Here is a 72089-nt window from a genome sequence, read left to right as displayed (position 1 = left end):
CTTCTGAAATGAAGATATGAGGGCCTCTTAAATAGACTTTCCTGGAATCCATTAATGGTTCAGATCAAATTCAATCAACAGTCAAGATTAAAGTTGAATTTTAGTCATAAAGGGAGATTCCTAAATTAAAGGGAGTTAACAGATTTAATTTGAGTAAAATAAGGAGTTAACTGATTTAATTTGAGTAGAAAAAGGAGTTAACTGATTTAACTCATTTTTTATCAATAGTGAACTGAAAATTTTCCTTTTTGAACTGTAAAAAGATTTTGTTGAGATATTTAATTTAATAAAATGAGATATGCTCTCATAATTACTTTTTCTATTTAATTAAATAATCTTTGAATTAATTAGAGATACTTTTCTTATTTAATTAAATAACTTCATTTAATTAATTAGGAATGGCTTCCTATTTAATTCAATAACTTTGTTTAATTAATTAGAAGTAAGTACTCTAGTTATTTAAATAATTTCATTTAATTAATTAGAGATACTTTTCCATTTAATTAAATAATTACATTTAATTAATCAAGATAGGCATATTTATTAAATATATGTAAAAATATGAGCAAATGTGAGTATGAATTTCAGCAGTGATTCGATGCAAATTCTACAAATTCATCCTCTCCTAAAATGAAGAGATGAGGGTCTCTTAAATAGACTTTCCTGGAACCCATCAACGGTTGAGATCAAATTCAATCAACGGTCGGGATTAAAGTTGAAGTTAAGCCATAAAAAAGGATTCCCAAATTAAAGGGAGTTAATAGATTTAATTTGAGTAAAATAAGGATTTAACTGATTTAATTTGAGCAAAAAATAGGAATTAACCGATTTAACTCATTTATTATCAATCGTGAAATGAAAATTTCCCTTTTTGAACTAAAAAAATATTGTGTTGAGTTATTTAATTTAATAAAATGATATATGATCTCTTAATTACTTTTTCTATTTAACTAAATAATCTTTTAATTAATTAGAGACACCTTTCTTATTTAATTAAATAACTTCATTTGATTAATTAGGAATGGCTTCTTATTTAATTAAATAACTTTGTTTAATTAATTAGAAGTAAGTTCTCCATTTAATTAAATAATTTCATTTAATTAATTAGAAGTACCTTTATCATTTAATTAAATAATTACATTTAATTAATAAAGATAGGCGTATTTATTAAATGTATGTAAATATATAAGCAAATGTGAGTATGAATTCCAACAGCGATTCGATGCAAATTCTCCAAATTCATCCTCTCATAATTACTTTTTCTATTTAATTAAATAATCTTTTAATTAATCAGAGACAATTTTCTTATTTAATTAAATAACTTCATGTAATTAATTAAGAATGGCTTCCTATTTAATTGAATAAATTTGTTTAATTAATTAGAAGTAAGTAGTCTATTTAATTAAATAATTTTTTTTAATTAGTTAGAAATACCTTTCCTATTTAATTAAATAATTATATTTAATTAATCAATATAGTCATATTTATTAAATATATGTAAAAATATGAGAAAATTTGAGTATGAATTCCAATAGTGATTCGATGCAAATTTTCCAAATTCATCCTCTCCTAAATGAAGAGATGAGGGTCTCTTAAATAGACTTTCCTGGAATCCATTAACAGTTGAGATAAAATTCAATCAACGGTCAGGATTAAAGTTGAAGTTTAGTCATAAAGAGAGATTCCTAAATTAAAGGGAGTTAACAGATTTAATTTGAGTAAAATAAGGAGTTAACTGATTTAATTTGAGTAGAGAAAAGAGTTAACTCATTTAACTCATTTTTTATGAATAGTGAATTGAAAATTTATCTTTTTGTACTGAAGAGAGATTTTGTTGAGATATTTAATTTAATAAAATGTGATATGCTCTCATAATTACTTTTTCTATTTAATTAAATAATCTTTTAATTAAATAGAGATATTTTTCTTATTTAATTAAATAACTTCATTTACTTAATTAGGAATGACTCCTCATTTAATTAAATAACTTTATTTAATTAATTAGAAGTAAGTACTCCATTTAATTAAATAATTTCATTGAATTAATTACAAATACCTTTCTCATTTAATTAAATAATTACATTTAATTAATCAAGATAGGCGTATTTATTAAATGTATGTCAAAATATGAGCAAATGTGAGTATGAATTCCAGCAATGATTCGATGCAAATTCTCCAAATTCATCCTCTCATAAAATGAAGAGATGAGGGTCTCTTAAATAGACTTTCCTGAAATCCATCAATGGTTGAGATCAAATTCAATCAACAATCAAGATTAAAGTTGAAGTTCAGTCATAAAGGGAGATTTCCAAATTAAAGGGAGTTAACAGATTTAATTTGATTAAAATAAAGAGTTAACTAATTTAATTTAAGTAGAATCTGAAGTTAACTGATTTAATTTATTTTTTTAATCAATAGTGAACTGAAAATTTCACTTTTTAAACTGAAGAGTGATTTTGTTGAGATATTTAATTTAATAAAATAAGATATGCTGTCATAGTTACTTTTTCTATTTAATTAAATAATCATTTAATTAAATAGAAACACTTTTCTTATTTAATTAAATAACTTTATTTAATTAATTAGAAATGGCTTCTAATTTAATTAAATAACTTTATTTAATTAATTAGAAGTAAGTACTCCATTTAATTAAATAATTTTGTTTAATTAATTAGAAATACCTTTCACATTTAATTAAATAATTATATTTAATAAATCAAGATAAGCATATTTATTAAATGTATGTAAAATATGAGCAAATGTGAGTATGAATTCCAACAGCGATTCAATGCAAAATTTCCAAATTCATCTTCTCCTAAAATGAAGAGATGAGGGTCTCTTAAATAGACTTTCCTGAAATCCATCAACAGTTGAGATCAAATTCAATGAACGGTCAGGATTAAAGTTGAAGTTTAGTCATAAAGGAAGATTCCCAAATTAATGGGACTTAACAAATTTAATTTGAGTAAATTAAGGAGTTAACTGATTTAATTTGAGTAGAAAAATGAGTTAAATAACATAACTCATTTTTTATCAATAGTGAACTAAAAATTTCTCTTTTTGAACTGAAGAGAGATTTTTTTGAGATATTTAATTTGATAAAATGAGATATGCTCTCATATTTACTTTTTCTATTTAATTAAATAATCTTTTAATTAATTAGAGACACTTTTCTTATTTAATTAAATAACTTCGTTTAATTAATTAGAAATGGCTTCTTATTTAATTAAATAACTTTATTTAATTAATTAGAAGTAAGTACTCCATTTAATTAACTAATTTCCTTTAATTAATTAGGAATACTTTTTCAATTTAATTAAATAATTACATTTAATTAATCAACATAGGCGTATTTATTACATTAATGTAAAAATATTAGCAAATGTGAGTATGAATTCCAGCAGCAATTCAATGCAAATTCTCCAAATTCATCCTCTCATAAAATGAAGAGATGAGGGTCTCTTAAATAGACTTTCTTGGAATCCATCAATGGTTGAGATCAAATTCAATCAACGGTCAAGATTAAAGTTGAAGCTCAATTATAATGTGAGATTGTCAAATTAAAGGGAGTTAATAGATTTAATTTGAGTAAAATAAGGAGTTAACTGATTTAATTTGAGTTGAAAAAGGAGTAAACAGATTTAACACATTTTTTATCAATAGTGAACTAAAAAAATTTCTTTTCAAACTAAAGAGAGATTTTGTTGAGATATTTAATTTAATAAAATGAGATATGCTCTCATAATTAATTTTTTATTTAATTAAATAACTTCATTTAGTTAATTAGAAATGGCTTCCTATTTAATTAAATAACTTTGTTTAAATAATTAGAAGTAAGTACTTTATTTAATTAAATAATTTCATTTAATTAATTAGAAATACCTTTTCCATTTAATTAATCAAGATAGGCGTATTTATTAAATGTATGTAAAAATATGTGCAAATGTGTGTATCAATTCCAGCAGCGATTTGATGCAAATTCTTCAAATTCATCCTCTCCTAAAATGAAGAAATGAGGGTCTCTTAAAAAGACTTTCCTGAAATCCATCAATGGTTCAGATAAAATTCAATTAACGGTCGAGATTAAAGTTGAAGTTCAATCATAAAGGGAGATTCCCAAATTAAAGGAAGTTTATAAATTTAATTTGAGTAAAATAAGGAGTTAATTGATTTAACTCATTTTTTTATCAATAGTGAACTAAAAATTTCCCTTTTTGAACTGAAGAGAGATTTTGTTGAGATATTTAATTTAATAAAATGTGATATGCTCTCTTAATTACTTTTTCTATTTAATGAAATAATCTTTTAATTAATTAGAGACACTTTTCTTATTTAATTAAACAACTTCATTTAATTAATTAGGAATGGCTTCCTATTTAATTTAATAACTTTGTTTAATTAATTAGAAGTAAGTACTCCATTTAAATAAATAATTTTATTTAATTAATTAGAAATACCTTTCCCATCTAATTAAATAATTACATTTAATTAATCAAAATATGTGTATTTATTAAATGTATGTAAAAATATGAGCAAATGTGGGTATGAATTCCAACATCGATTCGATGCAAAGTCTCCAAATTCATCCTCTCCTAAAATGAAGAGATGACGATCTCTTAAATAGAATTTTCTAGAATCCATCAACGGTTGAGATCAAATTCAATCAACGGTCAGGATTAAAGTTGAAGTTCAGTCATAAAGGGAGATTCCCAAATTAAAGGGAGTTAATAGATTTAATTTGAGTAAAATAATGAGTTAACTAATTTAATTTGAGTACAAAAAGGAGCTAACTAATTTAACTTATTTTATATCAATAGTTAACTAAAAATTTCCCTTTTCGAACTGAAGAAAGATTTTTTTGTGATATATAATTTAATAAAATGAGATATGCTCTCATAATTACTTTTTCTATTTAATTAAATAATCTTTTAATTAACTAGAGAAACTTTTCTTATTTAATTAAATAACTTCATTTAATTAATTAGGAATAGCTTCTTATTTAATTAAATAACTTTGTTTAATTAATTAGAAGTAAGTACTCCATTATATTAAATAAATTTTTTTAATTAATTATAAATGCTTTTCCCATTTGATTAAATAATTACATTTAATTAATCAAGATAGGAATATTTATTAAATATATGTAAAAATATGAGCAAATGTGAGTATGAATTCTAGCAGCGATTCGATGCAAATTTTCTAAATTCATCCTCTCGTAAAATGAAGAGATGAGGGTCTCTTAAATAGACTTTCTTGGAATCCATCAATGGTTGAGATCAAATTCAATCAATGGTCAGGATTAAAGTTGAAGTTCAGTCATAAAGGGAGATTCCCAAATTAAAGGGAGTTAACAAATTTAATTTGATTAAAATAAAGAGTTAACTGATTTAATTTGAGTAGAAAAAAGAGTTAACTGATTTAACTTATTGTTTTTATCAATAGTGAACTAAAAATTTCAATTTTTGAAGTGAAGAGTGATTTTCATAAGATATTTAATATAATAAAATAAAATATGCTCTCATAATTACTTTTTTTATTTAATTAAATAATCTTTTAATTAATTAGAGACATTTTTCTTATTTAATTAAATAAATTTATTAATTAATTAGGAATGGCTTCCTATTTAATTAAATAACTTCGGTTAATTAATTAGAAGTAAGTACTCCATTTAATTAAATAATTTTTTTTAATTAATTAGAAATACCTTTCACATTTAATTAAATAATTACATTTAATTGATTAAGATAGGCGTATTTATTAAATGTATATAAAAATATGAGAAAATATTAGTATGAATTCCAATAGTGATTTGATGCAAATTCTCCTAATTCATCCTCTTCTAAAATGAAGAGATGAGGGTCTCTTAAATAAACTTTCTTCGAATCCATCAATAGTTGAGATCAAATTCAATCAACAGTCAGGATTAAAGTTGAAGTTCAGTCATAAAGGGAGATTCCCAAATTAAAGGGAGTTAACAGATTTAATTTGAGTGAAATAAGGAGTTAACCAATTTAATTTGAGTAGAAAAAGGAGTTAACTGATTTAACTCATTGTTTTTATCAATAGTGAACTAAAAATTTCTCTTTTTTAACTGAAGAGAGATTTTGTTGAGATATTTAATTTAATAAAATGAGATATGCTCTCATAATTACTTTTTCTATTTAAATAAATAATCTTTTAATTAATTAGAGACACCTTTCTTATTTAATTAAATAACTTTATTTAATTAATTAGGAATGGCTTCCTATTTAATTAAATAATTTTGTTTAATTAATTAGAAATAAGTACTCCATTTAATTAAATAATTTCATTTAATTAATTAGAAATACCTTTCCAATTTAATTAAATAATTACATTTAATTAATCAAGATAGGTGTATTTATTAAATGTATGTAAAAATATGAGCAAATGTGAGTATGAATTCCAACAGTGAATTGATGCAAATTTTTCAAATTCATCCTCTAGTAAAATGAAGAGATGCAGGTCTCTTAAATAGACTTTCCTGGAACCCATCAACGGTTGAGATTAAATTGAATCAATGGTCAGGATTAAATTTGAAGTTTAGTCATAAAGGGAGATTCTCAAATTAAAGGGAGTTAACAAATTTAATTTGATTAAAATAAGGAGTTAATTGATTTAATTTGAGTAGAAAAAGAAGTTAACTGATTTAACTCATTTTTTATCAATAGTGAACTGAAAATTTTCCTTTTTGAACTAAAGATAGATTTTGTTGAGATATTTAATTTAATAAAATGAGATATGCTCTCATAATTACTTTTTCTATTTAATTAAATAATCTTTTAATTAATTAGAGACACTTTTATTATTTAATTAAATAACTTCATTTATTTAATTATAAAGTGCTTTGCCAATAGTGGCGTGTTGTGAAGGTTAAGTTGTTGTGTTGTTATCCTTGCCATTAAAGTTCAAATCTCATGGGGATGAGGTCCCCCATTTGTGGCCTCACTGGCTCACAGCTTCAGGTCAAAGGGTTTACACCTCTTTGTTAGTATAATTAGGAATGGCTTCCTATTTAATTAAATAAATTTGTTTAATTAATTAGAAGTATGTACTCCATTTAATTAAATAATTTCATTTAATTAATTAGAAATACCTTTTCTATTTAATTAAATAATTACATTTAATTAATCAAGATAGGCTTATTTATTAAATGTATGTAAAAATCTGAGCAAATGTGAGTATGAATTCTAGCAACGATTCGATGCAAATTCTCCAAATTCATCCTCTCCTAAAATGAAGAGATGAGGGTCTCTTATATAGACTTTCCTAGATTCATCAACAGTTGAGATCAAATTCAATCAACGGTCAGGATTAAAGTTGAAGTTTTGTCATAAAGGGAGATTCCCAAATTAAAAGGAGTTAATAGATTTAATTTGAGTAAAATAAGGAGTTAACTGATTTAATTTGAGTAGAAAAAGAAGTTAACTCATTTAACTCATTTTTTTATCAATAATGAACTAAAAATTTCCCTTTTCGAATAGAAGAGAGATTTTGTTGCGATATTTAATTTAATAAAATGTGATATGCTCTCATAATTACTTTTTCTATTTAATTAAATAATCTTTTAATTAATTAGAGACACTTTTCTTATTTAATTAAATAACTTCATTTAATTAATTAGGAATGGCTTCCTATTTAATTAAATAACTTTATTTAATTAACGAGAAGTAAGTACTCCATTTAATTAAATAATTTCATTTAATTAATTAGAAATACCTTTTCCATTTAATTAAATAATTACGTTTTAATTAATCAAGATAGGCGTATTTATTAAATGTATGTAAAAATATGAGCAAATGTGAGTATGAATTCCAGCAGCAATTTGATGCAAATTCTCCAAATTCATCCTCTAGTAAAATGAAGAGATGAGGGTCTCTTAAATAGACTTTCCTGGAATTCATCAACGGTTAAGATCAAATTGAATCAATGGTCAGAATTAAAGTTGAAGTTTAGTCATAAAGGTAGATTCCCAAACTAAACAGAGTTAACAGATTTAATTTGAGTAAAATAAGGAGTTAACTAATTTAATTTGAGTAGAAAAGGGAGTTAACTGATTTAACTCATTTTTTATCAATAGTGAACTAAAAATTTCTCATTTTGAACTGAAAAGAAATTTTGTTGAGATATTTCATTTAATAAAATGTGATATGCTCTCATAATTACTTTTTTTATTTAATTAAATAATCTTTTAATTAATTAGAGACACTTTTCTTATTTAATTAAATATCTTCATTTAATTAATTATGAATGGCTTCTTATTTAATTAAATAACTTTGTTTAATTAATTAGAAGTAAGTACTCCATTTCATTAAATAATTTTTTTTAATTAATTAGAAATACATTTCTCATTTAATTAAATAATTACATTTAATTAATCAAGATAGGCACATTTATTAAAGGTATGTAAAAATATGAGCAAATGTAAGTATGAATTCCAGTAGCAATTCGATGCAAATTCTTCAAATTCATCCTGTAATAAAATGAAGAGATGAAGGTCTCTTAAATAGACTTTCTTGAAATCCATCAATGGTTAAGATCAAATTCAATCAACGGTCAGGATTAAACTTGAAGTTCTGTCATAAAGGGAGATTCTCAAATTAAAGGGAGATAATATTTTTAATTTGAGTAAAATAAGGAGTTAACTGATTTAATTTGTGTAGAAAAGGGAGTTAACTGATTTAACTCATTTTTTATCAATAGTGAATTGAAAATTTTTCTTTTTCAACTGAAGAGAGATTTTGTTGAGATATTTAATTTAATAAAATGAGATATGCTCTCATAATTTCTTTTTCTATTTAATTAAATAATCTTTTAATTAATTAGAGATAGCTTTCTTATTTAATTAAATAACTTCATTTAATTAATTAGGAATGGCTCCTATTTAATTAAATAATTTTTTTTAATTAATTAGAAGTAAGTACTCCATTTAATTAACTAATTTTGTTTAATTAATTAGAAATACTTTTTCCATTTAATTAAATAATTACATTTAAGTAATCAACATAGGCGTATTTATTAAATCTATGTAAAAATATGAGCAAATGTGAGTATGAATTCCAGCAACGATTCGATGCAAATTCTCCAAATTCATCCTCTCGTAAAATGAAGAGATGAGTGTCTCTTAAATAGACTTTCCTGGAATCCATCAACGGTTGAGATCAAATTCAATTAACGGTCAGGATTAAAGTTGAAGTTCAGTTATAAAGTGAGATTCCCAAATTAAAGGGAGTTAACAGATTTAATTTGAGTAAAATAAGGAGTTAATTGATTTAATTTGAGTAGAAAAATGAGTTAACTAATTTAACTCATTTTTTATGTCATGCCCATTTTTTCCTACCAAAAACTCATTTAAATTTATCAAATAACTATCAAGGTTCTAGATTCAGTATTTAGATCCACAATAGGCATTTTGATAACATGATCTTAAGCATTAGCCACTTGTTTTTAATGAACTAACTCACAAATTTAACATCCAAAATAATTTCTCTTAAATAACAATAGCTTTTAGAACAGATATACAATATCTCAAATAACAATAGCATCATTTCTATAATCTTCATCACAACTTCTTCTCTCATACACAAGTTTAAATATATTATCAAAAACTTAAGTTCTAAATTTTCATTCATATTCATTTGCAAGATTACAACAATAATTATCAAAACCATTCACACAAGTGCGCTTTTCCACCCTACCATAATGGCATCATGAAGCTGCTTTTGCCCTAGCCATACCCTCGGGCAAGAGAACTCATTTCAACTAAGAGATCATGGATGCAATCCTAAGAGAGTTCTCTCTAAACACTATGTAATAAATTTTCTAACAATATTTCATCTCAATAAGTAAGAACTACTCTAAATGTATATAAGTTACTTATCTTTTCAAGAGCTCTCCCTTTAGATGGATCTTCATCTTCAACCAAGAATCATTCCTCCTCTTCCTCCATCTTCTTCTTCCTCTCCATATTTTTGTCATTCTCCCATCCTCTTCTGCATATATCTTCCCCTTTCCATCTCCAACAATGGTGAAAATTCCCTCCTCCAAAGTCTTCCTCCCTTTTTAATGAAGGCACATGGCTCTCTTATCAATGTGTCATAACCCATTGTTTCCCACTATTCATTTTCGTCACATTTGAAGTGGGGCCCTTTTGAGGTGTCATAATGTAAATTTTAACCATGATTTGACCCTCAACTAACCCCCAACCTTAGGTAGTATAAGTGGGTTAGGTTATTTTAACCCAGAATGCTCTCTAGGATCCATTTTAACCCCTCTAAAGTCCAACTTTAGTTCATATCCGATTTTACAAAAAGTTTGCATTGAGGTCGACTTTGATTTTTGTACAAGAGTTGGCATAGTTTTCTCGAAGGTCTTCATAATCATCTGATTAGGCCTTCATGATCATCTACTGTACAAATTCAAATTTATCATTAGTAATTCAAACATATAATTATAAGACTGTAAACATTAATACATATCCCTGAATTAACCATAGATCAACCCATTAGATCAATATCATATTCCAACATCATTTTTTCATAATCATTTGCATATGAAATTCATTTACAATAAGTATCATTCTTTCTACTTTAATTGCTCTAATTACAAACTTTTCAAGAATAATAACCACATTAATAATTCATAGCATATGTATCAAAACACTTTACACCTTACACATACATTAATCAAATTCATCAAGCATAAGTACTTACTCTCACTAATTATAGGATTCAAATCATAACATCTCTTAGAATAACCTAACGAGTATCACTAGTATTCATTGTGTTATCTATATTCTATTCATTTTCGTACTTCTTTATTTTGAATTAACTGATACATAATTTACTTCAAAACAATAATCACATAACCCAAATTTGATTTCCATTTTCATAGTCACCTTATGTAGAATGTATTTACCAAAACACAATATCTATTCAATTCAATTGGCCAAAATTTCAATTACTAAAACTGTCTAATTATCATGATGAGATAAGATGAATAATATAAGTTATTTATCCATAAGATAACTCACATTAGCTAATCAATATGTTAACATAAATTACACAATTCATTATAGTGTGAATTAGTTCTAATGCTACCAGTCTCATAAACTATCTAAACTATCGTATCATATGTAAAGAGGTCCAACCATTTCTATTTATAATTATTGTCAATTGTTGAACAAAATCCATAGTTGATCATAAGTTGAGTCTAACTTTGTACATTAATTAAATAAGTAGAATTCTTCTATACAAAGTATCACATACATATTTGCACCTAATATTTAGATGATTACGAATGATAAGTCAATCTTTTTTAAACAATACTAATCATAGAAAGCCACATAAGGATTCTCCCTAATCATGTTATTGCATAAGTCTTATAATGTTCTTCTAATGACAAAATTAATATTTACTACTAATCAAATTATATTGTAGACAAATTAACAATCGTTCTAGTCCTTACTTGGATGGGACCTTACATTCCTCTCCACTAGTCTTTGACTTCCTCCCGAAAGTCACCAGTGTTTGTTTGTTTGTTTTTTTTTGTTTTTTTGTTTTTTTTTTGTTCTATCTATCAATTCCTACTCATGTAAGTGATCTTTCCAAAATTTAGCAATTTATAATTGTATGAGCATACATAAAACATGATATATTAAACAAAATTGAAACACTCAACTAGGGAAACAAGGCTCAAATGAGTTACACTCAAGCACCAACAAGGCATACGACATATCATAACAACACATAAACTCCCTTCCAAGGCTTAACACAATGATTCACCATTGGAATCATGAAACAATGGGTGAAGGTGGGCTCTCCAAGGAGGAGAATCTCTCAACTTCAATGTTGAGCCCAACTAAGCCCTTCACCCAAGGCATCTCTTCCCTCCCAAGGGTGAGTGAAGCCTTCACACCCATTGACATTCTATACACTCATACACAAGCCACATCACTTGGATAAACACATCACAAGGTTCATGAATGGTCAAGAGGTAAAATGTTAATCTCATTTGGGTCTGAAGTGCACTGTACCATATAACTGTCTGAACCCACATACATATCCATAGTCCAAAATTAATAATCTGTGATCCAAGCCTCACTTGGTGGCTCGATGGTAAATAGACCCATCACATAAGAGGTCATCCATATGAAACCACGTGTCATATCCCTTGTTTATGTAAGGTGGTTAGCCTCCAAGGAATACACACCACACACATAGGAAGGTAGTGGATAATAGCTGCATAACAGCCTCACATACCCCCATCCTCAAGGGTTCCCCACGTCTGCTTCCTCATATACACTCATGAGTTCATCTCCATCATCCTTGATGAGGAATCACATTACAACACAAGACCAACATCCACAAACACCAAGGAAACTAGTTAGGCCACAAATTTTTATTTTTATTTTTCAATGAAAGAAGTTAAATCATATATTTCAACAATAATAAAACAAGAAAATTTCAATGTATTGCAACAATAAGATAAGTAAAAAAAATTAAAATGAAGGTTGTGGCTAGACTATCAAGGACAAAGTAAATAAACTTGTTGGTCTACACAATAAAATAAATCATAAAGTGCACATTACATCACTATGTGACTATATCTAGCCACCTCATGAGGAAGGAGGAAACAACATTTGGCTAGCATAGTAGCCCTTCATGTGGGCACTCTAGGTGCACTAACCACATGGCATGGGGTGTTCACCTTGGCAACACCTCGCATCGAGTGGTACAGACTAAACATGTTGACTCACCCGACATGACCATACACCAAGTGGAGAACACCCACTCTGGTCGTATGCCACATGGCAGTGTTCCTCACAGAGAAGGCATGTGTAGGACACACTCCGCATAGTGATCTCATGTAAACATCGCCATAGCTAGAGGTATACATGGCTAGGGTCCACCCATATGCACTTCCGCGTACACATGACCGAGCATCCATGGGTACCCCTCCATAAGAATGCAAGCATCTCCTATATGCTCTGCATCAAGTGGGAACTAAAACATACAAAAACAATAGCGCCTTCACGTAACTATATACGTGGCATCATGTTCTCGAGCTCGGCTCGATACCATCAACAACACGACATCATTACCCATTGCATCATGTTGGAACATGCATGTAAGAATGGTATCTATCACAACATGGGAAATCCTCCTTCCACATGTTGGATCTCATAGGGGAATGTACACAAATCTGTTTGAAAAATTTCATTCTAAGCACTAGTATTTTATTTAAAACTGTGGGAATTGGTAACAATATTGTCCTTTTAGGTGGTACTAGTAGGGTTACATACAAGAAAGAAACACATACGAGGTATGACTTCCACATACTTATGTACAAACATAATTTCCAAGAACATTTGATTTTAATTCACATGGGCACACATGACAATTGTTGGTTTTACAAAACACTTAACACAAATGGCAATACTGGTGTAATCACATGGATGAGGAAATACAAGATGACATGATTCATAGCTTCACATAGATTACTAACACCTATTAAAGAAAAGTATTACATCTTTTATTGCTTCATGAACCCTTAAGCTTGCATCTACATAACCACATATAATATTAGCATTAGCTCATCTAATCCTCCCTAGATGAGGATATCAAACACTATCTATAGCCATGTAAGATATTCCCACAACATTAAAATTTTGTTAATACAAGAACATGTTAGATCATGATCATTACTACATGCTTACATTTTTACTTCTTAAATGATCTTTTACCCATTTCATTATCCAAGCTACGAGTTTACTCCTTAATCCACAATAATCTCATAATGTCTAGTTTACATTAAACATTCCCCACAAGCACTTCTCATTAACAATACAATTTATATCGAAATACATAAAGGTGTGATTTTTATATTATTTTTTTAAAGCATCTAACTAAATCATCTTCTCTTAATATGTTTAACCTCAAGAAAATGAGGATTATTTCAAATTCATATACAAAGTATATTACTCCTTAAGAATATTTAGAGGTCTCTAGTCTTTCATGTAGGTTACCCTTCCCATTATGAGCAACTAGTTTAAGATAATAGTCCTTTATGTTCTAAAGTAAGTATCCTAAAGCTTTGTCTTTCAAATATAACATTGCAACTTACTAGGATAATTTAAAAGTTACTTTTAACCAATCACTTGCAATAGTCACTTATAACTAAGGAACTCTTCATGATGCTAAAAAACTTGATATCTAAACATTTATTTATATAAAATTAGGTCAAATTAAAGCACTACTATAATGCTATCTTGGTCAAGCTAAAATAAAGATATTATCCATTAAATCTATAATGTCAATTGTTTTAGATAACTTAAGATATGATCTCAAAACCCCTCAAAATAAAATTAGCTATAGTGGTCATCAATAAATAAGCTTTCTTAAAACCTTATATGACCTTAAATTTAAAAGCGTTCAATCCAAAGATAGAGTTTAAAGAATGACTTATTTAACAAAACATAATCATAAATAAAATGCCTCATGTAAAGTCTCATATTTAATAGATTGCGACCCAAATTTTTTTTAAAAAAAACTTTCTTGCTTAAATTGTAACACAAAATCAGTGACTCTCTTACCTACTTCAAAACTAGCACAAGGTTAAAACTAATCTATTCACAATTAAACATCATAAATCTTCTAAATGTACCAATCCTAATTCAATTATACTCCTTGAGATTATGTTTCTTTGTAAAAACATAAAAAGTTAATTTTTCTCTCATAGTTTAGACTTTTAACATTTGAACTAGAGTTCTCATGATATCTACTAATTTTGATAATCTTGTAGGTTAAATGTGAAATCTGATATTCAGTAGTTGCTTGAATATAACAGTGTTATTTTTAAACTACCCTTTTGTTGTATAAAATTATTCTTAAAACATTAATCCCAAGACTTTATTTCAAAGAAAACAATTTAAGAAAATTCATGCTTGACTAATTATATGACATTCAATATCTTAAAATTCAAACAAACTTGAACATCTAGCATCTTCACTTCCAACCACTACTTAATACAGGATTTTATTTATTTATTATTGAGTTTAATTTCACTTTTGAAAGTAAATGATAAACTAAAAGATAAAATGTCCTAAGAAAAATATTTGCATTCGACATAATATGAACTGTATATCTTTAAAACCAATATGAGATACCATTAGGTATAAACTTATTGCCCCCTTCACTTTGGTTTACAACATAGCAATAAATTTTCATTTATAGATTTTAGACTAACTTTAATAAAGTGAAATAATAGATATATACTGTTTTATCCCCCAATGTTATTTTCATTTTAATGACTTAATATCTAAATGGATTAATTGATTCCATTACATTATCAAATATAAACTATTAATTATTTTCTTAACATCATAATGAATATTTTAAAACAACATTATTACTTCAATTAATTAAATGGACACAAATATTTAATCTAACAATCCTCCTTTTTAAGCTCACTCTTAAATTTAAGAAATACTAAAGATAGTAATGAAATATTCTAATTAATTACTCTCTTTAATTTATTAATTAATATTGTAATAATACTAAATTTAAAATAAAATTTCTAAAATGTTGTTTAGAAACAAAACTTGCATTTATTAAATTTAAATCACTTTATAAATTCTACTATTTATTAAAAGAGAGAAATCATGTTTCCCTCATAGTAAGTCAATAAATTCACTTTACATCATTTAAATATTGAACTTAGAAAGAAATCTATTTAGATTAAAAGCTCACTACTTTACTAACTTGCTAATATTGAAATGAGAAAGAAATCTTTTATTGATTTATTAAAAGCCCACTTCAACATTTAAAATGAAAACACTTTCTTTTTATTTTAAATCTGAAATTTAAATTCACTTTCCAAAAGAAAACTAAAAGTCAACAAGGAAATAAATAAAATAATCACAACCCTAATTAGGGTTCTCCAAAAAAAGTTTATAAAAAGAAAACTGAATCTACTCTTTCATTATTTTCATTTCAATCTCGTTTCTTTTGTTTTTTTTTCCTCATATTTTCCTTTCATATTCTAACCCTAATACATGTTGTTCTTATTCATTGTTGTTTCTTGCTCTTGTTTGTTTGTGTTGTAGGTTTGGATTCAAGAGCTCAATGAAAGAGATTTAGCATTCTTCTCATCTCTATTTCTCAAAATTTTGTCCAAACCCTCATTCTTAAACCTAATTCAAAATTAAGTTTAGGACTTAAATTTTTTTTTTTTTTTTTGTTTCTCCAATTCATGCTTGTTATTCTAGATTTTGTTGCAGGTTGGAAATGAAGCTTTGATGAAGGATTCATGGTGTGTGTATATGCTTGATGCATATTTACTCATGTTGGCTATGATTATATACATAAAGCATATACATCCATTAGGGTTGCAGCTCTGAGCAAAGAGCCATGCTTATCCATTTTGTGGCATTATAATACCCATATTTCCATTTAATTAATTAGAAATACCTTTCCCATTTAATTAAATAATTAAATTTAATTAATCAAGATAGGCGTATTTATTAAATGTATGTAAAAATATAAGCAAATGTGAGTATGAATTCCAGCAGCGATTCGATGCAAATTCTTCAAATTCATTCTCTCTTAAAATGAAGATATGAGAGTCTCTTAAATAGACTTATCTAGAATCCATCAACGGTTGAGATCAAATTCAATCAATGGTCAGGATTAAAGTTGAAGTTTAGTCATAAAGGGAGATTCTCAAATTAAAGGGAGTTAACAGATTTAATTTCAGTAAAATAAGAAGTTAACTGATTGAATTTGAGTAGAAAAAGGAGTTAACTGATTTAACTCATTTTTTATTAATAGTGAACTAAAATTTTCTCTTTTTGAACTGAAGAGAGATTTTGTTGAGATGTTTAATTTAATAAAATGAGATATGCTCTCATAATTAATTTTTCTATTTAATTAAATAATCTTTTAATTAATTAGAGACACTTTTCTTATTTAATTAAATAACTTTCTTTAATTAATTAGGAATGGCTTCCTATTTAATTAAATAACTTTGTTTAATTAATTAGAAGTAAGTACTCCATTTAATTAAATAATTTCATTTAATTAATTAGAAATACCTTTCACAGTTAATTAAATAATTATATTTAATTGATCAAGATAGGCGTATTTATTAAATGTATGTAAAAATATGAGCAAATGTGAGTATGAATTCCAACAGCGAATCAATGCAAATTCTCCAAATTCATCCTCTCCCAAAATGAAGAGATGAGGGTCTCTTAAATAGACTTTCCTAGAATCCATCAATGGTTGAGATCGAATTAAATCAACGGTCAAGATTAAAGTTGAAGTTTAGTCATAAAGGGAGATTCCCAAATTCAAGGGAGTTAACAAATTTAATTTGACTAAAATAAGTAGTTAATTGATTTAATTTGAGTAGAAAAAGGAGTTAACTAATTTAACTCCATTTTTATCAATAGTGAACTGAAAAATTTCCCTTTTTGAACTGAAGAGAGATTTTGTTGAGATATTTAATTTAATAAAATGAGATATGCTCTTACAATTACTTTTTCTATTTAATTAAGTAATCTTTTAATTAATTAGAGACACTTTTCTTATTTAAATAAATAACTTCATTTAATTAATTAGGAATGGCTTCTTATTTAATTAAATAACCTTGTTTAATTAATTAGAAGTAAGTACTCCATTTAATTAACTAATTTCATTTAATTAATTAGAAAAACTTTTTCCATTTAATTAAATAATTACATTTAATTAATAATCATAGGCATATTTATTAAATGTATGTAAAAATATGAGCAAATGTGAGTATGAATTCCAACAGCGATTCGATACAAATTCTTCAAATTCATCCTCTCCTAAAATAAAGAGATGAGGGTCTCTTAAAAAGACTTTCCTGAAATCCATCAACGGTTGAGATCAAATTCAATCAATGGTCAGGATTAAAGTGGAAGTTCAGTCATAAAGAGAGATTCCCAAATTAAAGGGTGTTAACAATTTTAATTTGATTAAAATAAAGAGTTAATTGATTTAATTTGAGTAGAAAAAGGAGTTAGCTGATTTAACTCATTTTTTTTATCAACAGTGAACTGAAAATTTCTCTTTTTGAACTGAAGAGTGATTTTGTTGAGTTATTTAATTTAATAAAATAAGATATGCATTCATAATTTATTTTTCTATTTAAATAAATAATCTTTTAATTAATTGGAGACACTTTTCTTATTTAATTAACTAACTTTATTTAATTAATTAGGAATGGCTTCCTATTTAATTAAATAACTTTAGCTAATTAATTAGAAGTAAGTACTCAATTTAATTAAATAATTTCATTTAATTATATTAGAAATACCTTTTACATTTAATTAAATAATTATATTTAATTGATCAAGACAGGCGTATTTATTAAATGTATGTAAAAATATGAGCAAATGTGAGTATGAATTCCAACAGCGATTCGATGCAAATTCTCCAAATTCATCCTCTCCTAAAATGAAGAGATGAGAGTCTCTTAAATAGACTTTCTTGGAATCCATCAACGGTTGAGATAAAATTTAATCAATGGTCAGGATTAAAGTTTAAGTTCAGTAATAAAGGGAGATTGCCAAATTAAAGAGAGTTAATAGATTTAATTTGAGTAAAATAAGGAGTTAACTGATTTAATTTGATTAGAAAAATGAGTTAACTCATTTAACTCATTTTTTATCAATAGTGAACTAAAATTTCCCTTTTTGAACTAAAGAGAGATTTTGTTGAGATATTTAATTTAATAAAATGAGATATGCTCTCATAACTACTTTTTCTATTTAATTAAATAATCTTTTAAATAATTAGAGACACTTTTCTTATTTAATTAAATAACTTCATTTAATTAATTAAGAATGGCTTCCTATTTAATTAAATAACTTTATTTAATTAATTAGAAGTAAGTACTCCATTTAATTAACTAATTTTGTTTAATTAATTAGAAATACTTTTTCCATTTAATTAAATAATTAAATTTCATTAATCAACATAGGCGTATTTATTAAATGTATGTAAAAATATGAGCAAATGTGAGTATGGATTCCAACAGCGATTCGATGTAAATTCTCCAAATTCATCCTCTTGTAAAATGAAGAGATGAGGGTCTCTTAAAAAGACTTTCCTGGAATCAATCAACGGTTGAGATCAAATTCAATCAACGGTCAGGATTAAAGTTGAAGTTCAGTCATAAAGTGAGATTCTAAAAATAAAGGGAGTTAACAGATTTAATTTGTGTAAAATAAGGAGTTAACTAATTTAATTGGAGTAGAGAAAGCAGTTAACTAATTTAACTCATTTTTTATCAATAGTGAACTAAAAATTTCTCTTTTTGAACTAAAAAAAGATTTTGTTAAGATATTTAATTTAATAAAATGAGATATGCTCTCATAATTACTTTTTCTATTTAATTAACTTATCTTTTAATTAATTATAGACAGTTTTCTTATTTAATTAAATAACTTCATTTAATTAATTAGAAATGATTTCCTATTTAATTAAATAACTTTGTTTAATTAATTAGAAGTAAGTACTCCATTTAATTAAGTAATTTTGTTTAATTAGTTAGAAATACATTTTCCATTTAATTAAATAATTACATTTAATTAATCAAGATAGGCGTATTTATTAAATGTATGTAAAAATATGAGCAAATGTGAGTATGAATTCCAGCAGCAATTCGATGCAAATTATTCAAATTCATCCTCTCCTAAAATGAAGAGATGAGAGTATCTTAAAAAGACTTATCTGGAATCCATTAACAGTTGAGATCAAATTCAATCAACGGTCAGGATTAAAGTTCAAGTTTGGTCATAAACGGAGATTCTCAAATTAAAAGGAGTTAACAGATTTAATTTGAGTAAAATAAGAAGTTAACTAATTTAATTTGAGTAGAAAAAGGAGTTAACTCATTTAGCTCATTTTTTATTAATAGTAAACTAAAAATTTCTCTTTTTGAATTGAAGAGAGATTTTCTTGATATATTTAATTTAATAAAATAAGATATGCTCTCATAATTACTTTTTTTGTTTAACTAAATAATCTTTTAGTTAATTAGAGATACTTTTCTTATTTATTTAAATAACTTCATATAATTAATTAGGAATGACTTCCTATTTAATTAAATAACTTTGTTTAATTAATTAGAAGTAAGTACTCCATTTAATTAAATAATTTTATTAAATTAATTAGAAATACCTTTTCCATTTAATTAAATAATTACATTTAATTAATCAAGATAGGCGTATTTATTAAATGTATGTAAAAATATGAGCAAATGTGAGTATGAATTCTAGCAGCGATTCGATGCAAATTCTTCAAATTCATTCTCTCCTAAAATGAAGAGATGACGGTCTCTTAAATAGACTTTCTTGGAATCCATGAATGGTTGAGATCAAATTCAATCAATAGTCAAGATTAAAGTTGAAGTTCAGTCATAAAGAGAGATTCCCAAATTAAAGGGAGTTAACAGATTTAATTCGATTAAAATAAAGAGTTAACTGATTTAATTTGAGTAGAAAAAATAGTTAACTCATTTAACTCATTTTTTTATCAATAGTGAACTGAAAATTTCTCCTTTTGAACAAAAGAGAGATTTTGTTGAGATATTTAATTTAGTAAAATAAGATATGCTCTCATAATTACTTTTTCTATTTAATTAAATAATTTTTTAATTAATTAGAGACACTTTTCTTATTTAATTAAATAACTTTATTTAATTAATTAGGAATGGCTTCTTATTTAATTAACTAACTTTGTTTAATTAATTAGAAGTAAGTACTCCATTTAATTAAAAAAATTTAGTTAATTAATTAGAAATACATTTCATAGTTAATTAAATAATTATATTTAATTGATCAAGATAGGCTTATTTATTAAATGTATGCTAAAATTTTAGCAAATGTGAGTATGAATTCCAACAGCGATTCGATGCAAATTCTCCAAATTCATCCTCTCCTAAAATGAAGAGATGAGGGTCTCTTAAATAGACTTTCCTAAAATCTATCAATGATTGTGATCAAATTCAATCAACGGTCAGGATTAAAGTTGAAGTTTAGTCATAAAGGGAGATTCCCAAATTAAAGGGAGTTGACAAATTTAATTTGATTAAAATAAAGAATTAACTAATTTAACTCATTTTTTTATCAATAGTGAACTGAAAATTTCTCTGTTTGAACTGAAGAGTGATTTTATTGAGATATTTAATTTAATAAAATAAGATATGCTCTCATAATTACTTTTTCAATTTAATTGAATAATATTTTAATTAATTAGATACACTTTTCTTATTTAATTAAATAACTCTATTTAATTAATTAGGAATGGCTTCCTATTTAATTAAATAACTTTGGTTAATTAATTAGAAGTAAGTACTAGATTTAATTAAATAATTTTGTTTAATTAATTAGAAATACCCTTCACATTTAATTAGATAATTACATTTAATTGATCAAGATAGGTGTATTTATTAAATATATGTAAAAATAAGAGCAAATGTGAGTATGAATTCCAACAGCGATTCAATGCAAATTCTCCAAATTCATCGTCTCCTAAATTGAAGAGATGAGGGTCTCTTAAATAGACTTTCCTAGAATCCATCAATGGTTTAGATCAAATTCAATCAACATTCAGGATTAAAGTTGAAGTTCAGTCATAAAGGGAGATTTCCAAATTAGAGGGAGTTAATAGATTTAATTTGAGTAAAATAACGAGTTAATTGATTTAATTTGAGTAGAAAAATGATTTAACTAATTTAACTCATTTTTTATCAATAGTGAACAAAAAATTCCCCTTTTTGAACTGAAAAGAGGTATTGTTGAGATATCTAATTTAATAAAATGAGATATGCTCTCACAATTACTTTTTCTATTTAATTAAATAATCTTTTAATTAATTAGAGACACTTTTATTATTTAATTAAATAACTTCAATTAATTATTTAGGAATGGCTTCCTATTTAATTAAATAACTTTGTTTAATTAATTAGAAGTAAGTACTCCACTTAATTAATTAATTTTTTTAATTAATTAAAAATATTTTTTCCATTTATCTAAATAATTACATTTAATTAATCAACATAGGTGTATTTATTAAATGTATGTAAGAATATGAGCAAATGTGACTATGAATTCGAGCAGCGATTCGATGCAAATTCTCCAAATTCATCCTCTCATAAAATGAAGAGATGAGGGTCTCTTAAATAGACTTTCCTGATATCCACGAATGTTTGAGATCAAATTCAATCAATGGTCAGGATTAAATTTGAAGTTCAGCCATAAAGGGAGATTTCCAAATTAAAGGGAGTTAACATATTTACTTTGAGTAAAATAAGGAGTTAACTAATATAATTTGAGTAGAAAAAGGAGTTAACTGATTTAACTCATTTTTTATCAATAGTTAACTAAAAATTTCCTTTTTCGAATATAAGAGAGATTTTATTGAGATATTTAATTTAATAAAATGAGATATGCTCTCGTAATTACTTTTTCTATTTAATTAAATAATCTTTTAATTAATTAGAGACACTTTTTTTATTTAATTAAATAACTTCATTTAATTAATTATTAATGGCTTCCTATTTAATTAAATAACTTTGTTTAATTAATTAGAAGTAAGTACTCCATTTAACTAATCAAGATAGGCGTATTTATTAAATGTATGTAAAAATATGAGCAAATGTGAGCATGAATTCTAGCAACAATTCGATGCAAATTCTCCAAATTCATCCTCTAGTAAAATGAAGAGATGAGGGTCACTTAAATAGACTTTCCCAGAATCCATCAACGGTTGAGATCAAATTCAATCAACGGTCAGGATTAAAGTTGAAGTTCAGTCATAAAGGGAGATTCCCAAATTAAAGGGAGTTAAAAGATTTAATTTGAGTAAAATAAGGAGTTAATTGATTTAATTTGAGTAGAAAAAGGCGTTAACTGATTTAAATCATTTTTTATCAATAGTGAACTGAAAATTTCTCTTTTTGAACTGAAGATAGATTTTGTTGAGATATTTAATTTAATAAAATGAGATATGCTCTCATAATTACTTTTTCTATTTAATTAAATAATCTTTTAATTAATTAGAGACACTTTTCTTATTTAATTAAATAACTTCATTTATTTAATTAGGAATGGCTTCGTATTTAATTAAATAACTTTGTTTAATTAATTAGAAGTATGTACTCCATTTAATTAAATAATTTCATTTAATTAATTAGAAATACCTTTTCTATTTAATTAAATAATTAAATTTAATTAATCATGGTACGCGTATTTATTAAATGTATGTAAAAATATGAGCAAATGTGAGTATGAATTTAAGTAGCAATTCGATGCAAATTCTCCAAATTCATCCTCTCCTAAAATGAACAGATGAGAGTGTCTTAAATAGACTTTCCTTGAATTCAACATTGGTTGAGATCAAATTCAATCAACAGTCAGGATGAAAGTTGAAGTTTAGTCATAAAGGGAGATTCCCAAATTAAAAAGAGTTAATAGATTTAATTTGAGTAAAATAAAGAGTTAACTTATTTAATTTAAGTAGAAGAAAGAGTTAACTGATTTAACTCATTTTTTATGAATAGTGAACTAAAAATTTACCTTTTCGAACAGAAGAGAGATTTTGTTGCGATATTGAATTCAATAAAATTAAATATGCTCTCATAATTACTTTTTCTATTTAATTACGTAATCTTTTAACTAATTAGAGACACTTTTCTTATTTAATTAAATAACTTCATTTAATTAATTAGGAATGGCTTCCTATTTAATTAAATAACTTTGTTTAATTAATTAGAAGTAAGTACTCCATTTAATTAAATAATTTCCTTTAATTAATTAGAAATACCTTTCCCATTTAATTAAATAATTATATTTAATTAATCAAGATAGGCATATTTATTAAATGTATGTAAAAATATGAGCAAATGTGATTATGAATTCTAGCAGCGATTCGATACAAATTCTCTAAATTCATCCTCTAGTAAAATGAAGAGATGAGGGTCTCTTAAATAGACTTTCCTGGAATCCATCAACGGTTGAGATCAAATTCAATCAACGGTCAGGATTAAAGTTGAAGTTTAGTCATAAAGGGAGATTCCCAAATTAAAGGGAGTTAACAGATTTAATTTGAGTAAAATAAGGAATTAATTGAATTAATTTGAGTAGAAAAAGGAGTTAACTGATATAACTCATTTTTTATCAATAGCGAACTGAAAATTTCCCTATTTGAACTGAAGATAAATTTTTTTGAGATATTTAATTTAATAAAATGAGATATGCTCTCATAATTAATTTTTTTATTTAATTAAATAATATTTTAATTAATTAGAGACACTTTTCTTATTTAATTAAATAACTTCATTTATTTAATTAGTAATGGCTTCCTATTTAATTAAATAAATTGGTTTAATTAATTAGTAGTATGTACTCCATTTAATTAAATAATTTCATTTAGTTAATTAGAAATATCTTTTCTATTTAATTAAATTGAATCAACGGTCAGGATTAAAGTTGAAGTTTAGTCATAAAGGGAGATTCCCAAATTAAAGGGAGTTAATAGATTTAATTTGAGTAAAATAAGGAGTTAAAAAATTTAATTTGAGTAGAAAAGGCAGTTAACTGATTTAACTCATTTTTTAATCAATAGTGAACTGAAAATTTCTCTTTTTAAACTGAATAAAGATTTTGTTGAGATATTTAATTTAATAAAATGAGATATGCTCTCATAATTAATTTTTCTATTTAATTAAATTATCTTTTAATTAATTACAAACTATTTTCTTATTTAATTAAATAACTTCATTTAATTAATTAGGAATGGCTTCCTATTTAATTTAATAACTTTGTTTAATTAATTAGAAGTAAGTACTCCATTTAATTAAATAATTTCATTTAATTAATTAGAAATACTTTTCTCATTTAATTAAATAATTTCATTTAATTAATTAGAAATACTTTTCTTATTTAATTAAATAATTATATTTAATTGATCAGGATAGGCATATTTATTAAATGTATGTAAAAACATGAGCAAATGTGAGTATGAATTCTAGCAGCGATTCGATGCAAATTCTTCAAATTCATCCTCTCATAAAATGAAGAGATGAAGGTCTCTTAAATAGACTTTCCTGAAATTCATCAACGGTTAAGATCAAATTCAATCAACGGTTAGGATTAAACTTGAAGTTCTGACATAAAGGGAGATTCTCAAATTAAAGGGAGCTAACAAATTTAATTTGAGTAAAATAAGGAGTTAACTAATTTAATTTGAGTAGAAAAAGGATTTAACTCATTTAACTCATTTTTTATTAATAGTAAACTGAAAATTTCTCTTTTCGAACTAAAGAGAGATTTTGTTGAGATATTTAATTTAATAAAATGAGATATGCTCTCATAATTACTTTTTCTATTTAATTAAATAATCTTTAAATTAATTAGAGACACTTTTCTTATTTAATTAAATAACTTCCTTTAATTAATTAGGAATGGATTCTTATTTAATTAAATAACTTTTTTTAATTAATTAGAAGTAAGTACTCAATTTAATTAAATAATTTTGTTTAATTAATTAGAAATACCTTTTCTATTTAATTAAATAATTACATTTAATTAATCAAGATAGGCGTAGTTACTAAATGTATGTAAAAATTTGAGCAAATGTGACTATCAATTCCAGCAGCGATTCGATGTAAATTCTCCAAATTCATCTTCTCCTAAAATGAAGAGATGAGGGTCTCTTAAATAGACTTTCCTAAAATTCATCAACAGTTGAGATCAAATTCAATCAATGGTCAGGATTAAAGTTGAAGTTTAGTCATAAAGGGAGATTCTAAAATTAAAGGGAGTTAATAGATTTAATTTGAGTAAAATAAGGAGTTAACTGATTTAATTTGAGTAGAAAAATGAGTTAACTAATTTAACTCATTTTTTATCAATAGTGAACTAAAAATTTCCCTTCTTCAACTAAAGCGAGATTTCGTTGAGATATTTAATTTAATAAAATGATAGATGCTCTCATAATTATTTTTTCTATTTAATTAAATAATTTTTTAATTAATTAGACACACTTTTCTTATTTAATTAAATAACTTCATTTAATTAATTAGGAATGGCTTCCTATTTAATTAAATAACTTTGTTTAATTAATTAGAAATAAGTATTCAATTTAATTAAATAATTTCATTTAATTAATTAAAAATACCTTTCTCAGTTAATTGAATAATTATATTCAATTAATCAAGATAGGCATATTTATTAAATGTATTAAAAAATATGAGCAAATATGAGTATGAATTTCAACAGTGATTCGATGCAAATTTTACAAATTCATCCTCTCCTAAAATGAAGAGATGAGTGTCTCTTAAATAGACTTTCCTGGAATCCATCAATGATTGAGATCAAATTCAATCAACGGTCAGGATTAAAGTTGAAGTCTAGTCATAAAGGGAGATTCCCAAATTAAAAGGAGTTAACATATTTAATTTGAGTAAAGTAAGGAGTTAACTGATTTAATTTGAGCAGAAAAAGGAGTTAACTGATTTAACTCATTTTTTATCAATAGTAAACTGAAAATTTCCCTTTTTGAACTGAAAAAAGATTTTGTTGAGATATTTAATGTAATAAAATGAGATATGCTCTCATAATTACTTTTTCTATTTAATTAAATAATTTTTTAATTCATTAGAGACACTTTTCGTATTTAATTAAATAACTTTGATTAATTAATTAGAAGTAAGTACTCCATTTAATTAAATAATTTCCTTTAATTAATTAGAAATACCTTTCTTAATTACATTTAATTTATCAAGATAATCGTATTTATTAAATGTATGCAAAAATATGAGCAAATGTGAGTATAAATTCTAGCAGCGATTCGATGCAAATTCTCCAAATTCATCCTCTACTAAAATGAAGAGATCAGGGTCTCGTAAATAGACTTTCTTGGAATCCATCAACGGTTGAGATCAAATTCAATCAATGGTCAGTATTAAAGTTGAAGTTCAGTCATAAAGGGAGATTCCTAAATTAACGGGAGTTAACAAATTTAATTTGAGTAAAATAAGGAGTTAACTGATTTAATTTGAATATAAAAAGGAGTTAACTCATTTAACTTATTTTTTATTAATAGTGAACTGAAAATTTTCATTTTTGAACTGAAGAGAGATTTTGTTGAGATATTTTATTTAATAAAATGAGATATGCTCTCATAATTACTTTTTCTATTTAATTAAATAATCTTTTAATTAATTAGAGACACTTTTCTTATTTAATTAAATAACTTTATTTATTTAATTCAGAATGGTTTCCTATTTAATTAAATAAATTTGCTTAATTAATTAGAAGTATGTACTCCATTTAATTAAATAATTTCATTTAGTTAATTAGAAATATCCTTTCTATTTAATTAAATAATTACATTTAATTAATCAAGATAGGCGTATTTATTAAATGTATGTAAAAATATGGGCAAATGTGAGTATGAATTCCAGCAGCAATTCGATGCAAATTCTCCAAATTCATCCTCTCCTAAAATGAAGAGATGAGGGTGTCTTAAATAGACTTTCCTAGAATTCATCAACAGTTAAGATCAAATTGAATCAACGGCCAGGATTAAAGTTGAAGTTTAGTCATAAAGGGAGATTTCCAAATTAAAGAGAGTTAACAGATTTAATTTGAGTAAAATAAAGAATTAAAAAATTTAATTTGAGTAGAAAAGGAGTTAACTAATTTAACTGATTTGACTCTTTTCTTCTTTAACTAAATAACTTCATTTAATTAATTAGGAATGGCTTCCTATTTAATTTAATAACTTTTTTTAATTAATTAGAAGTAAGTACTCCATTTAATTAAATAATTTCATTTAATTAATTAGAAATAATTTTTCCATTTAATTAAATAATAACATTTAATTAATCAAAATAGGCATATTTATTAAATGTATGTAAAAATATGAGCAAATGTGAGTACGAGTTCTAGCAGTGTTTCGATGCAAATTCTCAAAATTCATCCTCTCCTAAAATGAAGAGATGAGAGTCTCTTAAATAGACTTATCTAGAATCCATCAACAGTTGAGATCATATTCAATCAACGGTCAGGATTAAAGTTCAAGTCTAGTAATAAAAGGGAGATTCTCAAATTAAGGGGAGTTAACAAATTCAATTTGTGTAAAATAAGAAGTTAACTAATTTAATTTGAGTAGAAAAAGGAGTTAACTCATTTAACTCATTTTTTATTAATAGTAAACTGAAAATTTCTCTTTTCAAACTAAAGAGAGATTTTGTTGAGATATTTAATTTAATAAAATGAGATATGCTCTCATAATTACTTTTTCTTTTTAACTAAATAATCTTTTAATTAATTAGAGATACTTTTCTTATTTAATTAAATAAATTTATTTAATTAATTACAAATGACTTCCTATTTAATTAAATAACTTTGTTTAATTAATTAGAAGTAAGTACTTCATTTAATTAAATAATTTTGTTTAATTAATTAGAAATACCTTTCCCATTTAATTAAATAATTACATTTAATTAATCAAGATAGTCGTATTTATTAAATGTATATAAAAATATGAGCAAATGTGAGTATGAATTCCAGCAGCAATTCGATTCAAATTCTTCAAATTCATCCTCTCATAAAATGAAGAGATCAAGGTCTCTTAAATAGACTTTCCTGAAATCCATCAACGGTTAAGATCAAATTCAATCAACGGTCAGGATTAAACTTGAAGTTCAATCATAAAGGGAGATTCTCAAATTAAAAGGAGTTAACAAATTTAATTTGAGTAAAATAAGGAGTTAACTGATTTAATTTGAGTAGAAAAAAGAGTTAACTGATTTAACTCATTTTTTATCAATACTGAATTGAAAATTTATCTTTTTGAACTGAAGAGAGATTTTGTTGAGATATTTAATTTAATAAAATAAGATATGCTCACATAATTACTTTTTCCATTTAATTAAATAATATTTTAATTAATTAGAGACACTTTTCTTATTTAATTAAATAACTTTATTTAATTAATTAGGAATGGCTTCCTATTTAATTAAAAAACTTTGTTTAATTAATTAGAAGTAAGTACTCAATTTAATTAAAAAAATTTGTTTAATTAATTAAAAATATCTTTTCAATTTAATTAAGTAATTACATTTAATTAATCAAGATAGGCGTATTTATTAAATGTATGTAAAAATTTGAGCAAATGTGACTATCAATTCCAGCAGCGATTCGATGCAAATTCTCCAAATTCATCTTCTCCTAAAATGAAGAGATGAGGGTCTCTTAAATAGACTTTCCTAAAATCCATCAATGGTTGAGATCAGATTCAATCAACGGTCAGGATTAAAGTTGAAGTTCAGTCATAAAGGGAGATTCTAAAATTAAAGGGAGTTAACAAATTTAATTTGAGTAAAATAAAGAGTTAACTGATTTAATTTGAGTAGAAAAAGGAGTTAACTAATTTAACTCATTTTTTATCAATAATGAACTAAAAATTTTCCTTTTTCAACTAAAGAGAGATTTTCTTGAGATATTTAATTTAATAAAATGAGAGATGCTCTCATAATTACTTTTTCTATTTAATTAACTGATCTTTTAATTAATTAGAGACACTTTTCTTATTTAATTAAATAACTTCATTTAATTAATTAGAAATGGCTTCCTATTTAATTAAATAACTTTGTTTAATTAATTAGAAATAAGTATTTCATTTAATTAAATAATTTTGTTTAATTAACTAGAAATACCTTTCTCAGTTAATTTTATAATTATATTTAATTAATCAAGATAGGCATATTTATTAAATGTATGTAAAAATATGAGTAAATATGAGTATGAATTTTAGCAGTGATTCAATGCAAATTTTACAAATTCATCCTCTCCTAAAATGAAGAGATGAGGGTGTCTTAAATAGACTTTTTTGGAATCCATCAACGATTGAGATCAAATTCAATCAACGGTCAGGATTAAAGTTGAATTTTAGTCATAAAGGAAGATTCCCAAATTAAAAGGAGTTAACAGATTTAATTTGAGTAAAGTAAGGAGTTAACTTATTTAATTTGAGTAGAAAAAGGAGTTAATTGATTTAACTCATTTTTTATCAATAGTAAACTGAAAATTTTCCTTTTTGAACTGAAGAGAGATTTTGTTGAGATATTTAATGTAATAAAATGAGATATGCTCTCATAATTACTTTTTCTATTTAATTAAATGATATTTTAATTAATTAGAGACACTTTTCTTATTTAATTAAATAACTTCATTTAATTAATTAGGAATGGCTTCCTATTTAATTATATAACTTTATTTAATTAATTAGAAGTAATTACTCCGTTTAATTAAATAATTTTATTTAATTAATTAGAAATACCTTTACCATTTAATTAAATAATTACATTTAATTAATCAACATAGGCATATTTATTAAAGGTATGTAAAAATATGAGCAAATCTGAGTATGAATTCCAGCAGCGATTCGATTCAAATTCTCCAAATTCATCTTCTCCTAAAATGAAGAGATGAGGGTCTCTTAAATAGACTTTCTTGAAATCCATCAACGGTTTAGATCAAATTCAATGAACAGTCAGAATTAAAGTTGAAGTTCAGTCATAAAGGGAGATTCCCAAATTAAAGGGAGTTAACAAATTTAATTTGAGTAAAATAAGGAGTTAACTGATTTAATTTGAGTAGAAAAAAGAGTTAACTGATTTAACTCATTTTTTACCAATAGTGAACTGAAAATTTCCCTTTTTGAAATGAAGAGAGATTTTGTTGAGATATTTTATTTAGTAAAATGAGATATGCTCTCATAATTACTTTTTTATTTAATTAAATAATATTTTAATTAATTAGAGACACTTTTCTTATTTAATTAAATAGCTTCATTTAATCAATTAGGAATGGCTTCCTATTTAATTAAATAACTTTGGTTAATTAATTAGAAGTAAGTACTCTATTTAATTAAATAATTTCATTTAATTAATTAGAAATACCTTTCCAATTTAATTAAATAATTAAATTTTATTAATCAACATAGGCGTATTTATTAAATGTATGTAAAAATATGAGCAAATTTGAGTATGAATTCCAGCAGCGATTTGATGCAAATTCTCCAAAATGACCCTCTCCTAATATGAAGAGATGAGGGTCTCTTAAATAGACTTTCCTAGAATCCATCAACGGTTGAGATCAAATTCAATCAATGGTCAAGATTAAAGTTGAGGTTCAATCATAAAGGGAGATTCCCACATTAAAGAGAGTTAACAAATTTAATTTGAGTAAAATAAGGATTCAACTGATTTAATTTGAGTAAAAAATGAGTTAACTGATTTAACTCATGTTTTATCAATAGTGAACTGAAAATTTCTTTTTTTGAGGTAAAGAGAGATTTTGTTGAGATATTTAATTTAATAAAATGAGATATGCTCTCATAATTACTTTTTCTATTTAATTAAATAATCTTTTAATTAATTAGAGACACTTTTCTTATTTAATTAAATAACTTCATTTAATGAATGAGGAATGGCTTCCTATTTAATTAAATAATTTTGTTTAATTTTTTTTTGGATCAATAATAAGATATTTTATTAATTCAAAAGAAATTACATAATCTTCATACATTAACCTTTCCAAGGTTCACCATTCTGCCATTGAGTCTAAACCTTACCCACTACTTACATAAATTTCTTCACTATAGCCAACTACTTTCATTACAAGTCTTTACATTCAAACATAATAACTACATTCTACATACTTTAAACCTTAAACATACTTTGCTACAGGGGGGCACCATGTTACCTGCAAAACTCGACCATTTCAAAAGGCATCCTTCACATGTTTCTACCTTCCCCTACCATACAACTTGCCTTTGGAAAACTCCCCACGGTCGCTACCTTCCTCTATGGTTTTCCTTACCACCAACTAGAGCCAAAAAATTGAGTTTCCATTTACCCTTCCGGCTACTTTTGTTCATGCCTACAGGCAACAAAAAGGGTATGGCCTCTATCTTCAAAACCAAAAAACCATCCATCAAGTCTTACCTTTGCCCTCTGCTAGCCCCTCTTTTCGATCGCTGCTTCCTTGGCACTACCACATTGAAGGGCTCATTTCGGTGTTGTGCCTTGCCCTCCATGATTGCAATTTTTAGGGCGTTCCATGCTACCTGACCCTCATTCACATAGGCCTCTTTCTCCTTATATCCTCGCGGCTAGTTCACAAACGACATGATTCCTTTCTCCCTGCCTTCCTCCTCATTTGCATAACCCTTCGAGAAATTGAAGGCCCAGCTCGGATGGGCCCACTCCAACCATGCATCCATGTTTGAGATTAACTCCTCTTCAAACAATTCCTTCATAACCCATTCCACTACTCTTTCATGCTCTCATACTTCTAGGCCCTAGGCCATTGTCATCGTAGCCATATGAACTTGTGCTTTCCATCAATGCTCTGAATCCTAGAAAAGGGGGCCCAATGTGTTTTGCAACATGCCCACCATAGCCTACATCGCACATTTTACCATCCTCTTCAGCAGATGATCTGCTACTCACCCAAATAATGCCTTTTTCTATCACTGAGTTTTGAATGTAAAAGATGGCTCCATCTCTGTTATTCACACTTTCCTTTTGCAATTACAATCCACTTCAAATTTACACTTAAAGAATGACATATGCTGTGCCTTTTTAAAGGCAATTAAAATCTTTCCAATCATTAAAACTACCTACGGGCACCTTACTTAAAAGATTTTGCACGGGATTCATTGGACAACCTGAGTTATCTTTTACATCATTGCTGATAGTTCTCTTTCATTCTTGTGATTTATGATGTTAAAAAGTTTACCTTTTGAGTTTTTCTTTTCAATCCTTAATGTCTCCTCATTCATTGTTAAAGCCCATTTTGAAAGCATATCGGCCTCCTGATTTCCTTCTCTATTTAAATGCGTAATTTTAAAATCTTCAAAATTATTCAATTCCTGCTCTATGCTGTTAATAATAGGTTGTAGATGCCATGCCTTTATGCTCAATTTTGATATTTCCTGAACTGTGATTAGAGAGTCCCCTTCCAGATGTATTTTTTTTAACCCTTCCATTTTAGCTATTTGAACTGCTAATAATATTGCTTGGCATTCTGCTATGTTATTTGTTCCATATGGGAGTTTTTTCGCTCCTACTAATAAAAGGTGCCCTCTGTCATCTTTAAAAAAAATCCCAATTCCTGAATCCCCTGGATTGCCTTTTGCTACTCCATCAAAATTCACTTTGATCTAGCCTTCCTGTGGAGTAACCCATTCAACTGCCTTCTTCTTTGTTTTGCTACTGCTTGTTACCAAAGCTCATAAGGGTGATTTGAATCTAATCCTCGGCCAAGTATTCTGCATTTGTCTATCATCTCATGTGAATGGAATTTTCATAGCTTTTTTCCTTGTAGCTGACACACTGACTATTTCTTCTATTGCATTAATAATTCTTCTTATGCATCTCCTCTGACTTTCTTTTTCTCCTCTAAAGATTCTCCTATTTCTCTCCTTCCACAACTCCTAGATTATCAAAGATGGTGCTACTATCCATATACTTGATAAGGTTGATTTCCCAGCTATTCTTGGCCATCCATCCAAGGCTTCCCTTATCATTTGAGCTCTTGGCCCTTGCCAACTTAATTTCAATTGAACTATATCCCAGCATTTTTTAGCATATTGGCATTGAATTAAAAGATGATCAATGACTTCCTCTTGTTTCTCACATAGAGGACATCTGGATGGACCATTAATCCCTATCTTTCTTAGTCTTTCAGCTATTAGAATTCTTCCTTTGTAAGATAACCATGTAAAGGCCCATGCTTTAGGCAGTATAGCTTTGTTCCAACATAAGTCTCTTGAGAAGAAACTTTCCCTTCCTATCTCAGCTATTAGATTGGAGCCTAGTTTTACTTAGTATTTACCTGATAATGAGCCACACCAAATTACTTTATCCTTCTTTTTTGTTAGCATCACATTCCTGACCTTAAAAATTTGTTTCATTTTCTCTTTCTATTCTTTTGTTAGTTCCTCCCAGGATACATCCTTCCAACACCACTCCTTTCCTATATTTGACAGATCCTAAATCTCAAATTATAAGGAGCCTTGAAGAAAAAAATTTCTGACTTTTTCCAATTAATAAACTGCCTCGAGACTTTCCCATAAAGCTCTAAAGTGTTCTTCATCACTCTTGCTTCTTCTACACTAGCTTCTCCCCCTAAAAAGGCGTCATCTACAAATTGCAGATGTGTGAGGGATTCAATTGTTTCTGTGATTTTAATTCCATTCCATGCTCCTTGCTCCCTTTGCTTTTGGATCAGCCTTCCTAGCACCTCTGCCATTATTATGAAAAGGAAAGGTGACAAAGGATCACCTTGTCTTATTCATTTTTCCTGTTCAAAAAAATCTTGAGGGCTTCCGTTAACTAGTATAGAGAACTTGGGTGTTTGAATACAACTTTTCACCCATTGAATCCATTCCTTACTAAACCCAAAATGGCTTAGCACTTCTAGCATAAAACTTCTATTAACCTCATCATAAGCTTTCCTAATGTATTGTTTTACCATCATGTTTTGAGTTTTTGAAGCACGGATGGTGTGCACTACTTCATATGCCACAACTACCCCTTCAAAAATCAATTTCCCTGGAAGAAACACACTCTACTCTATAGAAATAATGGAGTTCAATACATGCTTGAGCCTATTTTCCAACACCTTTGATATGATTTTATATACTGTGTTGCCTAATGAAATGGGCCTGAAATCTTTAGAAGTTTGTTGTGTTTCCTTCTTTGGCACCAGTGCTATAAAATTTTTGTTAAAATCTTTAAGAATGAAACCCCTTTGTCTTGACTCTTCCACTACTTCCCATAAGTCTTTCAAGAATATGGAGCTCAAATTTTGAAAACATAGAGCTGGAAAACCATCCGGTCCTGGGGCTTTGTCCCCTCCTAAACCTTTTAATGCTTGAGAGACTTCACATTCTATAATTGGATCCATTAGAGCCTTGTTTTGTTCCCCTGATATTACTGTTGGAATAACACTCAACACCTCTTCAACCTCAGCATTGTCCCTTTCTGGCTTCTGTTCTTTATGTGAGAAGAAATTTATTGCCTCTTGTTTTATTTCTTCACTATTCGTCTTTAAAACTCCATTCAAATATTTTATTTCAAAAATTTTATTTGTTGCCCGCCTTACTTTTACTGAGTTATGGAAAAAGGTAGTATTCCTATCACCATCTTTTAGCCATGTTTCTCTAGATTTCTGATGCCAATAAATTTCCTCTTTGTTTAAGCAATCCTCCAGTTCCTTTTTAAGCCCTTTCTCCAATTTGAAATCAACCTCAAACATTCCACTTTCTATAACTTTGAGACTCAAAGTTTTTAACTTCTCTTCTATATCTCCTTTCTTATCAAAGATATTACCAAAGTTTTCCCTATTCTAGATTTTTAATTGTTCTTTTAGAAATTGCAACTTTTTAAAGAAAATAAAAGCTTTGTTACCTTTCCTTGGCAGGGCATTTTTCCACCAATCCACAATCAGGTCTGAGAAACTTTCTGCTTTTAGCCACATTGCTTCAAATTTAAAGGGGTATCTATCTGGAGATTTTTCATCTTGAATTCGAAGAAAAATGGGAAAGTGATATGAACCTTGGTAAGGTAGAATTTCCGCATCACATGACCAATTTGCTTCAGCCCAATTCCCTGCCACTAGAAACCTATCCAACTTTTCTGCTATATGCACAAAACCTTCCCTTCAGTTTGTCCATATGAAGTCACCTTTTTTGAAATTTATATTTACTAATCCATTGTCATTTACAAAGTTGCTGAAATATTTTTGGCTCTCAGAAAGCCATCCTTTGCCTCCCTTTTTGTCTTTCGAATTTAGAATCGCATTAAAATCCCCACCTAAAATTGTTACCTCATTTGGAAACTCCTATACTTTTTTAGCTATTTTTTCCCATAACTCTTTCTTCTCAACATTTTTGTTTGGTCCATACACATTTATCACCATAAATGACCAATGTAGATTTTTAACATAGATCTTTGCCCATTGCCAATTTGCATTTAACTTAGACTCTAAAATTGTGATTGTTTCAGGCTTCCAAAGTATCACCAATCCACCTGAAGCTCCCTGTGCCCCTGTCAGCAAACATTCCCATCTTCTAAATTTATTTTTAAAACTGGAAAAATCTTCTTCTTTTGTCTTGGTTTCATGAAGAAAAACTAAATCTGGCTTGAATTGATCAAGACACCTTTTGATCAATCAAATTTTTTAAGGGGCATTGCAACCCCTAACATTCCATGATAGGGTTTTCATGGCTCTCGAGAAAAGGCCAAGCCTTTTCTCTATCTCAGGATTTTTGTTTGGCTTGCATCTTTGCCCACCATTGCCAGCTTAACTTTGACTGGTTTTGGTCCTCTTTTTTTCTAGCTTCCAACATTCAGTTTCTACTTTTTGGAGCTTGTTTGTTCTAAAGATTTTTCTGCCTGTATCCCTGGCATCTTTGATAAGCCAAGGTCATTTAATAGGTCCTCTTCTAGGGGTAAACCCATTTCTTCAATTCCACTACTACTTTGTAGGGCTTCCTCAAAGGAATCACTCAGATTCCTTTCCAAAGATACTTCAATGTCTTTAAAAACTATTTCATCAATACCTTCTGGATCCTTTTTTCTTGATGTTTCACACCCGCCACTCACTCCTCCTACAAGAGATTGCAACTTATGTTTACTGGATTCTTCAATACTTACACTACACCTTCTTAGTTTTAAAGGATTATCATTCATCCCTTGCTGGTCAGCCTCTTTACCTTGAAAGTTTCTTTGTACCTCCATTTCCCTTTGTTCACATTCTTCTTCCCATGGGGTCTCTAGTACTCTTTAGGTGGAGTTCTCTGTGACCCTTTTAACCCCTTCCTCTTCCTCTCTTTTCTGCATATCTCTATCCTCTGTCTGCACTGGAAGATCCTAAATTTCTTGCTCAATGTTTATGGGTATTTGGTCATTTAGGTTTTGTGCCTGAAGCTTCTGTCCTTCTCCCATCTCTAAGAAATCTAGGATTTTGTCTACCTCCAAACCTTTCCCTTTCCTGCTACTAATATCCCAGGATACCTCTTCTGGATTATTTTTATCCTCACCTTCCCATTTCTCTACCTGCTGTTTCCAAACCCTATATTTTGTGCTTAGGTTTATATAATTTGGGCACGGGCTGCCTTCCTTTAACAAGATCAGTAACCTTGGATGAGAGGATGAGTCAACTTTATTAAGGACCATTTCTGACCTAACATATTATCCTATTGTGTTCCCAATTTCCTCCAAAACCTTTTCTCCCCAATATTCTACTGGTAAGTTGTGGAGATTGATCCAAATGGGGAATGACTTCAACTTCTCTTTATTTGGATCAAAGTTTGGTGTCCACTCCTTTACAATAATTCCCTTTCCTTCTAGAAGGTAGGGGCCATTTTTTAGGATGTCATCTTTAAGATATCTACTTGGTGGTATTCCCAAATAGAATCCATTTGCTAGGGTTTTGAATCTACATTCTACCCCCCATAGAGATCAGTTCCCCTGCCTTATAATAGAAAGTGATGGCCATGGCCCTAACCACTTAAAGAAAAATTCTTTTTCTTTCATTTCATTAATCGATTCTAGCCAGCTTTCATTACTGATGAGGATAATAGACATTACCTCATAGGTGGCATTGTCCTCTTTACTTTGAAAGTGCTCCCCCAACGCATCTTTCTCTCCCATGGTCATTTTCTCCTTTTGCTTTGGCCTATAAAACTTGTGAGCAATTCTAGAGTAGTCAAACTTATCAAACTTTTTGTAAAGCCAGTCATTTTCATTCCCTTTCTTGCTCCAGCCCCAATTCTTTGCTTCATCCTATCTTCTCTATGGTGGAAAAAATTGTCACCAATTTCGGTAGTAGGGTTTTTCTCTCTGCCCCCCATTCCACCTATACCAATTCATTCACCATATTCTATTGATCTACTCATCATATGCCCGTCCCTCGTGGCGCTTGACTCCTGAATTCCATTCTGCAAACCTCTGGTGTACTCGCCTTCTATTGCAGGTGATCATTGCCCCTTATGTTCAAACCTTGGTCGCACCCGCTCTCGCTCCATATTCATGATTGACACCCCATATTATTCCTCACTAACACAAAGGAATTGTGGGCCACCATACATTTCAAGCTACACTTGCTCATAGAGGGCTTGGTCCTTGCTATGAAAAATGAGCCTATGATTGATTCTAGCATTCAAAAAAATTTCTAGTCGCCAATAATAACTTTGTTTAATTAATTAGAAGTAAGTAATCCATTTAATTAAATAATTTCATTTAATTAATTAGAAATACCTTTTCCATTTAATTAAATAATTACATTTAATTAATCAAGATAGGCATATTTATTAAATGTATGTAAAAATATGAGAAAATGTGAGTATGAATTCCAGCAGCGATTCGATGCAAATTCTCCAAATTCATCCTCTCCTAAAATGAAGAGATGAGGGTCTCTTAAATAAACTTTTCTGGAATCCATCAATGGTTGAGATCAAATTCAATCAACGGTCAGGATTAAAGTTAAAATTCAGTCATAAAGGGAGATTTTCAAATTAAAAGGAGTTAACAAATTTAATTTGAGTAAAATAAGGAGTTAATTGATTTAATTTGAGTAGAAAAAGGAGTTAACTAATTTAACTCATTTTTTATCAATAATGAAATGAAAATTTTCCTTTTTGAACTCAAGAGAGATTTTCTTGAGATATTTAATTTAATAAAATGAGATATGCTATCATAATTAGTTTTTCTATTTAATTAAATAATCTTTTAATTAATTAGAGACACTTTTCTTATTTAATTAAATAACTTCATTAAATTAATTAGGAATGGCTTCCTATTTAATCAAATAACTTTGTTAATTAATTAGAAGAAAGTAGTCCATTTAATTAAATAATTTTGTTTCATTAATTAGAAATACCTTTCTCATTTAATTAAATAATTACATTTAATTAATCAAGATAGGCGTATTTATTAAATGTATGTAAAAATATGAGCAAATGTGAGTATAAATTCCAGCAACGATTCGATGCAAATTCTCCAAATTCATCCTGTCCTAAAATGAAGAGATGAGGGTCTCTTAAATAGACTTTCCTGCAATCCATCAACGATTGAGATCAAATTCAATCAATGGTCAGGATTAAAGTTGAAGTTCAGTCATAAAAGGAGATTCCGAAATTAAACGGAGTTAACAGATTTAATTTGAGTAAAATAAGGAGTTAACTAATTTAATTTGAGTAGAAAAAGGAGTTAACTGATTTAACTCATTTTTTATCAATAGTGAACTGAAAATATTCTCTTTTTGAACTGAAGAGAGATTTTGTTGAGATATTTAATTTAATAAAATGAGATATGCTCTCATAACTACTTTTTTTCTTTAATTAAATAATCTTTTAATTAATTAGGATTGGCTTCCTATTTAATTAAATAACTTTGTTTAATTAATTAGAAGCAAGTATTCTATTTAATTAAATAATTTTGTTTAATTAATTAGAAATACCTTTCCCATTTAATTAAATAATTACATTTAATTAATCAAGATAGATGTATTTCTTAAATGTATGTAAAAATATGAGCAAATGTGAGTATGAATTCTAGCAGTGATTCGATGCAAATTCTCTGAATTCATCCTCTCCTAAAATGAAGAGATGAGGCTCTCTTAAATAGACTTTCCTGGAATCCATCAACGGTTGAAATCAAATTCAATCAAAGGTCAGGATTAAAGTTGAAATTTAGTCATAAAGGGAGATTCCCAAATTAAAGGTAGTTAACAGATTTAATTTGAGTAAAATTAGGAGTTAACTAATTTAATTTGAGTAGAAAAAGGAGTTAACTGATTTAACACATTTTTTTTATCAATAATGAACTAAAAATTTCCCCTTTTGAACTGAAGAGAAATTTTGTTGAGATATTTAATTTAATAAAATGAGATATGGTGTCATAATTACTTTTTCAATTTAATTAAATAATATTTTAATTAATTAAAGATAATTTTCTTAATTAATTAAATAACTTCATTTAATTAATTAGGAATGGCTTCCTATTTAATTAAATAACTTTGTTTAATTAATTAGAAGTACTCCATTTAATTAAACAATTTTGTTTAATTAATTAGAAATACCTTTCCCATTTAATTAAATAATTATATTTAATTAATCAAGATAGGCATATTTATTAAATGCATGTAAAAATATGAGCAAATGTGAGTATGAATTCCAACAGCGATTCGATACAAATTCTACAAATTCATCCTCTCCTAAAATGAAGAGATGAGGGTCTCTTAAATAGACTTTCTTGGAATCCATCAATGGTTGAGATCAAATTCAATGAACGGTCAGGATTAAATTTGAAGTTCAGTCATAAAGGGAGATTCCCAAATTAAAGGGAGTTAACAGATTTAATTTGAGTAAAATAAGGAGTTAACTGATTTAATTTGAGTAGAAAACAGAGTTAACTGATTTAACTCATTTTTTATCAATAGTGAACTACAAATTTCCCTTTTTGAACTAAAGAGAGATTTTGTTGAGATATTTAATTTAATAAAATGAGATATGTTCTCATAATTACTTTTTCTATTTAATTAAATAATCTTTTAATTAATTAGAGACACGTTTGTTATTTAATTAAATAAATTCATTTAATTAATTAGGAATGACTTCCTATTTAATTAAATAACTTTTTTTAATTAATTAGAAGTAAGTACTCCATTTAATTAAATAATTTCATTTAATTAATTAGAAATACCTTCCCATTTAATTAAATAATTACATTTAACTAATCAAGATAGGCGTATTTATTAAATGTATGTAAAAATATGAGCAATTGTGAGTAAGAATTCTAGCAGGGATTCGATGCAAATTCTCCAAATTCATCCTCTCCTAAAATGAAGAGATGAGGGTCTCTTAAATAGACTTTCCTTGAATCCGTCAATGGTTGAGATCAAATTCAATCAACGGTCAGGATTAAAGTTGAAGTTCAGTCATAAATGGAGATTCCCAAATTAAAAGGAGTTAACAAATTTAATTTGAGTAAAATAAGGAGTTAAATAATTTAATTTGAGTAGAAAAAGGATTTAAATGATTTAACTCATTTTTTATCAGTAGTGAACTGAAAATTTTCTTTTTTGAACTAAAGAGAGATTTTGTTGAGATATTTAATTTAATAAAATGGGATATGCTCTCATAATTACTTTTTCTATTTAATTAAATAATCTTTTAATTAATTAGAAACACTTTTCTTATTTAATTAAATAACTTCATTTAATTAATTAGGAATGGCTTCCTATTTAATTAAATAACTTTGTTTAATTAATTAGAAGTAAGTACTCCATTTAATTAAATAATTTCGTTTAATTAATTAGAAATAACTTTCCCATTTAATTAAATAATTACATTTATTTAATCAAGATAGGCGTATTTATTAAATGTATGTAAAAATATGAGCAAATGTGAGTATGAATTCCAGCAGCGATTCGATGCAAATTCTCCAAATTCATCCTCTCCTAAAATGAAGAGATGAGGGTCTCTTAAATAGACTTTCCTGGAATCCATCAATGGTTGAGATCAAATTCAATCAACGGTCAGGATTAAAGTTAATTGTCAGTCATCAAGGGAGATTCCTAAATTAAGGAGAGTTAACAGATTTAATTTGAGTAAAATAAGGAGTTAACTAATTTAATTTGAGAAGAAAAAGGATTTAACTCATTTAACTCATTTTTTATCAATAGTGAACTAAAATTTTCCCTTTTTGAACTGAGGAGAGATTTTGTTGAGATATTTAATTTAATAAAATGAGATATGCTTTCATAATTACTTTTTTTATTTAATTAGATAATCTTTTAATTAATTAGAGACACTTTTCTTATTTAATTAAATAAATTCATTTAATTAATTAGGAATGGCTTCCTATTTAATTAAATAGCTTTGTTTAATTAATTAGAAGTAAGTTTTAATTAAATAATTTTGTTTAATTAATTAGAAATACCTTCCCATTTACTGAAATAATTACATTTAATTAATCAAGATAGGCATATTTAATAAATATTTGTAAAAATATGCACAAATGTGAGTATGAATTCCAGCAGGGATTCGATTAAAATTCTCCAAATTCATCCTCTCCTAAAATGAAGAGATGAGAGTTTCTTAAATAGATTTTACTAGAATCCATCAACGGTTGAGATCAAATTCAATTAACGGTCAGGATTAAAGTTGAAGTTCAGTCATAAATGGAGATTGCCAAATTAAAACGAGTTAATAGATTTAATTTGAGTAAAATATGGAGTTAACTAATTTAGTTTGAGTAGAAAAAGGAGTTAAATGATTTAACTCATTTTTTATCAATAGTGAACTGAAATTTTTTCTTTTTGAACTGAAGAGAGATTCTGTTGAGATATTTAATTTAATAAAATGGGATATGCTATCGTAATTACTTTTTCTATTTAATTAAATATTTTTTTAATTAATTAGAGACACTTTTCTTATTTAATTAAATAATTTTATTTAATTAATTAGGAATGGCTTCCTATTTAATTAAATAACTTTGTTTAACTAATTAGAAGTAAGTACTCCATTTAATTAAATAATTTATTTTAATTAATTAAAAATACCTTACCTATTTAATTAATTAATTACATTTAATTAATCAAGATAGGAGTGTTTATTAAATGTATGTAAAAATATGAGCAAATGTGAGTATGAATTCCAGCAGCAATTCGATGCAAATTCTCCAAATTCATACTCTCCTAGAATGAAGAGATGAGGGTCTCTTAAATAGACTTTCCTGGAATCTATCAATGGTTGAGATCAAATTCAATCAACGGTCAAGATTAAAGTTGAAGTTTAGTCATAAAGGGAGATTCCCAAATTAAATGGAGTTAACAGATTTAATTTGAGTAAAATAAGGAGTTAACTGATTTAATTTTAGTAGAAAAAGGAGTTAACTGATTTAACTCATTTTTTATCAATAGTCAACTGAAAATTTCCCTTTGTGAACTAAAGAGAGATTTTGTTGAGATATTTAATTTAATAAAATGAGATATGCTCTCATAATTACTTTTTCTATTTAATTAAATAATATTTTAATTAATTAGAGACACTTTTCTTATTTAATAAAATAACTTCATTTAATTAATTAGGAATAACTTCCTATTTAATTAAATAACTTTTTAAAATTAATTAGAAGTAAGTACTCCATTTAATTAAATAATTTCATTTAATTAATTAGAAATACCTTTCCCATTTAATTAAATAATTACATTTAATTAGTCAAGATAGGCATATTTATTAAATATATGAGAAAATGTGAGTATGAATTCCAGCAGGGATTCAATGCAAATTCTCCGAATTCATCCTCTCCTAAAATGAAGACATGAGGGTGTCTTAAATAGACTTTCCTGGAATCCATCAATGGTTGAGATCAAATTCAATCAAGGGTCATGTCATGCCCAAAATACAAGGGCAAAAACACACTTTTTTTTTTGTTATTTTTATTTTTAAAACAATAATAATTAAATTTCACTAAGTTCGATATGTTTGTGTTCACGGTTAAAGTATAGGTTTTGTACCTTTCATCTTAAGTTTATAATCTTGAGGAGAAATAAATCGTTAAATTTTGAACTCTTGTTATTATCTTAATATCAACATTTGTTTCGTTATTTCATTTGTAATTAAAAGGAATATCATGTCTACCCACACACACACACACACACACACACACACACACACACACACACACACACACACACACACACACACACTTTAATTAACTTTACTCAAGTCTCAATTTTATTTAAACCCATAATGCTATTAAGAATTAAACATTTCTAAAGATATTAACAATATAAATTATACTTAAATTTGACTAGTTGATAAATAAAACAATTTAACATTTTCTATTTGTCTAACATATACTAACGTAATAAAACAAGGTAATAGTTCACAATAAGTTTACTACAACTTTAAATGTATAAAATTACTACTAAATATATATTTTAAAATTTAAAACAAATAACTTAAAAACAAAAAAACAATTAAACAAACATAATTAATAACTAACTTAAAACATATACTAATCTTATCCTAAACTAACACAAATTTAAAACTACTAACTAAAACTATTAACAAATAACAAAAGTAACTAGCATAACATATTTACTAACATAAACTAAACCTAAATTAACCTAACACTAACCTCAACATAAAAGAAAATCTAAAACAAAAATTAAACTTAATTAAACACTAACATCTAACCAAACAACCTACTAATATCTTACTTATAGACTAATACTTTTTTAATAAAACAACTAAACTACAATTAAAATCTTAATTAATAAACAAAATGATATTAACATCTTTCTTCTTTATATAACTAATACTAATTATTTCTCAAACTAAATTATATTTAACTAACATTAATTTAAACTAATATTAAATTTTAACTTACACTAATTTAAATTTAACATAATACTAAACTAACTTGATTTAATTCTAATAAAACAACTTAACTAAATCACTTATCATTAAAAATATAATACTAAACTAAGCTACATTAATAAAATACATATCTGAAAACAAAACTAAAATATCCCATCCTAATTTATCTACCCCACTTACGTCAACTTTTTCCCAAGTACTTACATGCCCATGCCGCCCACCCACAATAAATAAAACATTTGACTTTTTACTTTTCCATCCCCACTTTCTTTAAATGCATGACCAAAAGAAGTTTTTTTTTTTAAAACAAAAAAAAAGGTGGATAGTAGGATTTATGTTTGATGTTCATAATATATATAAAACAATTAGACTTGCAACCGCCCCCATCAACTTTTCAACCAAACATCATTATGCGTTAGACAAGAACGTATGAGGGATAAAACATGACAGGCCAGAGAGGAATTTAAGTCGCATGAAGAGGTATTTTAATTAAGGTAGTAATAAGTGGGAAAAGTTTATTAGGTAGGTCTATTATCAAATACCTTATTTTATTTTTTTATAAATATATTTTCTTTGGATATTTTCAAGATATTTGCTATAAGTATTAAAAATTATATTATTCTTTTTTTTAAACATTTAATATTAATTATAATTTAAGGAATCTTAAAAGAATATCTAGATGCTCTGTTGCAAGACAAAAATTAATTTCTTCTCCCCATACAAATTACAGAGAGTATTTTGACTCTTGGTGGATCAATTTTTTTTGAAGTTACCAATTTTCTAAGTAAGAAATTTTCCAAGACAACATATTTATTTATTTTTACATGTATGTTTAATAGCCTTAATTTTTTTTTTAAAGTCATTTCTTTTATTTGCTAAGCATTCAATTTATATTTATTTTCAAGCTATTTGTTTTTTTTTTTATAACAAGGGAGATATATATTTTTTTAAATGGGTTTATAACTTAGAGCTCAATAGTTTTCTAACACAATAATGCAAGATTTATTTTATCTCCAATAAAACATGATATCAAATAGAAATATCAACCATATCCATTTTTCTTTCCTTAACATAATTGAGCTCAAAATTTGCATAATTTAGTGTCATCCTCTCTAAATGTAGAGATTGGGTAACAACCTCCACTAGTCCAAGAAGGGCCTCTAAATAAGCCTCAAACTCAACCACCAAAGGGATCAATAACGTCTCCCACCCACCTAAAAATATAGAAGCTCCTAACTCAACCCATACTATGGTTAACCACTAAGTGGAGGTAAGGTGAGACAACTTATGGTAGCCATAGCCAATTTTTGCACAAAAGCAAAAAGAGACTTTTTTAGTGGCTTCAAAAGTCCAAAAAGGGGCTTAGGGGTTGGAAAAGACCCCCAACCCATACCCATACCCCTTGGGTATAAATATTTCATGTTTTGAAGCCTTAGGAATAGGTTTAGAGCCAAACAAAAGCTAGGAAAAAAATTAGGACCAACTAATGACTTTAAAATGCAGATGAAGCACTAATCCAGATTAAGGATGACTAAACTCGATTAAGAACCAAACTAACAAAAGATACTAACTTAATCCAAATTAGGTCCAAAGGTTACACAGCTAACCCTAACTAGCGTGCTGAAGAACATAAACAATTCATGAGTGTCAAGCGACACTAAAAGAACACAGTTACGAATGTTAACATTCACTGATCATAGGAAAATACATACATACATCTCACAATACAATACTTGAATTACGAACAACAAGGTTTCCAAAATTAACACATAGGGATCAATTCTGTTCCTTCGTTAGTTTCCTCAACTAAAATATTTGTATACTCATTGCACACATCAGTAGTGACAAAAATCACATGTACATATGTATATATACGTATCAAAAATTCACATAAATTGAAACATACATCAATCAGGATTTCTTTCATCCTAGTTAATTCTTAACCATTTAAAATCTCTTAAATCAAAGTATCAATCCTACATTTATTGATTTCATCGACATACATATACATAAAACATTAAATGACAAACATCAAATATCTGAAAATAACATCACACAACATGAAATAATATAATATGTTCTAAGCATCAGATAATGTCTCGACATCTCGAGTCATGAGTATCATAATGATAAAGTAACAACTAATGCTACGAAGGGTCGGGGTGAGGCCTCACATCCTCCCCCACTAGGCATGAACATCCTCTTGGAGTTCATCAAAAGATAAGGGTATAGAGATCGCAGCCATGCTGCATCCTCCCAAGAAATTGTGACCTCATCGTAACATTCCCACTAGACCCTAACTTGGTCCAACTCTCGACCTCGAGGAGCTAGGGTCTATCAAGAAATAATATGGATAGGCTCTAGTGCTAACTAGCTGACCAACTCCACCTATATCCTCAATAATTATAGCTCAATCCTCAGTCTGGCAGTTGTCAACCGCTGCGAAAACTCTGTGGGACCTGCCCATGTCTCCAACTATTGGCTCTGAAAAAGCCCCTCTCTGACCACTGGATGACTATCCCTATGGACACTCTCTAGCTATGTGACCCATGCCACCACAAGTGTAGCATGGTCCTTGAGTGTAAGATCATGCATCCTATGATCCAGCCTATTGTGGACCTCCTGACCTGCTAGACCCACTGTATCCACCCCTAGAAGACTGTTGAGTCTGCATTGATTATGACTATGGGGTATGTACTTTTTGATCCTGCTGTAACTACCACTGCTTGGGCTTGGAACCCTAGTAACCCTGTGAGAGTTCCTACTATTATTGTTGAGACTATTGGCCCTTAGAGGACCCTAGTGTATAGTTCTGATTTCTTTTCCAAGGGGGTCTCTATCGAGTAGAGTTTTGATCTTGAGATCGATCCCGTGATTCCTGTCTACATCGAGTAGCCTTTGCCACTAGTGCTATCTCCACTACTTGTCTGAAGGTGGTAGGGAAGGCCATCCGAACTGGACCCTAAAGTGAGAAATTCAAACCCATGATAAAGCGATGTACCCATAGTTTCTCATCCTTCATGTATTCCACATAAGGAAGGAGCTCGAGAAACTCGCTCTCATACTGAGCCACTGTAAGACCCCTTTGATAAAGAGAATGGAACTCTTCTATCTATTTCTGTCAGAAATTCTCTAACAAGTACCTCTCTCAAAATCTTTCTAGGAATGATTCCCATGTGAGGGTATCCATCCTCACTCCACCTATGATCTCCTCCTGATGCCACCAATTGGAGGCATCCCCTCTCAACTAATGAACTGCTAGGCATGCCTTTAGATTACTCCCATAGGGTCATAATCCAAAGCACCATTGTAGGCTCTGCAACCATGCCTCTACTACTGTCCCCTCAATGAAACTCATAAATAATGGCAGCCGAAGTCAAATCAATTCCCTGATATCATCTCCTACATGTCTAGGAGATCTGTCAAGTGGGGGTCCTCTCTGGTGTATTGACTCACCTTCATGCTCACCCTGACCCTCTATCTATCTTAGTGGGGGACTCCTAGTCCTCTCTCTGACCCTGGGATTGCCTCCTTTGGGTCCCTCTGCTTCCACTACTGGAATCTGTTGAACTGGATGAACTACAGGTACTACTCTCTGCTGAACTACACTGATCAAAGTCTGAAGTGCATCTATAATGTCTTGGTTCAGGTTCGGTGGTGGTGGAGGTGGAGGTGGTGGTGGTGGAGGTGGTCCATCCTCCAGTCCTACTCTACCACCTCTCACCCTACAACCTCTGCCTCATCGGTTGCTTCAAGTAACAAGAGGCATCCTACACAATTTAATGTTTAGTTTAAGCTTAGGAAGCACAATGGTTTAAGGTTCCTAGTGTTGAAACACAGGCTCTGATACCAAAATGTCATGCCCAAAATACAAGTGCAAAAACACTTTTCTTTTTTTTTTTTGTTATTTTTTTTTTTTAAACAATAATAATTAAATTTCACTAAGTTTGATATGTTTGTGTTCACGGTTAAAGTATAGGTTCTCTACCTTTCATCTTAAGTTTATAATCTTGAGGAGAAATAAATCGTTAAATTTTGAACTCTTGTTATTATCTTAATATTGACATTTGTTTCGTTATTTCATTTCTTATACAACATTATATTTAAAATTATTGAAATAACAATTTAAATGAATTCAGGTTAAAATTAATTAAAATATCTAATCAAGAACTAATTAAAAGGAATATCATGTCTACCCATACATACATACATACATATATACTTTAATTAACTTTACTCAAATCTCAATTTTGTTTAAACCCATAATGCTATTAAGAATTAAACATTTCTAAAGATATTGACAATATAAATTATACTTAAATTTGACTAGTTGATAAAGAAAACAATTTAACATTTTCTATTTGTCTAAGATATACTAACGTAATAAAACAAGATAATAGTTCACAATAAGTTTACTAAAACTTTAAATTTATAAAATTACTACCAAATATATATTTTAAAATTTAAAACAAATAACTTAAAAATAAATAAATTAAACAAACATAATTAATAACTAACTTAAAACATATACTAATCTTATCCTAAACTAACACAAATTTAAAACTACTAACTAAAACTATTAACAAATAACAAAAGTAACTAGCATAACATATTTACTAACATAAAATAAACCTAAATTAACCTAACACTAACCTCAACATAAAAGAAAATCTAAAACAAAAATAAACTTAATTAAACACTAACATCTAACCAAACAACCTACTAATATCTTACTTATAAACTAATAATATTAAAAAAAAACAACTAAACTAAACTTAAAATCTTAATTAATAAACAAAATGATATTAACATCTTTCTTCTTTATATAACTAATACTAATTATTTCTCAAACTAAATTATATTTAACTAACATTAGTTTAAACTAATATTAAATTTTAAATTACACTAATTTAAATTTAACATAATACTAAACTAACTTAATTTAATTCTAATAAAACAACTTAACTAAATCACTTATCATTAAAAATATAATACTAAACTAAAATACATTAATAAAATACATATCCCAAAACAAAACAAAAATATCCCATCCTAATTTATCTACCCCACTTACGTCAACTTTTTCCCAAGTACTTTTTGTATTTTTATATATTGAAATAATGCAAATTACAAAGGTAAGAAGAGAAGATCACGAAAAATTGCTCGAAAGAATGAAGACAACATTACAGTGGAGAAACAAGAGGCAAAACAACCCACAGGGGTACATAGAGAAGAGAGCATAATTTCAAATACAATTTATCAGAATTCGGATAAGAGGTTGTAGACTATGAAGCACACCATTTTGCTGATTCTTGATTAGCTAAATTACTTGGTGCTGGATACATTGGACCTAATATGTTATCATGGTACTCTTCCTAGAATCTGCCTGCAATTGAGAGAAAATAGAAGCAAGACAATAAAATATGTCTGAATAAAGTTTTAGAAAAGCAAATTCCTGATGATCATAGGAGTTATCAAAAGCTTCTTTACAATGGACTCTCCAGATGTGCAATAAGATGGTTTGTCGAACACTTTCAGCAATGACGTTGTTTCGAAGCCCAACTCCAAGTAAAGCCTCCTTCCAGTTAAGGTAATGCCAAAAGATAGTAGGAAGATAATGAAAAATAGAGTTCCATAACTTCTTCGCAAAAGAACAGCCCCAAAAGATGTGACACATGTCTTCAAATTTCTTGCAAAAAGCACAATTAATGGGATTAACCATGATATATTTTAGCTTTCTACCAACTGGCAACTTGTGATGTAATATCTTCCAAGCCATTAATTGTGCCTCCATGTTAATCTTTGACTTCCAAATTTTAGCTAAGAGTTTGCCCCAAAACTTTTCACTAAATTTACAATTTTGTTTGCTGTTCAACCGAGACTTCATGGGAAGATTAGGCAGTAGTTGTAAATATATTTTCTTCAAAGGCAAAGACAAGAAAGGAAATGCTGAAAGCCATAGCCAGTCTTTGAAGAAATTGCTTTGAATAGGGGTACACAATTTCATAGACAATTCTGGAGGCACTAGAGATTTCACAAAGATAAAAAATGATTTGTATTTATTGTTCAGATTAAATTGGGCTCTAATGACATCCCATGGCAGCCAATCTAAAATATTGAAGTCCCAAAGATCTCCCACCATGTTAATACCTTTTTTGGACAAAAAATAAGATAATTTAGGAAAACTCAAGGCCAAAGGCTGATCATGATACAATAGGAAGTGGAAAAGCTAAAACCATGTTGGAGAGAGCCATCTCTCCATTTTAAAAAATGGCTTACCCTTTGCCAAGCTTTCCAAATTGACTAGAGAGAAGGTGAAGCCTTAATTAAAAAGAAGGGAGCATGAAGTAACTTGTCCAGCCACCCCACTCCTTGCCATTTTCCTCTAACCATAGCAAGAAAAATCCTATTCTAAACTAGAACTTTCCAAGGTTCATCCCCTTTAACAACTCTAATAATCCATTTTGCTACCAAGAAAAACCCTTGGGTTTTTGGGTCAATTAATCCCAAGCCTCCTTTATGCTTTGGTTGTATGCAATGAGACCAAGATGTAGATATAAACCCCTTACTGCCATCCCATTTAGTCCATAAAAAATGTCTAATGATTTTTATTAATTCCTCATAACCTTTGTTGGAGGGCATCCAGCTGGATGAATAATAAACATGCGTGGCCAAAAAAATCTTATTAGCAACTTGGATTTTCCTAGCAAGAGACAAAAATTTATTACCCCAATTAAAAAGTTTGGATTTGACTCTATTAAGATACCAAGTCCACATATCAGAGAGAGTGACTCCTAGACCAAAGGGAATCTTGAGATATCTCATAATTTCATCATGCTTAATATGCTTCCATTCACGTGGAATCCAATGGGAAATATGCCCATCTCGAATCATCAAAAATTCTATTTTTTCATGAGCTAGCTTAGAGCCAGAGATAGCACAATATATTTCTAAAACATCCAAAGTATTAGAGATCTCTTGCTTAGAGTTTTGTAAAAATAATAAGCTATCATTAGCATAATGTGAGTTAATAACAACAAAACTTTGGGGAATAGAAACACCTGAGATAAGTTTTAGCTTTCTTGCACCTTGCAACATATAGCCTAATGCATCAGAAGTTAGAACATAAAGGTAAGGGGCAAGAGGACATCCTTGATGAATAGATCGTTGAAGAGGAAAAGGATCAATCATCATATTATTGATAATGATTCGAGAGTTAGCATCCTGAAATAACATACAAACATGAGCTTGAAGTTTAGGGCCAAACCCCAACCATTTGAGCATGCTCAAAATAAAATTCCACCAGATTCTATCATAAGCTTTATGAAAGTCGAGTTTGACAAGAATAGCATTTTGACACGTTTGTTGAGCCCATTCACATGTTTCCCATGCTAAAATCAAATTATCAAGAATATATATACCAGCAATAAAACCAGTTTGTTCAGGTTGAAAAATTTCTTGCACCACCAGTTTAATCCTATTAGCAACAGCTTTTGCATTAATTTTGTAGGAAGTATTTAGAAGTATAATGGGATGCCAACCTGAAATAGAATCTTCATTTTTCCCCTTGGGCAGAAGTTTGATTATACCACCATTAATAATGAGACCCAAGGATCCTCTCTCAAAGGCTTCTAGGTACAAGTAATAAAAATCTTCTTTGATGTGTTTCAACATTACTTTGTAAAACTCCATAGGAAGCCCATCGCTGCCCGGACATTTATAAGGAGCCATATTAAAAAGAGCATTTTCCAGCTCTTCCAATGTAAGGAATCTATCAAGATATCTACTATAATTAGCAGCTATATGCTGAGGTATGTGAACTTTAACAATATCTTCTAGAGCCTCTTGAATGTCTGTCCATTGATCATCTTTGAATAGATGTTCATAAAAATATTTAAAAGCTTTGCATATTTCAGCTGGGTCAGTAAGAAAAGAACCAAATTTGTCTTTAATGGCACCAATCTTTTCCTTTTTTTGTTTATAATTGAGATAGTTAAAGAAATATCATGTACCCTTATTACCTTCTTTTATCCAATGTAATCTAAATCTGATTTTTGCTCCCTAACCTTTATAATTCTCCACCTTGCGCAATTGGTTTTCAGTAGCAGCAATAACAGATTGAAGGTTTATGTTATTAGGATCAGCACTAAGGAGTTTTTTTGCATGCAAAAGTTTACCTTGGAGAGATCTTTCTTTACGCTTCCGCTGCCAGGCCATTTTTTTTCCAAAAGATCGAAGGAAATTAATGCATTGAGAAATGGCAAGACACCACCAATCATCCAAGAATCTCCTTCTTTGGGTTTAGGGATAGAATTCCAAATCTCCTCAAGGGCAGCAAGGCAAGTAGGATTCTTTAAATGAGAAACATTTAGTTTGAAAGGGAGGGAACTCTCTGAAGTTAAGTTTTGAGAGAAACTAATGCTACATACAATAGGGAAATGATTAGAAAGAGTAGAGGACTGATCTGCTTGAACACAAATCCCCGACAGATCATAAATTAGCAAGAGACTAGAGGAAATATAAAACCTGTCCAACCTACTTAATTTTCTACTATCTCCCATTCTGCAGTTGGACCAAGTATACCAGTTCTTTGAATGGCTAGCAAATTTGTCATGAATGGGGTCAATTACACCAATGGAGTTACGACAGAGCACCCAGCTATCAAACTCATCCCTGCTAAGTTTTTAAAAACTATTCCAACTGCGGTCCTGAGAGTATTCAACCATGTTAAAGTCTCCTCCTAAAATCCAATCAGCATTGGGTAAATTATTAGCCAACCAGTCCCATAGAGAAATTCCCTCTTTAACAAAATTGGAGGCATAAATAGAATAAAATCCTATAAGCTGTCCATTAATAAGCATAAGGGCCCAAGCACAACTATGGGAGGGATCTTCTCCTTTGTCAATGATATATTTTGAAACCCAAGGAGCCATCCCAATGACAACACCGCCTTTGCCATCCAAATGATCCATATGAAGAAATGTGGCATCCTTCCATATATTATGTAAAGAAGCATTAAGTCTAATATCATTGATTTTGACCTCTTGGAGAAAGACAACATCAGGTCTCCACTTGATCACCATCTCTTTAACTTTATATTTGTGATGAGGGAGAGAGATCCCTCTAATATTCCAAGATAGTAACTTAAGTTTCATAAGATAGGGGAGAGACATCACCTTGGACCAGCACACTAAAACTATTGTCAAGGGACAAATCATGTTCTTTGAGGTCTAGACTTCGAGAGGCAGAAGGGGATCTGGATCTGGATCAAATTTGAAGAGGTGGGGGCTCAGAAGAGAGTGGTTGGGGAGAAGTATGAATCAAGGGTGAAGAAGATGGTTTGGACAAAGATGGAGAAGATGGAGAAGGTGAGGCATGGGGGGAGGATATGAGTCGTGGAGATGGATGAGTGGTAGGGGTGCAAGAAGAGACTGGGTGTTCTTTCCTCTTCCTCACAACCCTCCAACCATCTGACATGACAATGTCTTTATATGAAGGGGTAAATTCATCAGACACATCAGAATGAGTAGAAGGGATGGGGGAAGAAGGAGGGGAACTATTAGTGGCAACTGGAGCATGATGATGAACAGGATTATTGGGTAGCGAGGTCTGCACCATTTGAGCCTTTTTGTTTTTCCTGATGGAACAATCACGAATCAAATGGCCTTCCTGTCGACAGTAGAAACATGCATTTGGCTTATTCAAATAAATGATTGGCTGGTCTAATTCAAACCCAAGACCAAATAACTTAATGTTTTCAAGTAGAGGGTTATTTAGATCAACTTCCACACATGCTCTAGGATGCACCCTTAGGCTTGAAAACTTGTCCGAGTTATGTTTGCACCAGATGACTCTGCCTAAATGAGATACAATGTCTTTCAAAAATGGTTGGAATGCTAAGTTAAGAAAATGAAATTCAACCCACATAGGGTAGTGGGAATGAGAAGGCCCTTCAGGATGAAAATTAAAAGTCCAGGCTTGCAGGTAGCAGATTTGTCCACATATAACTCAGGTACCATATTGTAAAATAGCCTGAGCATGTTCAGCTGATTTAAACATATAGGAGACATACCCTTTTCCTAAACCTCTTAAAGCCTCAATCTCCCATCCTCGAATTTCCTAGTTATAATGAGCCTATTTATAAAAATCTGCCTTAGAGGGGATACCCTTGGTAAAAAACAAGATTATAGTTCCATTTTGGCATTCATCAATAACTTCTACAATGTCATCAGGAAGCTGAATTTCTAGAACTTTACCAGGCTTTTGGTCAGTTTGTTCCTTGTCCACGCCAGAGTTTTGGTCCCTTTGTTACTCTGAAATCTCCAACTCTTTACCCACACAGTTCGTATCTCCTTTGTTTTCTAGTTGTTTTTCCTGTTGATCTTCTGCCGCATTAACATTTTCCTCCTCCATTATTGCATTTGGACTGTTCCCCAATAGTCTTGCCTCAGTCTTGAGGCACATTGCAACACATAGAGATGGAGCTAGGGTTTGAAAACAGAGTCTATTCCTGTTTGCGTTCGCTCGTCCGTTACTCCTTGTTCGTTCCAATATCGTCAAATTTACTCTATTTTTTTCAAATTTTTCCCAAGTACTTACATGGCCATGCCACCCACCCACAATAAATAAAACATTTGACTTTTTAATTTTCCATCCCCACTTTCTTTAAATGCATGACCAAAAGAAGTTTTTTTTTTTTAAAACAAAAAAAAGGTGGATAGTAGGAGTTATGTTTGATGTTCATAATATATATAAAATAATTAGACTTGCAACCGCCCCCATCAACTTTTCAACCAAACATCATTATGTCTCAGACAAGTACGTATGAGGGATAAAACATGATAGGCCAGAGAGGAATTTAAGTCGCATGAAGAGGTATTTTAATCAAGGTAGTAATAAGTGGGAAACATTTATTAGGTAGGTCTATTATCAAATACCTTATTTTATTTTTTTATAAATATATTTTCTTTGGATATTTTCAAGATATTTGCTATAAGTATTAAAAATTATATTATTCTTTTTTTTAAACATTTAATATTAATTATAATTTAAGGAATCTTAAAAGAATATCTAGGCTCTATTGCAAGACAAAAATTAATTTCTTCTCCCCATACAAATTACAGAGAGTATTTTGACTCTTGGTGGATCAATTTTTTTTGAAGTTACCAATTTTCTAAGTAAGAAATTTTCCAAGACAACATATTTATTTATTTCTACATGGATGTTTAATAGCCTTAACTTTTTTTTAAAGTCATTTCTTTTATTTGCTAAGCATTCAATTTATATTTATTTTCAAGCTTTTTTTTTTTTTTTATAACAAGGGAGATATTTTTTTTTTAAAATGGGTTTATAACTTAGAGCTCAATAGTTTTCTAACACAATAATGAAAGATTTATTTTATCTCCAATAAAACATGATATCAAATAGAAATATCAACCATATCCATTTTTCTTTCCTTAACATAATTGAGCTCAAAATTTGCATAATTTAGTGTCATCCTCTCTAAATGTAGAGATTGGGTAACAACCTCCACTAGTCCAAGAAGGGCCTCTAAATAAGCCTCAAACTCAACCACCAAAGGGATCAATAACTTCTCCCACCCACCTACAAATCTAGAATCTCCTAACTCAACCCATACTATGGTTAACCACTAAGTGGAGGTAAGGTGAGACAACTCATGGTAGCCATAGTCAATTTTCGCACAAAAGCAAAAAAAGACTTTTTGAGTGACCTCAAAAGTCAAAAAAAGGGGCTTAGGGGTTGGAAAAGACCCCCAACCCATACCCATACCCCTTGGGTATAAATATTTCATGTTTTAAAGCCTTAAGAATAGGTTTAGAGCCAAACAAAAGCTAGGAAAAAAATTAGGACCAACTAACAACTCTAAAATGCAGATGAAGCACTAATCCAGATTAAGGATGACTAAACTTGATTAAGAACCAAACTAAAAAAAGATACTAACTTAATCCGACTTAGGTCCAAAGGTTACATAGCTAACCCTAACTAGCAAGCTGAAGAACATAAACAATTCATGAGTGTCAAGCGACACTAAAAGAACATAGTTACAAACATTAACATTCATTGATCATAGAAAAATACATACATACATCTCACAATACAATACTTGAATCACGAACAACAAGGTTTCCAAAATTAGCACATAGGGATCAGTGTTGTTCCTCCCTCAGTTTCCTCGACTAAAATATCTGCATACTCATTGCACACATCAGTAGTCCCAAAAATCACATGTACATATGTATATATACGTATCAAAAATTTACATAAATTGAAACATACATCAATCAGGGTTTCTTTCATCCTACTTAATTCTTAGCCATTTAAAATCTCCTAAATCAAAGTATCAATCTTACATTTACTGATTTCATCGACATAAATATACATAAAACATTAAATGACAAACATCAAATTTCTGAAAATAACATCACACTGCATGAAATAATATAATATGTTCTAAGCATCAGATAATGTCTCGACATCTTGAGTCATGAGTATCAAAATGATAAAGTAACAACTAAGGCTACGAAGGGTCGGGGTGAGGCCTCACAGGTCAGGATTAAAGTTGAAGTTCAGTCATACAGGGAGTTTCCCAAATTAAAGGAAGTTAACAGATTTAATTTGAGTAAAATAAGGAGTTAACTAATTTAATTTGAGTAGAAAAAAGAGTTAACTGATTTAACTCATTTTTTATCAATAGTGAACTGAAAAATTCTCTTTTTGAACTAAAGAGAGATTTTGTTGAGATATTTAATTTAATAAAATGAGGTATGCTCTGATAATTACTTTTTCTATTTAATTAAATAACCTTATAATTAATTAGATACACTTTTCTTATTTAATTAAATGACTTCATTTAATTAATTAGGAATGGCTTCCTATTTAATTAAATAACTTTGTTTAATTAATTAGAAGTAAGTACTCCATTTAATTAAATAATTTTGTTTAATTAATTAGAAATACCTTTCCCATTTAATTAATCAAGATAGGAATATTTATTTAATGTATGTAAAAATATGAGCAAATGTGAGTATGAATTCCAGCAGCGATTCGATGCAAATTCTCCAAATTCATCCTCTCCTAAAATGAAGAGATGAGGGTCTCTTAAATAGACTTTCTTGGCATCCATCAACGGTTGAGATCAAATTCAATCAACGGTCAGGATTAAAGTTGAAGTTCAGTAATAAAGGGAGATTCCCAAATTAAAGGGAGTTAATAGATATAATTTGAGTAAAATAAGGAGTTAACTGATTTAATTTGAGTAAAAAAAAGAGTTAGCTGATTTAACTCATTTTTTATCAATAGTGAACTGAAAATTTCCCTTTTTGAACTAAAGAGAGATTTTGTTGAGATATTTAATTTAATAAAATGAGATATGCTCTCATAATTACTTTTTCTATTTAATTAAATAACTTTGTTTAATTAATTAGAAGTAAGTACTCCATTTAATTAAATAATTACATTTAATTAATCAAGATAGGCGTATTTATTAAATATATGTAAAACTATGAGCAAATGTGAGTATAAATTCTAGTAGCGATTCGATACAAATTCTCCAAATTCATCCTCTCCTAAATGAAGAGATGGGGGTCTCTTAAATAGACTTTCCTGGAATCCATGAACGGTTGAGATCAAATTCAATCAATGGTCAAGATTAAAGTTGAAGTTTAGTCATAAATGGAGATTCCCAAATTAAAGGGAGTTAATAGATTTAATTTGAGTAAAATAACGAGTTAACTGATTTAGTTTGAGAAGAAAAAGGAGTTAACTGTTCTAACTCATTTTTTATCAATAGTAAACTGAAAATTTTCCCTATTTGAACTGAAGAGAGATTTTGTTGAGATATTTAATTTAATAAAATGAGATATGCTCTCAAAATTATTTTTTCTATTTAATTAAATAACTTCATTTAATTAATTAGGAATGGTTTCCTATTTAATTAAATAACTTTGTTTAATTAATTAGAAGTAAGTACTCCATTTAATTAAATAATTTTATTTAATTAATTAGAAATACTTTTCCCATTTAATTAATCAAGATAGGCGTATTTATTAAATGTATGTAAAAATATGAGCAAATGTGAGTATAAATTCCAACAGCGATTCGATGCAAATTTTGCAAATTCATCCTCTCCCAAAATGAAGAGATGAGGGTCTTTTAAATAGACTTTAATGGAATCCATCAACGGTTGAGATCAAATTCAATCAACTGTCAGGATTAAAGTTGAAGTTCAGTCATAAAGGGAGATTCTCAAACCAAAAGGAGTTAACATATTTAATTTGAGAAAAATAAGGAGTTAACTGATTTAATTTGAGTAGAAAAAAGAGTTAACTGATTTAACTCATTTTTTTATCAATAGTAAACTGAAAATTTCCCTTTTTGAATAGAAGAGAGATTTTGTTGAGATATTTAATTTAATAAAATGAGATATGCTCTCATAATTACTTTTTCTATTTAATTAAATAGTCTTTTAATTAATTAGAGACACTTTTCTTATTTAATTAAATAACTTAATTTAATTAATTAGGAATGGATTCCTATTTAATTAAATAACTTTGTTTAATTAATGAGAAGTAAGTACTCCATTTAATTACATAATTTTGTTTAATTAATTAAAAATACCTTTCCCATTTAATTAAATAATTACATTTAATTAATCAAGATGGGCATATTTATTAAATGTATCTAAAAATATGAGCAAATGTGAGTATGAATTCTAGCAGTGATTCGCTGCAAATTCACCAAATTCATCCTCCCCTAAAGTGAAGAGATGAGGGTCTCTTAAATAGACTTTTCTGGAATCCATCAAGGATTGAGATCAAATTCAATCAACGGTTAGGATTAAAGTTGAAGTTTAGTCATAAAGGGAGATTCCCAAACTAAAGGGAGTTAACATATTTAATTTGAGTAAAATAAGGAGTTAATTGATTTAATTTGAGTAGAAAAAGGAGTTAACTTATTTAACTCATTTTTTATCAATAGTGAGCTGAAAATTTCCCTTTTTGAACTTAAGAGAAATTGTGTTGAGATATTTAATTTAATAAAATGAGATATGCTCTCATAATTACTTTTTCTATTTAATTAAATAATCTTTTAATTAATTAGAGACACTATTCTTATTTAATTAAATAACTTCATTTAATTAATTAGGAATGGCTTCCTATTTAATTAAATAACTTTGTTTAATTAATTAGAAGTAAGTACTTCATTTAATTAAATAATTTTGTTGAATTAATTAGAAATACATTTTCCATTTAGTTAAATAATTACATTTAATTAATTAAGATAGGTGTATTTATTAAATGTATTTAAAAATATGAAAAAATGTGAGTATGAATTCCAACAGCGATTCGATGCAAATTCTCCAAATTCATCCTCTCCTAAAGTAAAGAGATGAGGGTCTTTTAAATAGATTTTCCTAGAATCTATCAATGGTTGAGAACAAATTCAATCAACGGTCAGGATTAAAGTTGAAGTTCAGTCATAAAAGGAGATTCCGAAACTAAAGGGAGTTTACAGATTTAATTTGAGTAAAATAAGGAGTTAACTGATTTAATATGGGTAGAAAAAAGAGTTAACTGATTTAACTCATTTTTTATCAATAGTGAATTGAAAATTTCCCTTTTTGAACTAAAGAGAGATTTTGTTGAGATATTTAATTTAATAAAATGAGACATGCTCTCATAATTATTTTTTCTATTTAATTGAATAATCTTTTAATTAATTAGAGACAATTTTTTTATTTAACTAAATAACTTCATTTAATTAATTAAGAATGGCTTCCTATTTAATTAAATAACTTTTTTTAGTTAATTAGATGTAAGTACTCCATTTAATTAAATAATTACATTTAATTAATCAAGATAGGCGTATTTATTAAATGTATGTAAAAATATGAGCAAATGTGAGTATGAATTCCAGTAGCGATTCGATGCAAATTCTCCAAATTCATCCTCTCCTAAAGTGAAGAGATGAGGGTCTCTTAAATAGACTTTCCTAGAATCCATCAACGGTTGAGATCAAATTCAATCTACGGTCAGGATTAGAGTTGAAGTTCAGTCATAAAGGGAGATTCTCAAACAAAAGGGAGTTAACAAATTTAATTTGAGTAAAATAAGGAGTTAACTGATTTAATTTGAGTAGAAAAAAGAGTTAACTGACTTAACTCAATTTTTATCAATAGTGAACAGAAAATTTCCCTTTTTGAACTGAAGAAAATTTTTGTTGAGATATTTAATTTAATAAAATGAGATATGCTCTCATAATTACTTTTTTTATTTAATTAAATAATCTGTTAATTAATTAGAGACACTTTTCTTATTTAATTAAATAACTTCATTTAATTAATTAGGAATGGCTTCCTATTTAATTAAATAACTTTGTTTAATTAATTAGAAGTAAGTACTCCATTTAATTAAATAATTTCATTTAATTAATTAGAAATACCTTTCTCATTTAATTAAATAATTACATTTAATTAATCAAGATATGCGTATTTATTAAATGTATGTAAAAATATGAGCAAATGTGAGTATGAATTTTAGAAGTGATTCGATGCAAATTCTCTAAATTCATCCTCTCCTAAACTGAAGAGATGAGGGTCTCTTAAATAGACTTTCATAGAATCCATCAACGATTGAGATCAAATTCAATCAATGGTCAAGATTAAAGTTGAAGTTCAGTCATACAAGTAGATTCCCGAACTAATGGGAGTTAGCAGATTTAATTTGAGTAAAATAAGGAGTTAACTGATTTAATTTGAGTAGAAAAAGGAGTTAATTGATTTAACTCAAGTTTTTTTCAATAGTGAACTGAAAATTTCCCTTTTTGAACTGAAGAGAGATTTTGTTGAGATATTTAATTTAGTAAAATGGGATATGCTCTCATAATTACTTTTTGTATTTAATTAAATAATCTTTGAATTAATTAGACACAGTTTTCTTATTTAATTAAATAACTTCATTTAATTAATTAAGAATGGCTTCCTTTTTTTTTTTGAAAAAAAGGGGTAAAATTTTATTCAATTAAATCTAGATTACAGGATGCCTCAGGCCCAACAACCAAATCACCAACCCAATACAGTTACGATATATCCTTATCCACTACTTGCTGGAAGATCCCACTAAGATCAGCAGGAAGATCATCTCTATCAGAAATATCCCAACCAGCACCCTTCTCTGATGCCCATTTTGCCAAAACATCAACCACTCCATTCCGTTCCCTAGGAATATGAAAGAAAAGGATCCCATCCACAAAGCTACTTAAGTGGAGAATCTCCCTAACAATAGATGCAATTTGCTAGCTAGATTCATCCACTCTTCGGTTATTAATCATATCCACAACTATCTGAGAGTCAGACTCACACACCATTCTCCTCCATCCAAGAGAGCAAGCCCACTCCATAGCCACTTTAATGGCCAAAGCCTCCATCACATTATTGGAATGAACTCCTTTGTGTATAGAGAATATGAAAATAACATTACCATCTGCATCTCTCCCAATCCCCCCCACTCCAGCCTGTCTAGGGTTCCCACGGGAGGAGCCATCAGTGTTAATCTTTAAGACTACCGCAGGAGGAGGGCTCCATCTCCCCACTCTATAGACCTTCCTCTTTCATGGCTGATATCTCTTACTACTACTAGTTTTAGATCCTTTACCCACTAATCCTAAATTTTTGATAGTACGATAATCCCCAGTATCCACCGGTTCTGACATATCACATTTAGCAAAGATAGTCTCTTGAAGCTTTGATAGGATCAACTGCCATAGTTTAGTGGCTCCCAAGCTAGAATTAAAAAAAATTTGACGGTTATGCTCCAACCAAAGATTCCACAGAATGAAAGAAGGTCCAATAGCCCAGGCCACTTGAAGGAATGAAGTTTTCATAGGGGGTCTACCAAGGCTGGCCCAAAATTCAATAAGGGATACGACATGAATACATCTATGGCACCATGCCTCCCACCACTTATGCCAGATCTCACTAGAGAGAGGACATAAGAAAAACACATGAGAAGAATCTTCCCCATCCAACAAACATAGGGGACAATAAGAGGGTCCCTAAAATCCTCTTCATTGGAGATTATCCCAAGTAAGATACTTATTTTCCGCAACCAACCAAAGAAAAAAATTAAATTTTGACCAAGAAAATTTATTCTAGACCTACCTCCACTAGGGAACCTCCTGAATAACATTACATTGCCTATCCAGCCAAGCATATCCCTGGGCCATACTGAACTTACATTTTGGGCAAGGTCTCCATGCCAAGATGTCTTTGTGTTTAGAAGAGCTACAAAGCCTAGAGAAGAGAATATGTGCTAGTTCAGCTCGATTCTCTGGGGAGCTCCCTGTAGGCCAAAGCTGTGGATCCTTCTAGCTAACCACCTCCATCAAACCACATCTCTAGACAGCCTTGAAGTGAGCAACCATGGTCCAACCTATAGAAGAAAAAACTTGATACAGAGGCCGAAGGTGGGGAAAACTAGAGAGAATAGGAGGGTGGCCATCCCAAGAATCTTGCTAGAATAACACACTTCACCCCTCATTATAGATCCAGAAAAGACCATCCTTAATTAAAGGAGCACCCCTTTTAAGGGTGTCCCAAATAAAGGACCCCTTACCATCAATCTCAAGTTTGGGAATATCCTGAAGCTCCACTCTTGGGAAATACTTATGGGTCAGAATCTTGGCCCAATCCCAGTCTTGATTCTTGCACCATCTCCAATATAACTTTGTAGCAAGAGATTTGACACCTAGAGCCATACATTTAAGGCCCAGACCCCTAGCAAACTTAGGCAAGAAAATAGTGTCCCAGTTGACTAAGATCCATTTAGAAGATTGAAGGTTGCCTGACCAAAGGAATTGTCATGACAAAGCATCAAAATCTTTCATAACTCCCACGGGAGGGGTTTGCACTAAGCACCTCTAAATAGGGAGGGTTTGAATCATAGTCTTGAGCAGGGTAACCCTCCCAGCTGATGAGAGCCACCTATGTGTCCAATGCCTCACTCTACTATGAAATTTGTCAACAAGACCTTGCCAATACTCTTTCTGTTGAGTCCCCAAAGCTAAAGGAACTCTGAGATAGATCAAAGGGAGGGATCCAACTTGAAACCTGAGAATTCTAGCAATCTTGAGCTGAATCAACTGAGGAGTATTAAAGAAATAAATAGAAGATTTCCCTTCATTAATTTTCTATCCAAAATCTTTTAAATAAATATCCAAAATCTTTCTAAAGTTCCTTGCCTCGTTGGCAGTAGCCAAGCCCATCAGGCCAGTATCATCCACAAATTGGAGGTGCGTGCATGAAGGAATATCATTACCCCATTTCCACCCTTGAATAAGTTAGAGCTATGCTTGAGATTTTATAAATCTACCTAAGCCCTCTACCATAATAATAAATAGATAAGGAGAGATAGGATCCCCTTGGCGAAGTCCTCGAGAAGCAGAGAAAAGGTCAGTAGGTTCTCCATTGATAAGAACCAAAAAGGATGGGGAAGACACATAGCTGAGAACCCAATCCACCCATTATGTAGTAAATCCAAAAGCTAGAAGCACACGACCCAGAAAGTCCCAACTAACTTAGTCATATGCTTTAGCTAAGTCCAGCTTAATAAACATAGCCTTTTCCTTAGACAAGGCCATAGAATGAATAGCTTCTATAGCAATCACCACCCCATCAAGAATATGTCTCCCACTAACAAAACCTCCCTGTTCCTCACAAATAAGAGTAGTAAGGAAAGGCTTGAGCCTTTTAGCAATTAATTTGTTGATGATTTTGTACATGAAATTACATAGAGCAATGGGTCTAAACTGGTCCAACCTGTTAGCGCCATCAATCTTGGGAATGAGAGCCAAAAAAGTAGCATTCATAGACTTGAGCATTTGTTTATTTTGATATGACTCCTAGACCACATCTAGAAGATCAAATTTAATAATCTCCCAAAAATCCTTGAAAAATTCAATGGGAAACCCATTTGGGCCCGGGGCTCTACCTTTCAACATACCAAAAACCACTTTCTCCAATTCCTCAATCATAATAGGTTTTAAAAGATCTCTGTTCATACTGCTAGAAACAAGATGAGGAATGCAGTCTAAAATAGACCTAGTCTCTTCCAAGGAAGTAGGGTCTTCCTTAGAGAAGAGTTGAGAAAAGTATCTGATGGCCTCTGAAGCAATCGCCTCCTTGGAACATAACTGATCACCAAAACTAGAGACTAGAGAAGTGATAGAATTCCCAAACCTGCGAGCCTTGATAGTGTTGTGGAAGAAAGCAGTGTTTCTATCTCCCTCCTACAACCAGTCTACCTAAGACTTTTGTTTCCAAAATATTTCCTCCCAAAGCTCCCATTCTTCAACTTCCTTCAGAGCTAAGGATTCTTGAGACATCAAATCTAGAGTCATGCCTAGGTCCTTGATCTGCCAAGTGACATTATTCAACCTAGCTTGAGCATCACTCAAATGCTCTTGTAAGTTTCCAAAACACTGTTTGTTCCACTTCTTCAACCTGAACTTAACATATTGAAGTCTCTTCTCAAAGGTGTACATCAAAGTTCCATGTGAAGGCTTACCCTCATATCACCAGGAAATCATAAGCTCCTGAAGGGAGTGATCCCTCAACCACATCAGCTAAAACTTGAAAGAGGGATTCTTGGAGGTCTTGAAAGGGGTGAAAGAGAGCCTAATAGGCCAGTGATCAGAGCCTCTCCAATCAATAATTTTTGAACTGGTAGTCCATCTACTATGCATCCAATAGCAGGATACTAGGAATCTATTGAGCCTTTCAGAGATAGCCTCCATCCCACTCCTTCCATTGTTCTAGGTGAATATACCAGAGTTGGGTTTAACATCAATAAGATTCAAAGAACCAATATTATTGCTAAGCATTTTAGAAGAAGGACCAAGATGGAAATGTCTGCCCCTCTTCTCCTCTAGACTTGTAATAGCATTAAAATCTCCAGCCATAATCCATGGAAGAAAGGGGTCTAGAGAATGAACAAACACAATATGAGACCACATATGAGATTTACCAACCAAGTCACTAGGAGCATAAATATTAGAAAATAAGCACCTTTCACCTGTCTCAAAATGAGAAGCTAGGAAGGAGATAGAAGACCTGCTCGCAATCCACCACAAAGGAGTCACCTTCATAGGATTCCAAAGACAAGCAAGGCCCCCCGAGTTCCCATGAGCACTTACTCCCTACTAGCAACCTTGCAGCCAAATCTTTGGTCCACAGTTATTCAATTCATCAACTGAATGCTTAGTTTCCTGAATGAACAAAACATCTAGAGAATGAGACTCTATCAATCTACGAACAACCTTTTGTCTAGGGATGCTGCCCAACCCCCTCATATTCCAAGATAGAATAATCATTTAGAGGACTAAGAGAAATGAGAGTCAATGGGCATCACTAACCTCGCCTCAACCAATGTCTCGCCTATCATCTTGACCTTCTCCTAATCCATCTTCCTTCCACTCTTAGCAAACTTCTCTACAGTCCCCTTTTTAAAAGGCTTTTGTTGTAAACCTAAAGTGGAAGCAGTTTTAGTTCCTTTTGTATTATCAGGCACCCATTTCTTGCTGGGAAGATTTGCACCTGTGATACCTGGAGCTTCACCAAGATGCGACCCTTCAGGAATATCACAACTAATCTCCTGAACCACTCCATCTAATCCAACTGGCTGGCCTCGTTCTTTCTTAGCAACCTGGATTAGAACCCCATCCTCCTGGAGCTAGGGAGCAAAAAAGGACCCATCACCCGGAACTAACTCCATAGGGATTCCTTCCTCTTGAATCAAATTCTCTAGAACATTAAACCTGTTAAAAGTACCATCATTTTGTCTATCTATCAAAGCTCTCTTCTGGCCCTTTCCTTTATTACGCGGCTTAACTGGGATAAAACCTTCCTTATCTACAAAGGGACCATTTGGCATTTGGGCCTTACCCTTGTCTTCCTTAGGAGACAAAATAGCAGTCGTAGCTGATTGAGAAGATTTATACCTGGGGCATTTGCGCTGTAGGTGCCCATACTCACAGAAAATCCTGCATCTAAAGGGTAAAGTCTCGTAGTCCAACTACTGAACCCATGAAGAAGTTCCCATACAAATTTCTATAGAGTCAGGAAGTGGATTATTCAGATTCACTTCCACACAAATTTGAGCATATGAAATTACTTTTTGGTCTTGGGTTAGTGTGGCTGACCCAACTAGTTTCCCCAGCAGAAGCGATATCGAATGAAGGATGTCCTCTCTTCAAAATTCTAGAGGCAATCGAGGAAGCCTAACCCACATAGGGACCCGAGATGGGATCTCCTCAGCAAAGTTAAATCCAATGTGCCAGGGTCTGAGGAAAAGCCCAACCTGGTTAAAGAAATATGGGCCTCCCTCAAAGACCTTGTTCTTGTCTGACATACTTGAAAAAATGACCAAAAAATAGTTGTTAGCCACTAGAAGAATTTCCATATCCCCTTCTGGGTTCCATATCCAATGCGCCCACAATTCCAGCACAGGAAGGGAGAGCCAGAGACCCAAAAACTTACAAATAAGCGCATGCTTGCCCCAATACTCCACATCCTCTAAAATCTATTCTGGTTGAATGGTTAACACCCATCGATCATCAGAGTGCTCCAAACATCCATTCTTCTTCTTGATACGGACAGAATCTTTTGATGATGATGCATGCATCCCAGATGAAGTATTGAAACCTTTTCCTTCAAGCCCTCCCCGCAAAAAAAGAGAGGACTCAGCCATCACCAAATCATCAGAGACAATCTGAGATGGGACCTCTGATTGCCCCATGAGCAAGGACCAAAATCCAAACCCCAATCAATAAAAGAAGCCACAAAAACCCACCCCAAACTATATGCCCCATACTGGCTGCCCTAGCATAAGAAGGCAACAGATGCAGGCCCGACCCTGCTAGCCTCACCACTACCCGAGCAAGCAAACACACCCTTCAATCCAAAATGGCGCCACCTGCACAGTCCACCCCTGCGGCCAAAATGTTGCGTGAACACCACCACCGACGGACATCCAACACTACGCCTAGGGCACATAGGCACTCGCGCCTGCAAAACTCGCAATGGTCACCATCCCCTAGTCATTAATTTCTTAAATGCTCAAGTATGGCTTCCTATTTAATTAAATAATAGTGCTTAATTAATTAAAAGTAAGTACTCCATTTAATTAAATAATTTTGTTTAATTAATTAGAAATACCTTTCCCATTTAATTAAATAATTACATTTTACTAATCAAGGTGTATTTATTAAATATATGTAAAAATATGAACAAATGTGAGTATGAATTCCAGTAGCGATTCGATGTAAATTCTCCAAATTGATCCTCTCCTAAAATGAAGAGATGAGGGTCCCTGAAATAGAATTTCCTAAAATTCATCAACGATTGAGATCAAATTCAGTCAATGATTAGGATTAAAGTTGAATTTTAGTCATAAAGGGAGATTCCCAAATTAAAGGGAGTTAACAGATTTAATTTGAGTAAAATAAGGAGTTAACTTATTTAATTTGAGTAGAAAAAGGAGTTAACTAATTCAACTCATCTTTTATCAATAGTGAACTGAAAATTTCTTTTTTTGAACTAAAGAGAGATTTTGTTGAGATATTTAATTTAACAAAATGAGATATGCTCTCATAATTACTTTTTTTCAATTTAATTAAATAATTTTTTAATTAATTAGAGACACTTTTTTTATTTAATTAAATAATTTCATTTAATTAATTAGGAATGGCTTCCTATTTAAATAAATAACTTTGTTTAATTAATTAGAAGTAAGTACTCCATTTAATTAAATAATTTAATTTAATTAATTAAAATTACCTTTCCCATTTAATTAATCAAGATAGGCATATTTATAAAATGTATGTAAAAATATGAGCAAATGTGACTATGAATTCCAACAGTGATTCGATGCAAATTCTTCAAATTCATCCTCTCCTAAAATAAAGAGATGAGGGTCTTCTAAATAGACTTTCTTGGAATCCATCAATGGTTGAGATCAAATTCAATCAACAGTCAGGATTAAAGTTGAAGTTCAGTCATAAAGGAAGATTCCCAAATTAGAGGGAGTTAACAGATTTAAGTTGAGTAAAATAAGAAATTACCTGATTTAATTTGAGTAGAAAAAGGAGTTAATTGATTTAACTCATTTTTCATCAATAGTGAACTAAAAATTTTCCTTTTTGAACTGAAGAGAGATTTTGTTGAGATATTTAATTTAATAAAATTAGATATGCTCTCATAATTACTTTTTCATTTTAATTAAATAATCTTTTAATTAATTAGAGACTATTTTTTTGTTTAATTAAATAACTTCATATAATTAATTAGGAATGACTTCCTATTTAATTAAATAACTTTGTTTAATTAATTAGAAGTAAGTACTCCATTTAATTAAATAATTTCATTTAATTAATTAGAAATACCTTTCCCATTTAATAAAATAATTACATTTAATTAATCAAGATAGGCATATTTATTAAATGTATGTAAAAATATGAGAAAATGTGAGTATGAATTCCAACAACGATTCGATGCAAATTCTCCAAATTCATTCTCTCCTAAAATGAAGAGATGATGGTCTCTTAAATAGACTTTCCTGGAATCCATCAACAGTTGATATCAAATTCAATCAATGCTCAGGATTAAAGTTGAACTTCAGTCATAAAGGGAGATTCCCAAATTAAAGGGATTTAAAAAATTTAATTTGAGTAAAATAAGGAGTTAACTGATTTAATTTGAGGTAAAAAAAGAGTTAACAGATTTAACTCATTTTTTATTAATAGTGAACTGAAATTTTTCCTTTTTGAAATGAAGAGAGATTTTGTTGAGATATTTAATTTAATAAAATGAGATATGCACTCATAATTACTTTTTCTATTTAATTAAATAATTTTTTAATTAATTAGAGACACTTTTCTTATTTAATTAAATAACTTTATTTAATTAATTAGGAATAGCTTCCTATTTAATTAAATAACTTTGTTTAATTAATTAGAAGTAAGTACTTCATTTAAATAAATAATTTTGTTTAATGAATTAGAAATAACTTTCCCATTTAATCAAATAATTACATTTAATTAATCAAGATAGGCATATTTATTAAATATATCTAAAAATATGAGCAAATGTGAGTATGAATTCTAGCAACGATTCGATGGAAATTCTCCAAATTCATCTCCTCTTAAAATGAAGAAATGAGGGTCTCTTAAATAGACTTACCTGAAATCCATCAACAGTTGAGATCAAATTCAATCAACGGTTACGATTAAAGTTGAATTTCAGTCATAAAGGGAGATTCCCAAATTAAAGGGAGTTAATAGATTTAATTTGAGTAAAATAAGGAGTTAACTGATTTAATTTGAGTAGAAAAAAAATTTAACCGATTTAACTCATTTTTTATCAATAGTGAACTTAAAATTTCCCTTTTTGAACAAAAGGGAGATTTTGTTGAGATATTTGATTTAATAAAATGAGATATGCTCTCATAATTAATTTTTCTATTTTATTAAATAATCTTTTAATTAATTAGAGACACTTTTCTTATTTAATTCAATAACTTCATTTAATTAGTTAGGAATGGCTTCCTATTTAATTAAACAACTTTTTTTAATTAATTAGAAGTAAGTACTCCATTTAATTAAATAATTTCGTTTAATTAATTAGAAATACCTTTCCCATTAATTAAATAAATACATTTAATTAATCAAGATAGGCATATTTATTAAATGTATGTAAAAATATGAGCAAATGTGAGTATGAATTTTAGAAGATTTGATGCAAATTTTTCAAATTCATCCTCTCGTAAAATGAAGAGATGAGGGTCTCTTAAATAGACTTTTCTGGAATCCATCAACAGTTGAGATCAAATTCAATGAACGCTTAGGATTAAAGTTGAAGTTCAGTCATAAAGGGAGATTTCCAATTTAAAAGGAATTAACAGATTTAATTTGAGTGAAATAAGGAGTTAACTATTTTAATTTGAGTAAAAAAAGGAGTTAACTGATTTAATTCATTTTTTATCAATAGTGAACTAGAAATTTCCCTTTTTGAACTGAAGAGAGATTTTGTTGAGATATTTAATTTAATAAAATGAGATATGCTCTCATAATTACTTTTTCTATTTAATTAAATAATCTTTTAATTAATTAGAGACACTTTTCTTATTTAATTAAATAACTTTATTTAATTAATTGGGAATGGCTTCCTATTTAATTAAATAACTTTATTTAATTAATTAGAAGTAAGTACTTCATTTAATTAAATAATTTCATTTAATTAATTAGAAATACCTTTCCCATTTAATTAAATAATTAGATTTAATTAATCAAGATAGGCGTATTTATTCAATGTATGTAAAAATATGAGCAAATGTGAGTATGAATTCTAGCAGTGATTCGATGCAAATTTTCCAAATTCATCCTCTCCTGAAATGAAGAGATGAGGGTCTCTTAAATAGACTTTCCTGAAATTCATCAACGGTTGAGATCAAATTCAACCAACGGTCAGGATTAAAGTTGAAGTTCAGTCATAAAGGGAGATTCCCAAATTAAAGGGAGTTAACAAATTTAATTTGAGTAAAATAAGAAGTTAACTGATTTAATTAGAGTAGAAAAAGGAGTTAACTTATTCAACTCATTTTTTTTTTCAATAGTGAACTGAAAATTTTCTTTTTTGAACTTAAGAGGGATTTTGTTGAGATATTTAATTTAATAAAATGAGATATGCTCTCATTATTACTTTTTTTATTTAATTAAATAATTTTTTAATTAATTAGAGACATTTTTCTTATTTAATTAAATAACTTCATTTAATTAATTAGGAATGGCTTCCTATTTAATTAAATAACTTTATTTAATTAATTGGAAGTAAGTACTCCATTTAATTAAATAATTTTGTTTAATTAATTACGAGTACCTTTCCCATTTAATTAAATAATTATATTTTATTAATCAAGATAGGCATATTTATTAAATGTATCTAAACATATGAGCAAATGTGAGTATGAGTTCCAGCAGCAATTCGATACAAATTCTTCAAATTCATCATCTCTTAAAATGAAGAAATGAGGGTCTTTTAAATAGACTTTCTTGGAATCCATCAACGGTTGAGATCAAATTTAATCAACGGTTAGGATTAAAGTTGAAGTTCTATCATAAAGGAAGATTCCCAAATTAAAAGGAGTTAACATATTTAATTTGAGTGAAATAAGGAGTTAACTGATTTAATTTGAGTAGAAAAAGGAGTTAACTGATTTAACTCATTTTTTATCAATAGTGAACTGAAAATTTCCCTTTTTGAACTGAAGAGAGATTTTGTTGAGATATTAAATTTAATAAAATGAGATATGCTCTCATAATTACTTTTTCTATTTAATTAAATAATATTTTAATTAATTAGAGACACTTTTTTTATTTAATTAAAGAAGTTCATTTAATTAATTAGGAATGGCTTCCTATTTAATTAAATAACTTTTTTTAATTACTTAGAAGTAAGTACTCCATTTAATTAAATAATTTCATTTAGTTAATTAGAAA

The sequence above is a fragment of the Cupressus sempervirens genome, chromosome 1, assembly GCF_028749045.1.
Source record: "Cupressus sempervirens isolate cs-2001-9-10 chromosome 1, ASM2874904v1, whole genome shotgun sequence".
Taxonomy (NCBI): Eukaryota; Viridiplantae; Streptophyta; class Pinopsida; order Cupressales; family Cupressaceae; genus Cupressus; species Cupressus sempervirens.
The sequence above is the reverse complement of the archived record's forward strand: the minus strand, read 5'-3'. Positions refer to the sequence as shown.